Source organism: Apium graveolens, unplaced genomic scaffold (genome assembly GCF_009905375.1).
Source record: "Apium graveolens cultivar Ventura unplaced genomic scaffold, ASM990537v1 ctg4307, whole genome shotgun sequence".
In the NCBI taxonomy this organism is placed as follows: domain Eukaryota; kingdom Viridiplantae; phylum Streptophyta; class Magnoliopsida; order Apiales; family Apiaceae; genus Apium; species Apium graveolens.
The window spans coordinates 1-57,310 of NW_027418484.1; the positions used below are offsets into that span (position 1 = coordinate 1).

General features: G+C 36.8%; 2 protein-coding genes, 2 non-coding genes and 2 pseudogenes across 8 annotated transcripts; 2 read left to right on the plus strand and 4 right to left on the minus strand.

Annotated features, from left to right (window-relative positions):
• Positions 1–278: 278 nt before the first annotated feature.
• On the plus strand, positions 279–992 carry LOC141701716 (DNA repair protein XRCC3 homolog; annotated as a pseudogene).
• Positions 993–3,280: 2,288 nt separating this feature from the next.
• LOC141701719 (uncharacterized) lies at positions 3,281–13,604 on the minus strand (annotated as a pseudogene).
• Positions 13,605–19,311: 5,707 nt separating this feature from the next.
• On the minus strand, positions 19,312–19,418 carry LOC141701720 (small nucleolar RNA R71). Its single transcript, XR_012566878.1, has one exon. It is a non-coding gene; the product is annotated as a small nucleolar RNA R71 (small nucleolar RNA).
• A 14,748-nt stretch (positions 19,419–34,166) lies between these two features.
• LOC141701717 (DNA repair protein XRCC3 homolog) lies at positions 34,167–35,164 on the plus strand (the record flags this gene model as incomplete). Its single annotated transcript, XM_074505347.1, has 1 exon — positions 34,167–35,164. A coding segment is annotated over one exon (939 nt), but the record flags the coding sequence as incomplete, so codon positions are not given.
• Positions 35,165–36,720: 1,556 nt separating this feature from the next.
• Positions 36,721–46,716, minus strand: LOC141701718 (ribulose-1,5 bisphosphate carboxylase/oxygenase large subunit N-methyltransferase, chloroplastic-like). 5 transcript variants are annotated; one of them, XM_074505349.1, is made up of 12 exons: positions 46,565–46,716; positions 46,164–46,256; positions 45,958–46,086; positions 45,519–45,819; positions 45,256–45,374; positions 45,006–45,138; positions 44,602–44,678; positions 43,961–44,158; positions 37,833–38,022; positions 37,470–37,651; positions 37,148–37,248; positions 36,721–37,068 (listed from the first exon to the last, which is right to left on the minus strand). In XM_074505349.1, the coding sequence occupies exons 1-12, from the start codon at positions 46,577–46,579 to the stop codon at positions 36,933–36,935; spliced, it is 1,674 nt and encodes a 557-aa protein (XP_074361450.1). In that variant the 5' UTR covers positions 46,580–46,716; the 3' UTR covers positions 36,721–36,932. The 5 variants fall into 5 exon arrangements, with proteins under 5 accessions (XP_074361450.1, XP_074361452.1, XP_074361449.1 ...); XM_074505351.1 differs by having other exon boundaries at positions 46,164–46,253; positions 46,565–46,710; XM_074505348.1 differs by having other exon boundaries at positions 46,164–46,329; positions 46,565–46,693.
• Positions 46,717–52,415: 5,699 nt separating this feature from the next.
• Positions 52,416–52,522, minus strand: LOC141701721 (small nucleolar RNA R71). The gene has a single exon (XR_012566879.1). It is a non-coding gene; the product is annotated as a small nucleolar RNA R71 (small nucleolar RNA).
• Positions 52,523–57,310: the final 4,788 nt, after the last annotated feature.

Below are 57,310 nucleotides of genomic sequence, written 5' to 3' on the forward strand. Positions count from 1 at the left end.
TCACTCTTACTAAATCAAGTTTGCAAAATGTTATATAATTCATGACGGATATATATTCTGGTGGAGTAATAACATTTTTAGTTAATACTGTTTTTTAATTTTCAAAATCTTTTGCAAATCTCCATTTGACATAATGTATTCCAAATAACTTATATTTTTATGTTTTTCTACGTGTTCTAAAAGCTCTATTGAACATTTTCCAGATTTTTTTCAAATGTGTTTTTAATATTTATCATTTTCGCAAGTTAATATAAATTTTAAATATTATCTAAATTCAGAAAATCTGATATAAAATTTGGGTTGTCAGTTCTTGATCAATATCTCGCCGGCGGCGTGCCATGTGGGTCCATCACCGAACTTTCCGGCGAAAGTGGGTCCGGAAAGACCCAAATAGCCCTCCAACTCCTCCTCTCGCTCAGCTTCCACTTTCACTCGGTGGCCTTGCATCATCCTCTTTGTATCTCCATTCTGAACCCCCTTATCCTTTTCGTCGTTTTGAGCAATTATCGAAAGCCTTTTACTTATCGTACCCTCAACTATTTGATTCTGTTCAATGTGTGCGTAATAATGTTCTTGTTCAGGAATTAGATTCTGCAGATCACCTGTTTGATGTTGTGTTTAAGCTAGATTCTGCATTGGCGAAGGAGTCTCGTAAAACGATGCCGATTAAGGTACTTGTCATTGATTCAATAGCGGCGTTGTTTAGGTCTGAATTTGATAATAACCCATTTGATCTTAAGAGGAGGGCAAATTTGTTTTTCAAGATTTCGTCCACTTTGAAATTTGTGGCGAAGAAATATGGGGTTGCTGTTTTGGTGACGAATCAGGTGGTCGATGTCATGCGATCGGGGGATTTGAATGGATTGAGGATTGGGAATTATGACAGTTTGTATAGTTCGGGACGGAGGGTTTGTCCTGCTTTGGGGATATCGTGGGCTAATTGTGTTAACTCAAGGTTGTTTTGTCTATGAATGAGGAAGTAGTTGGTAATGTCGCGGGTGAGGGTGATGATAATACATTGTGTAGAAGAACGAAGAGGAAATGCATGTTGTTTTTGCACCACATTTGCCCTAGTTCATCTTGTGGAGTATGTTATATATAGGGAAGGTGTTTTTGGTTGTGCTGTGGACAGATAGAAATCTCAGTTTTCGGTACAAGTTAAATTCAAGATGATAGTAAAAATCCCACTTTTTTTGTTGTGTGATAAAGAGTACAGTTGTGGAAATGTGTGAAGCTTATTGCATATTCATTTTCGATACCGGAGTAAATTATGTATATTTTTTGTTACGATTGCTCATGGTTCTGCCAGTGGAACTCTTCTGGTATTATTCCATTTAATACTTGTTGCTTTAGAAATGTAAATCTTCCATTTCCCTTCTTTTTTTTCCTTAACTATCTTTTTGTAGGAGTATTGCTTTTCTTTTTCCAATCAAAAGTCAAACTCGTGGAGTAATGTCAAAGATAATAAAGTTAAGATAGCTCTGGAGATTGTATACGGTGAACTAATACCAATATATTATCAGGATTGCATTGAAATTTTGGAACATATAGCACTTGTTTTAGTGTCAACTCAGGAATCAAAATGATATTACCAATATGTGATACCGATGACATAAATGTAGATCATATTTTAGGGTTTTAGACTTCAGGAATCGACAAGAAGTAGTGGGTGAGAGTATTGATGAGCGGAACCTGAGTCTATAATCCATGTATTGATGGGACTATTAATTGTTTCTTATCGGCTAGAGTTTGAACAGTTTTGTTTTTTAAGTATAAAAGTACAAGGTATTTTTGACTTAATCAGCTGCCTGATATCGTCTATTAGACAATTAATGGCTGCTTTTGAGTCTCCATTCTGATTAGCTTGCTCAAGGTGTAAATGCATGTTTCAGGTGCACCTTTGATGCTTTTATGGTCATTTCTTTTTCCAATTTGCATTCCTATAACATTGGTCTGGGTGGACTATGTAATGTAGCCTAGTGGCCTATGCCATTTAGGATAGTCATGAAGTGCAAGCACTTATTATATCCTAAAATATTGCAATACTCACACTCTTGCAGCTGCAATAAGGATCTGATAATCTTTGGTGATTTTTGTTGGATCACGTTTGTTGCTAGATCATGTTTGTTGCTGAATTATCAGGAATTAGAGATAAATGATCGGCAAAATATCATTAATATACTTCTTGAAGAAAAATTTCAACACATTTAGTAAACATGACTAATATTTGATAATGTATTCATAAGAATTTGATCCCATGAGGGTATGTCCTGGGCTATTTGTGTTAATTCTAGGTTGCTTTTGTCTCTTGTCTCTGACGAGGAAATAGTCTGTATTGTCACGGGTGAGGGTGATGATAATTTGTTGTGTAGACGAACAAAGAGGGAAGCGCATGTTGTTTTTGCACCACATTTTCCTAGTTTATATTGTGTGTATGTTATAATTGGGCAAGGTGTTTTAGGAGTGCAAGGACAGACAGAAACACTGCAGAAAGTGCACTAAACGCAGATCTGCTCGAATGGTCCGTAATTCTGGTAGGAAAGAGCTGTACTTGACAAGAACTATCCTCGATGATCAGACGAACTTGAGAACATGCGGATCATTGGTGTCAAGAACTACAGTTAATCTTATGATTGTTGATGAAAATGTAGAAATAAAACTTTCCAAATTAAAGAACACGCTAAAAATTCCGTATATATTTCACTATCTTATGAATTGAAATCAAGCTCTGATCATATAACAAAATCAGGGAAGAGCAGAACTTTAACCAGTGAAGCTTCTGTAATTTCAGGAGAAGATTTGTTTATCGTAAATGAAATGTAGAAATCTACAGACTACACTCGGTGCCTGTTTTCAGATCTGAAACAAGAGAGTATCTATAATCTTCTAGAAATTATTTATATATTGATTTCAAACAACTACTTCACCAGCATGCATTAACTGCTAGCCAAGGAAGAGAGAAAATTTTCACAGCTTAGAACAGTTCAAAAGAATTAAACAAATATATGTGTGCAGTTAACATCTTATGCTAGGTGAATATCATTTCTACTTTGGTTATATTGTTTCAAATAAATTTTTTGATGAAATTAATCAAAAACTTTATTGATAACTAAAATAGATAGTGCTTCGAACTTAAATGATATCATCGGAGAGATTAAAGTCTATACCATTTGTAAACCTGGCATGAACAGATCAAGTATATAGCATCAATGAAGGATACACATGTATCCGCAAATATTTACATTTTTGTGATCAACCATAAGAACAAAAGAAATCATACAAGGCAGGGAAATGGTTACAAAAAATTATTTGCTCCAATATATCATATAACATTAGTTATCTAATTTCCATGTCAGCTGCCTTAAGTTATACATTTGGACAACTCAGTTTCCACCAACTTGCAACCAGCTTTACAAGAAGTTACAATGGAGGAGAGTATCTTTCTTTGTGACTTTTGAACTTTAAGGCTAATTTTACATCCCAACTAACATTTTCCCTGTAAAATGAGGAATATTTACTATTAGAGAACTGATACTAGACATTTCTGGAAACAATAAATTACAAGCTGTATCAACCTGTCGTCATCATCAGTATCACATATGGCTTGCATCATGTCTTCGAAAGTAGAGCAAGAACTAAGAGTATTTCCAATTCAATTGCCAAGTTTTCTTGCGTCTAAATCATTTTAAAGGATTACTGAATCAGCTACAGATATTTGCACGTAAAAACAAAATTAATAAAATTTTGCATTATTGGGGAATGAATAAAGCAGTAGAAGACATTTAGAAATGATATTTGCACGTAAGCACAAAATTAATAAAATTTTGCATTATGGGGAAAGAATAAAGCAGTAGAAGACATTTAGAAATGGTATAGTATACGGTAGGAAACATACAATGGTATTTGGCTGCATAGTAGAACCCTGAGCTCTACGCAAATGATCCAATAAAGGAGATGGCAATCCATAGTTGAATATTTCATGATTCTTTGAGAGCCAAGTACCCCTCACCATATGCATGGTCCAATCAGACATTTGGCTTCCATTTTCAGAATCATCAGCATCATGAAGATCTAAATCTCCATAATGATTGAAAAAGGTATGAGAAAGAACAAGCAGTGACCAACGTCAAGCAAAACTTAGTTCTAGACTAAACATATACACATGTATCTACAAGCAAATCACTTACAAGATATTGCACACATAATCAGTAAGAGCATGAAAAGTCCTATTCTGAAAGGTAAAAGACAGAAGAGGTACCAATTGGAATGACATCATAGGGGTTGTCTGCTTGAGTTGAAAACCCATAAAACGTAACCACATGAGAACAAGAGAGTTTCCCGTAACTCAGAAAACATTGTTCCCCTGCATTGCATGGTCTAGAAAGAGGGAACTTTAAGGAGTTTGTAGTGGAGTCTACTTTCCCATATTGCATTATGTGCGGATTTATCTGTGAAATAGCAAAAATGAGAATGAGCAGGGTGAAAACGGACACAAGCTAGAAGGGAAAAAGTCCTGAATGTGCAATAAACCAACACCAGACCCCTGTGTTGTGGACTTATGCTATAAAAGGGAAGAAGGGCAAAACTGTCCAACAAGATATGACTAAGGGTAATTTAGGAAAAGAGCTACAGGAGGTGGAGTTATAGTGAGCAAAGGGGAGAAATTAGGTATCCAGACATTAGTATCGAGTATTACCTACTTGGGAGAGCTCCAACCTCTCGAACGTTGGAAGGCGAGGTCTAGTAGAGTCGCTTGTAATTTGCTAGATCGAGTCATATCTGCTACTTATTAACTTAATACAAGCATCTGTTCTCAGTATTACTTGTTCGACTGGATTATTGTGCATTAATCAGATTTAGATTCATCCAGTCTATAGAAAATTTGGTATCAGAGCATACGATCTATGGGGCATCCTCCAACAACTCAACAAACAGAAAAGAGTGAAGAAACATTAGCTTGTCTTCATGCCTCTATCCGTAGCACGGTTACAGAAGAGGTGTCGGCGGCGGTGAAAGGGGCCATGGCGGCTATGGAACAGTTGTCGGATCGATTCATACGCAGTTTTGATGAGACCTTCAAGCGACAAGAACTGCACTTAGATGAAGCCACCAACCGTTTGGAAGGGAGGGTGAATCAAGCCCGTGAACATCAGCAAATGATGATTAATATGATGAAAGATGATCAATTAAAGTTTCAAGCTGAGGTCCGTGCAACTCTTTCAGAATTAAAGTCTCATATCAAAGCTCCAGCGAAACACACAGAGGTACATCCTAACTGTAGTGGTTTATCTATGGTGGGCAGGTCGGAAACAGGAGTTGAGGCAAGTCAGATGTATGGGCGTATGGGAAAGGGTTTACTATTTGGGGAAGGTAGTAATGGAGGTAAAGTTTGGTGGAGGACCAGAGCGTGGAACACAAGGGAAGGAGGGGGAACAAACTGGAGATATAAGAAGTTAGATCTTCCGTTATTTGATGGTAATAACCTAGATGGGTGGATATTAAGGGCAGAAAGATACTTTAACTTTTATAGGCTGACCGAGGAGGAGAAGGTTGAAGCCACAGTGGTGGCGTTAGAGGGGCAGGCATTGTTGTGGTTCCAATGGGAGCATAGGAGGAGGCCTGTAGAACGTTGGGAGCAGGTGAAAGCTCTCCTCAGGCGCCAATTCCGTTAGCTCATGCTCAGGAGGGTTCGGTGGCAGAGTATCGCATGAAATTCATTGAACTCCTGGCACCGTTAGAAAACATTCCGGAAGATTTAGCATTGGGCCACTTTCTGATGGGTTTACGGGAAGATATCCGAGCGGAGGTTCGTCTGCAAGGCCCTATGTCGGTGGATCAGGCCATGGAATTGGCCATTATGATAAAGGATAAAAATCGCCTGAACACTGTGAGAAAGGGGGACATTAAAGGGGTATTGGGGTCAACTAGGAGTTTCAGTTTAGAGGGATCTTCAACGGCCAAGGAAAATTTCAGTTCATATTCCTCACCAAGTAAAGCTCCTTCAAGCTACTCTCAATCCATTTTCTCGACGGCACACAGCTCAGTACCACCAGCCAAACCAATGGGAGAAATAAGGCGTTTAAGTGAGAAGGAATTGCAGTACAAACGAGAGAAGGGGTTATGTTTCAGGTGTGACGATAAATGGGTTGTTGGTCATAAATGTCGTCGGAAGGAATTAAGTGTTCTGCTTTCACAGGGAGAGGATGAAGATGGTGAGTTTAGTCTGGACAGTCCACAATCACAAGAATCTAAAGAGCACAACAGTGACGAAGTGTGTCTTTAAATCTCTTTGAATTCAGTAATGGGAATTACTAGTCCGAAAACAATGAAGCTTAAGGGACGATCAATGGTAAGCCGGTGGTAGTTATGATTGATCCCGGGGCTACACATAATTTTGTGTCCCTCGATGCGGTGGAAGTTCTAGGTCTCACTTTAACTCCAACTAAAATTTTTGGGGTTTCCTTGGGAACTGGGGAGGCAGTGCTAGGAAGGGGAGAGTGTTGTTCAGTAGTTTTACAACTTCAACTTCAGGGAATCACTATAGTGGAAAATTCCTTACCATTATCCTTAGGCAATTCCGATGTGATACTAGGCATACAGTGGTTGGAAAAATTGGGAACCATGTCAACTAATTGGAAAACACAAACGATGAAATTTCCATTAGGCAACGAAACGGTAATATTAAAGGGCGATCCCTCGTTAGGCAGAACGGAGATTCCACTGAAAGCCATGATTCGACAGTAAAAAAAAGAGAAGGGGGGCTTCCTTATGGAATTAAATATGATCTCCAGATTGGACAACAATGAGTGCAATAATGGAACTCTTCCGGTAGCAGGGGAACCTGTGTTACAAAAATACCAACAAGTGTTCGACATACCAAGTAGACTTCCACCTAAACGAACCCAGGAGCACTGCATAGTACTGAAAGAAGGGGTTGACCCGGTAAACGTGCGTCCCTATCATTACCCACAGGTACAAGAGGACGAAATTGAGCATTTAATCAAGAATATGCTACTGGAAGGGATAATTCAGGTCTCAAACAGTCCATTCTCAAGCCCGGTGTTGTTGATTACAAAGAAAAATGGCTCGTGGAGATTTTGTGTTGACTACCGGGCACTTAATAAGGTCACCATCCCGAATAAATTTCCTATTTCCATCATTGACGAGTTGTTAGACGAGCTCCATGGATCACGGGTTTACTCCAAAATTGATCTCAAATCCGGGTATCACCAAATTAGAATGAAGGCAAAGGATACACCAAAAACGGCATTTCCCATGAAGGACTCTACGAATTCTTGGTGATGTCATTCGGGTTAACCAATGCCCCTGCAACTTTTCAAGGAACAATGAATGAGACATTCAAGCCTTTACTTCGCAAGTGCGTGCTAGTATTTTTTGACAACATTTTAATTTATAGCCCGAGTGAGCAAGACCATTTTAATTTGAGCATGTGAAATTGGTGTTAGAAATTCTGCAGCAAAACTCCTTTTACGCGAATGGGAAGAAATGTAAATTTGGGAAGGATAAAATCGCGTATTTGGGGCATGTTATCTCTCATGAAGGCGTGGCGGTAGATAATGAAAAATCCAAGCTATGTTGAGTTGGCATGTACCGGGCAGCCTTAAGGAGTTAAAGGGTTTTTTGGGACTTACCAGATAATATCGGAAGTTCATACAGGGTTACGCCAATATTGCCTTGCCATTGACAGAACAACTAAAGAAAGATAATTTCAGTTGGTGTACTGCTGCCACACAAGCCTTCGAAAATCTGAAAGCCGCAATGGTGTCGACTCCGGTGTTATCAATACCGAACTTTTCGATCCCATTTACTGTTGAGGCTGATGCCTCGAGGTTTGGCATGGGGGCTGTCCTTATGCAAAAAAAACATCCCATAGCCTTCTTTAGTGAAGTCCTTGGTCCGAGAGCTCGAATGAGATCAATTTATGAAAAAAAACTCATGGCAATTGTTTTGGCGGTTAAAAAATGGAGACATTTTTTGTTGAGTCGGAAGTTTGAGATTTGCAACGACCGGCAAAGTTTGAAATTTTTAATGGAACAACGGGAGGTAGGTTCGGAGTATCAACGTTGAGAAAGCAAGCTTATGGGGTATAATTTTGATATTCGATATAAACCCGGGGTTGTAAATAGAGTCGCTGATGCTCTCCCTCGGGAATAGGGCTGAGCAAAACCCAACCGAAACCGAAAAACCGAACCGAACCGTGCTAATTCGGTTCGGTTCGGTCCTATTTTTTTCAGAAATTCGGTCTATTCGGTCCGGACCGAATAGACCGAAATAAAATTCGGTTCGGTTCTTTTAACAAATATTTCGGTCCGGACCGAATAGACCGAATAGAGCAAATGATAAATGCTATATTTTCATATTATAAACATTTTACATATATCTTAAAAATTATAATCATAATTTTTAATTTTTAATTATATTCATGAACTATTAGAACTCTACATAGCACAATACTTTAATTATATTTTAAATTTTATAATTTATGATTTAATTTTTAATGCAATTTTCTTTTTGAAAATTTTTTCGGTCTATTCGGTCCAAAACCGGACCGAACCAAATTATTTCGGTTCGGTCCGGTCCATAATATAACTTCGGTCCGGTTCGGTCCAAGAAAAAATGACTATTCGGTTTTTCGGTCTATTCGGTTCGGTCCGGTTTTGGACCGAACCGACCGAATGCTCAGCCCTACTCGGGAATTTGTAGGCATGACGGAGTTGGGGACTGGTTTTCGGTTTGTGGGTTAGAATGGGAGAAAATATAGCAACTCATTGAAGCTGACAAGCAGCTCAACCAGCTCCGAAAATGTATTGAAGCAGGGCAGACACCTCCACAAGGATATACCCTCGAACATGGGGTGCTACGATATAAGGGACGTATAGTGGTGCCTCAGAAATCAGTGCTGGTAGATTACCTGTTAAAAGAATACCATGACTCTCCCACGGGTGGCCATTCAGGCGAGTTTAAAACGTATCAAAGAATGGCCAGGAGTGGTTCTGGACTGGAATGCACATTACAATAGCGAAGTATGTACAAGCCTGTCAAGTTTGCCCCAAATTTTCCAACATAAAACATCTTCGCTTACACCGGCTGGATTATTGCAACCCCTCCCCATTACGAGTCGTGTGTGGGAAGATACTTCATTAGATTTCGTTGAAGGTTTGCCAAGATCCAAAGGGATCGATAGTATAATACTGATGTGCATACATCTATTTAATACTCTCCGTTTCAAGCCTTGTATGGCAGCAGTGGGAACCTGGGAAGACAGCAGTGGCATCACTAGAGGAACAACTAATAGAGCGTGATGCACTATTAGATGATTTAAAAGGGCACCTCAGTAAAGCCCAGCAACGTATGAAGGTTCAAGAAGATGCTAAACGAAGGGAACTGGAGTTTTAAGCGGGGGAATTGGTGTTCTTAACTATATCCTTATCGACAGCGGTCTTAGCTCACCGAAGCCACAACAAACTTGCTCCACGCTATTATGGGCCATTTCTAGTGATTCAACGAATTGGACAAGTCGCATACAAATTAGAGCTTCCAGCATCGTCTAAAATACACAATGTGTTTCACATCTCACAACTTAAGAAATGTGTTGGTACAGTCCCAGCAACATCAACTATTCTTCCGCACTTGACTGCAGATTTGGTTATGGAAGGTGAACCTGAAATGGTCATAGGTGTGCGCCAGGGCCCAGGAAAAGAACAAGGAAGAGAGGTGTTGCTTAAGTGGAAAGACATGCCGCAATGGGAAGCCACCTGGGAGGATGTTGACTTGGTGCAGCAGAGGTTTCCTGCATTCCGCCTTGAGGACAAGGTTGAAGTTTGGGTCCGGGGTAATGCAATAAACCAACACCAGACCCCTGTGTTGTGGACTTATGCTAGAAAAGGGAGGAAGGGCAAAACTGTCCAACAAGATATGAGTAAGGGTAATTTAGGAAAAGAGCTACAGGAGCTGGAGTTATAGGAGCAAAGGGGGAGAAATTAGGTATCCAGACATTAGTATTGAGTATTACTTACTTGGGAGAGCTCCAACCTCTCGAGCGTTGGAAGGCGAGGTCTAGTAGAGTCGCTTGCAATTTGCTAGATCGAGTCATATTTGCTACTTATTAACTTAATAGAAGCATCTGTTCTCAGTATTCCTTGTTCGATTGAATTATTGTGCATTAATCAGATTTAGATTCATCCAGTCTATGGCAGAATGATTAGTAGTAACAAAGATGATCTATGTTACCCGGACTCGGGTATGGGTGTCAGACACGGGTTCGTATCCAAGTGTCGGACTCGGTAATATTCTGAAAAATTTACATGTTTTCTGCCTAAAATAAGTGTCCAAGTGTCTATATCCATGTCCGAGTGTCGAGTGTCCGACACGGGTAATCGAAGCAAGATGAAGAGTCCGGGTAACTAAGAAGATGATCCAAATTAAAAATTTCAAAAATAAACAGACTATGTAAGTTGGTCACAATTGTAGTAACCATTCAATACAGGCACTAAATTAGGCATTGTATCTATATATATATGTATATATATATATAACCTTTTGTTAAATTTTAATATTCAAGTGATTGCTTTATGGCTTCCCTTCCATCACAAATAGAAATCATCTACTGCAAAATGTTTCATTTGGTCAATCACATGCAAGATGCCAAGACTATGCTCATTCATAAGTCCTGACTCTAATGTCAGTATATAGCCCATAATACCCAATATTTAACTGTTCATACCTCTGAAAACATCTAGGATGTAACTATCTTAACTATTAGGTAGGAAGTTTCAAATTATAAACGGGATTGAAAATTACGACAACTGAAGCAAAATTGAGACAAACCGAATGATTGAGAAAGCCTGCAACAGGAACTAAGCACGTTTGAAATCTTTCATCAGGGAACACAACTTTCATGCTGTTAGAATACCACAGCTCACACGCCCATAAGAAGTGTTCCCATGTGTATAAGTCTGGAGGAAATATATCAGGATGATCATGGTAAAGTGCAGGAAATAACTCGTCATATTGAGAGCGCAAGTGCTGCGAAAATATAAATGCACAAATATATAAGATAGCGAATTGGTAATCCTTTGATTCAAGATAAGATAGTCAAAATTATCTAGGCTAAAGATAGTAATCCGTTCTTTTATCCTCTCCTCAAGATCATGAATGTCACAAGAATACAGTTGTTATAAAGTACTAAGAATAATAACCAAGTACAGTTTATGACCAAGGGAATCCACTTATTTTATATACATAGCGCTTCAAGCCACACAATTTTTTTGAGGCTTTGACCTTAGTTTTATAAAGAGAGGAGAATGATACTTTATCTAGGATTCCAGATCCACTCAGCCCTTGTTAAAATGTAAAATTTGCACACAGTAACCACACATAACACATACCTAGATCTGGAACATTAATTTTCTACCTTAAAGTATTGTTTAAATTTTGACAAGAAAAAGGGGATTGAAAGAGTTGACTACCTCTTTAGCTTGCACTATTTCTTCTAGTAACAAGGTTCCATCTAACTCCAATAATGCATCAACTCCAAAGCTCAAGCCTGCAATTTAGAGTAGAATCACACTTTGCTTAATACAAGAAAGCCCTATTATTTCCTTTATTTTCAGGCTTTCCATCTTTTCACCTGATGCCAACGAAAACATAATAGAATAAGGAAAAAGATAGCACATGTTTCAGATAAGGTGTAGCCGTGTAGGCAGAAGCATCTATACAGAGTATTATAGAGTATGTGTTCAATTCTTTATCTTGTTACAGTTCCCTTGAATGGCTTTGAAGCATTTTGAAGGACGATAAAATAACAATAAAGTACATCATTAAAAATAATAACAAGATGCACGTATAAGGAAATTGACAACAAAATACCGACCTGTATTAAATACAGCAGGAAGTGCGTCAAAGTAGAATTTAAAATTTGAGTCACGGTTGTGCTTCTCCTTCATACTCCATAATAACAACATTGTTTCAGAGGTAATGCCTTCGAATTTTTCCAATATAGGAAACTGCAACCAGGAAAAAGGATTTATAACAAGGAATGGTCATTAAACTGTTGGAATAAAGATACTTGACATATTGATTGGATGCTTTAGGTTACATGATTCTTCTAGGATAAAGTGTACCATGTCTGATTTATGCACGGCCTCCTCCGAGATAATAACAGTAACAGGGATCTCCAAAGCAATGTCTCCTGCTTTTAGATTTTCTCTGGCTATTGCGCCCCTTCCAGCTCCTTCAACATCTATAAAGCAAATAATGTCATGGCAGTAAACATTAAAAATTAAAAAATTAGCAACTTTTCCCAACTTAACACATAATTTATCTGTAAAATTAGTTTGACGAGTTCACTGGTGAGACAACAATGTTATCACAATGAAAAACTTACAAGCAATGTCCAGCTTTGTTTGAACACCTGCACCTTCACCCCATTGTAATAAACAAGTCTCCTTATCACAGCTAACATTTTGTGCAAGTACAGTATCCTGTCTAATTTTATTCCCCAACGCATTGATCTTGTCAAGGATCATCTCGCGTAAATCTTGCAGTACATCTACCCGCAAGTGTTTAGCACTCAAGATAGAATTATCAATAAGCAACAGGACTGAGTGTAGAGCTTCCAGCTCATTCCTGGGGTTGTTAAACTTCACCAATTGAATGACATCAGTTGCATCAAAGTAAAGGTCTACCTGTAGCAACATGCATCAGCTTTTAGTATTCCAAGTAGCCAGCTCCAATAAATTTTGAAGCGATTTACAGCAACAACTATAACGACAAATTAAAAATGTTGAGAGTCTAAAAGGCTGTCAGGTTAGAAACAAACATACCTCATTAAAGGTCATGATTCTTGCCTTTTGAAGCAATTGATCCAATACGGAATTCAACACGACAGCAGTATAAGGGGCTTTGAGATGTATGCATTCATCGGGACTAATACCCAGAAGTTGAAGTAGTTTCTGTAGAATGAATTATAATAAGGAAAGAGCAACTGGATATACACTTAATACGAAGGAATGTAGGGGGACTTGTAAACCTTCTTTTTGTGAAATAGGGGATCATTTTCGGATAACTTAAGAAGTAAAGAATGTCCGTCATCGTGATTAGTAGTCACATACTGCTGCTGCTGCTGCATATAAATCATCAGCATTTTCAGTCTAATGGCTCAAACTTGAATAAGGCTTGAGAGGGGGGGCTAGAGCCTAGGTTGAAATTAATTTTAAATTAATTAAGTGAATTGTATGAGTAAAGAAAAAATGCACAAGAGCCCAGCTAGCATTACTGAAGCAGTAGAGGCTGATGAAACCTTAAACTGAAAGCAGATAGTGAGTAGTATAATACAATCGTAATTAACAAAATTGGTAAAAATTAGTAGGAAACTACTGTAGAAAACAAGAGATAGAAATGAAGTGATTGGATTGGGTTGGGGGGATGTACCTGCTCATTTTCCATCTGGAGGTGGCTAAGAACCAATTAAACCCCTAACTGAAATTGGATTTCGCTGTCAACGCAGTTGAGCCAAAGCTAGGTTTAAAACCAGTCCCCTCCCCTTCTCCGGGACCTCTTTTGAAGGCTTTTTCCTGTAAATATTATAGCCTCATATTTAGACCCGGCAATTCGTTTCGTTTCGTTTCGTCAGTGTCGAATATTTTTGTGTTTCGTGTGCTCGAAGGCTAAATACAAAACCGACATGTTTAGCGTTCGTGTACCTTCGTTCATGTACTTTCGTTTCATGTCTTTTCGTGTCGTAGATGTCGTGTTAATTGAATATTAATATATATTAAATATAATATTAATATAAATTAAAATATAAAATTTTTAGGTAAAAAAATTATAAAATATATGAAAAATATATATTTAGATCTCATATATATACAATATAATGAAATCAAATAATATTTTAAAAATAAATATGCATACATTTATTATAATTCTACATATATTCATAAAAAATATTAAAATTTAATTATAATATTTATTTATATCGTATACTTCGTGTCGTGTATTTGAAAGTTAAATACAAAACCGACACTAAATCTCGACCGTGTACTTTCGTGTTCGTGTACTTTCGTGTCGTGTATTAAAAATTCAAACATAAACACTAAATTTTCGTATCGTTTCGTGTCGTGTAAGTCGTGTCGTGTCCAAAATTGTCGTGTCTACTCATATTCCCTGGTATATACTCCCCGGTTCTCAAATTAGTTTCCCAGCAAATTGAGTCATTTTAATTGGGTGGTGGTGAGTGCAAGTCCAACATGTGCCTTGTATGATGTCCTAAATCAAAATTTAGGATATTTGACAAGGAAGGTAGTTCCAACAGTGTCCATGATATCTTATATCACTAGAATAACCTCTTTTACCTTATTTTTAAGTCACTTCTTTTCTCATAGCCCTAATGAAAGTAAACTTTTAAGAATAAAATATTAAAGTTGAAGTAAGATAAATATGTCCTAAGTTACTAGGACATAATATTTTATACTATATTTAAGGCTTCAACTAAAACATTTTTGGACTTGCTCTAAATACAGTAAAAATTATTAGTAATTACTATTATGTCCCTCACCTCTAACTTTAAATATCAATCTTGTAATCTTGCAAGCATTAAATAGGCCGATAAACATGACACATGTTTTGCTTTTTTTAAGATTTACTACTAATTTTGTAATCTTTTATTAACCAAAACTAATCAAATTGCACTAATTTGTTAACTGAAATTGTCTTATTGACTAGTATTTTTGATAAAATAATAATTTAATGTAATAAAATTATTTGAAAAAATATGGAAATACTATTAGTGAAATAAAAAATATTTATATTTGACTCAAATCATAATAATTATTGTAAAATAAAAAGTGAGCATATAAAACTAAGGTCACAAAATTTAGTAAACTATGTTTGTAATCGGAATAAAATAATAGAAAAAATTGCTTATAGAAAGTAAAAATATATATTTAAAAGAGGAATGAGGTAAAAAAAGATTGAACTACCTTGAGTAGATAAAAACAAAACATTTTATATGAGTTTTGATTTTTGCACGTATTTTAATATTTTTTGATTGAATAATTAAAAATAGTATTGGTATTTTTTTGTAAATAAAATAGGCAATATGTATATAATTTAATTTATAAAATATTATTTAAAAATTAATTTTTTAACTAATCACTCAAAGTATATTAAAATATTAATATATGTACAAAAGTGAAAATGTCTTATAAAAAATAAAATCAAAAAAGTACTTACAAATATAGGGCGACGTGTATGTGAAATTGGGAATTGATAATTTATTCATGACCATGTATGTATTTAATGTAAGATAAGGGATATAATAGTAATTACTTATTACTACACGGATAAATTTTTTACTGCATTTAGCAATCATGTTTTAATTACCGTCAAAACACAATTTTGCTAAAAATGTCATTCTCACATGATTTTTGTTAAAAATATATATTTTATTGTATTTATTAAGAATTGAAACCTCAACAATCTACTCAAACATTTCATATTATTACCACTATGCTACATAACTTCTTGATTTTATTTTAAAATTCTTATTAAATAAGCCGCATCTTCTCTTTTTATCAATTTTTTTGTTATTTTAATTTTTTAGTAAATAAAATGTTGATTTTATTATTTATATGACTTCTTTTTATTTAGTTTTTTTAATTTTATTATAAAATTTTAAAATTCCTTATATATATATATATTAAAAGAGGACAAGGGAAATAGGTGTGCTTTTGTATCTACTAAATATCGAACCTCAAACTTCCTACTCAAACACTACATAACTTCTTTATTTTAGTTTAAAATTCTTATTAAATAACCCTCATCCTCTTTCTAAATTTTTTTATTATTTTAATTTTTGAATAAATAAAATGTTGGTTTATATTATTTATGTGCCTCCTTTTTATTTAGTTTTTGTAGTTTATTATAAAACTTTAAAACTCTTTTCTATATATTAAAAGAGAACTATGGGTAAATTGAGCTATTTTAATGGATGTCAAATTATAATTTTGCCCTTTATGTTGAAAAATTATAAAATTTTCATTCCCGCACTATTTTTGTAAAAAATATGTATGTTGTTAATTTTTGAGTAAATAAAATGTTGGTTTATATTATTACGTGACTCCCTTTTTTTTTGCTAACTTACGTGACTCCTTCTTATTTAGTTTTTGTAGTTTGTTAGGAAATGAATAACATAAAGAGGGGGTAACATAAAGAGGGGGTGAATGTGTTTTACAGTTTTTAAACTTTTCTTGAATCTTTTATGGTTGAACAAAGTAAATTAAATCTTGTAGTGAAAGAGTGTTCATGCAGAAATTAAACTTGCAAAAATAAAGAACACAGATCTTCAAAACTCACTTAATTTTATATTAAAATTAAGAATGTTTTGCTACAAAATTTCTAGGCTCTTTGTTGATAAAGAGCTTAGCTTCTTCTTAAGAGTGTTACAAGATTTTCTATCTGAATTGTTACAACTACAAAAGACCAGTGTTAACTTTATAACTCAGTTAACTACAAGTTTACACAGTGTACAATAAGACATGCTAATAACCTTTACTAAACTATCACTTGTCATTTCCATATTAGGAAAAGTGAATCTTCTATTTCTAGCTTAACATATCTTTAGCATCCTGTGATTATCTTGATCTTCCTTTGCCAGTTAATCTTCACCATTGATCTTGCACATCCTTCAAGCTGCTTTTTGTAGACTTGTCAATCCAGCTGGTTGGATTATTTGTTGATTGTATATCTTGGATATTGAACTGGTCTGCATTTTGTACTTTGAGAATTTACCTTGAGATCTCCATTTGGTCTATAGAGAACTTAACATCTCGATAAGTATATTGGCTTATCGAGATCTCTAATACTCCATAGTGAATTTGACTTATAGAGGTCTCTGAGTTCTCGAATGAGACTTTGGCTTGTCGAGATCTCTCAGCTTCATGTCTTTACTTTGACTTGTCGATAACTTAGAGTTCTCTAGTGAATTTTGACTTATCGATATCTCTGAGTACTCTAGTGGACTTTGACTTATCGATAACTCAGAGTTCTCTAATGAATGTAAACTTGTCGATAACTCTGAGTTCTCTAGTGAAGAAATGACTTGTCGATATCTCCAAAGCTCATGTCTTCAATTGACTTGTCGATATCTCTCTGGGTTCTCTAGTAGCTTTTGATAAGTGGCATTTTATACCACTTATAACGTCTTAAAATAGCTTAAATTGGTGTCTTGAAATCGAGTATTTTGTGTATTTGATGCGTTTTTCTAGTGTTTGTGCATTTCAGGGTATTAGTTGCATTTCGGGGGAGTAATCATCAAGAATAAGTCTTGGCATGTGTTCAGCATTGCGAGAGTAAAGAAAGGGGCAGATTACAGCGAAGAAACGGAGCAAACTTAGGAAAATTCCAGTAGGGTCCTGAGCGCCCGCTCAGCTATGCTGAGCGGCCGCGCAGAAAGCTGAGCGCCCGCTCAGCTATGCTGAGCGGCTGAGTGGCCGCGCAGGGTCGGGAAATTTGATAATTTATTTTAGACTTCTACTTCTGTTTGGCTTCCAACTTCTATATAATCTGAGTTTTATGGGACTATTATATAAGTAGATTTAGAGACGTTTTCACGAGGTTGAATCGTGGTATTAAGCAAGGAGAAAAGGAGACAAGCAAGAAGACCGTGTTAGCACACCGCAACGAAGAGGAAGCATATTTTCTTGTGATTCTTATTTCGTTGTAACGTTGGATGCTAGTTTTCTTTGCTTTGACCCTATTACTCTTGTGACGTACTCTGGTTTAATATAATTAGTTTAGTTATTATTCTCTTGTATTTGTTTATCATGTTTTCATATGAACCCATGATGACGATAAGTGCTATCATGGGCTAATCGTGATCATGGGGTCGTAACGGATTTACTATGGAATTCTTTAGTTAGTTGTTTAATACCTTAGTGTGTGATGATTGTATGATATCTAGTATTGGTTGTGCGTATTCGTCTTATGTGCGTCGCGAACATATAAGATAGGGTGTTAATCTCTTGTGAAGCGACAGTGGATCTCGAGATTTAGAACTTGCCATGCTAGCATAGGTTCATGTATGATGTGCATGATTAGTGGGTAACTCTAACCGTTTTATTCGCCCTGTGTAATCAAAAGGAATAACTTGTGCTTCAATCGTTATGTTGTCAATTTCTGTAGACATATAGGAACTCAACATAATTGATGCCTATTCAATTTCTATCTTAATTGTGGATGCTTGGTAGAATGGTATTAGTACAATGAAAGTTGGCTTTTATCAGTTTCGTGTTATTCGATTAATATCATCGATGTTGCATGCTAAGGGTAATAACAATAACTATTGAAGGAAGTAGTAATGAAGTTGTGATCTCATGAGTGTTTTAATATTGTTAATTCGAAGTGTTAATTAAGTGGTTAATTAAGTACTTAATTGTAGTTAATATTTAGTCAACAATTTTAATTGTTAGTGTCTTAACATTGAGAAGTAATCATACATTGGTGAGTGAGTATAACTGAACAGTAATTAGTCTGAGTCTCTGTGGGAACGAACTAGAAAGTATTCTATATTACTTGCGAACGCGTATACTTGCGTGTATTATTAGCGCGTGTTTTCGCACTAACAAGTTTTTGGCGCCGCTGCCAGGGACTCGGCGTATTTGTTTAGTTTATGTACTTACCATCATTGGTCGTTAGGACTCAGTGATTAAGACGTAATTGTTACTTATTGTTTCTGGTTGTGTTTCAGGTACTTTAGCGAGCTTTTATGCAAACTCGTTCTCGTACTCACAAGAGGACTTTAGATACAGCTGAGGAGACAGATGAAGTTCTTGATATTCCAGAGAAGATAGATTTTGAAGATTCGGATTCAGGAAGTGAGCAGAAAGAACCAGTAATCATGGGTGATTGTATTGTTCAGGCCGATCCCGCCCTTATGGATATTTCTCGGCCTAAAATTGATGACATTCAGTCGAGCATTCTTCATCCGGCTATTCAAGCTAACACCTTGAAATCAAGCCGGGCACTATTCAGATGGTGCAGAATTCTGTTTCTTTTGGAGGTGCTGCGACTGAAGACCCCAACATGCACATAAGGAATTTTGTCGAGATCTGCAGTACTTTCAAGTATAATGGCGTGACTGATGAGGTTATCAAGCTGAGGCTTTTCCCATTCTCACTGAGGGACAAAGCTAAGGACTGGTTACATTCTGAACCAGCTGGGTCCATCACTACTTGGCAAGATCTTGTGCAAAAGTTTCTGGTGAAGTTTTATCCGATGGCAAAGACTGCTGCTATGAGGAGTGCTCTTACTCAGTTTGCGCAGCAACCTACAGAATCTATGTGCGAAGCTTGGGAACGATACAAGGAAATGTTGAGAAAGTGTCCACATCATGGAATGCCCAATTGGATTGTGATCACTGGTTTCTATAATGGTTTGGGGGCCCAATCTCGGCCCATGCTCGATGCAGCAGCTGGAGGCGCCTTGTGGGCCAAAAGCTATACTGAGGCTTATAATCTTATCGAGACTATGGCTGCAAATGAGCACCAAAACCCAACTCAGAGGATGATGCCTGGGAAGGTAGCAGGTATTCTGGAAGTCGATGCAGCCACCGCTATTGCAGCGCAGCTCCAAGCGCTGTCGATGAAGGTTGATTCTCTAGCTACATATGGAGTTAATCAAATAGCTATGGTCTGTGAGCTTTTTGCAGGTTATCATGCTATGGATCAGTGTTCTCTTTTCAACGAATCTGTTCAGTATGTGAACAATTATCAGCGACAACAGCAGCCTGTGCCGGCTACTTATCATCCTAACAACAGAAATCATCCAAATTTCAGCTGGGGTAATAATCAGAATGCTATTCAGCCACCATATCAGCAAGGTGTGAGTAAACAGTTTAATCCACCTGGATTCCAGCAACCACAGCAGTATGCTCAAAGGCAATCATATCCTCAACAGGGAAGTGCAGCTGCACCTACTAGTGCTGATTTTGAGGAACTTAAGTTGTTATGCAAGAGTCAGGCGGTTTCTATCAAGACCTTGGAAAATCAAATCGGTCAAATAGCCAATGCAGTGCTCAATCGTCAACCTGGAACACTTCCAGTGACACGGAAGTACCAGGCAGGAAGGAAGCTAAAGAGCAAGTCAAGGCTATTACCTTAAGGTCTGGGAAAGTTGCTGATGCTGAAAAGGCAAAAGAAGGAGAAGCTGAAGTTAGAGATGAAGAAGCTAAGCAAAAGGAGAAAGCGGCGGAACCAAGGAAGACTACTGTTGAACACACTCTGCCTGAGGGTAATATAGGGGAGAAACAGCTGTATCCTCCACCACCTTTCCCTAAGAGATTGCAGCAACAAAAGCTGGATAAGCAGTTCAGTAAGTTTCTGGAGGTGTTCAAGAAACTTCACATCAATATACCTTTCGCTGAGGCTCTGGAGCAAATGCCTAGTTATGCGAAGTTTATGAAGAGTATTCTTTCAAGGAAGGTGAAACTGGATGACCTTGAGACCGTTGCTCTAACGGAAGAATGCAGCACTGTTCTGCAGCAAAAGTTACCTCCAAAGCTTAAAGATCCAGGTAGCTTCACCATTCCTTGCACCATTGGCAAGTTGTCGTTTGACAAGTGCCTTTGTGATTTGGGAGCAAGCATCAATCTGATGCCGTTGTCGATCTTTAAAAAGTTGGATTTGCCTGATCCAAAACCCACCTACATGTCTCTACAACTGGCTGATCGCTCTATTACTTAACCAAGGGGCATAGTGGAGGATGTGCTAGTCAAGGCTGGACAAGCTCTTTTTTCCTGCAGACTTTGTTATTCTGGATTTCGAGGAAGATAAGAAGATTCCCATAATCTTGGGAAGACCTTTCTTGGCCACTGGCCGTACCTTGATAGATGTGCAAAAAGGTGAACTTACTATGCGGGTGCAGGATCAGGATGTAACCTTCAATGTATTCAAAGCAATGAAATTCCCTACAGAAGATGAGGAGTGCTTAAAAGTGGATGTGATTGATTCTGCGATTACTTCAGAACTCGATCATATGCTAATGTCTGATGCATTAGAAAAGGCCTTAGTGGAGGATTTTAACAGCGATGATGAAGATGGCAACGAGCAATTACAATATCTGAATGCTTCTCCCTGGAGGCGAAAGCTGGACAATGCCGTTTGAATCTCTTGGTACTTCTGACCTCAAGAATGCTAAAGGAAAGCTCAAACCATCAATTGAGGAAGTACCTACCTTGGAGCTCAAGCCATTACCTGAACACTTGAGGTATGCTTTTTTAGGTGATGCATCTACTTTACCTGTCATTATTGCATCTGACCTTTCAGGTAGTGAGGAAGACAAGCTCTTAAGGATTTTGAGAGAATTCAAATCGGCTATTGGATGGACCATAGCAGACATCAAAGGGATCAGCCCTTCATATTGTATGCATAAGATTCTGCTAGAGGAGGGTAGTAAGCCAACTGTTGAGCAGCAGCGCAGATTTAATCCTATCATGAAGGAGGTGGTGAAGAAAGAAATTCTGAAATGGCTGGATGCAGGCATCATTTATCCTATTTCTGACAGTTCTTGGGTGAGCCCCGTACAATGTGTACCTAAGAAAGGAGGTATCACTGTGGTAGCAAATGAGAAGAATGAGCTCATCCCCACGAGAACAGTTACAGGATGGAGAGTCTGCATGGATTACAGAAAGCTGAACAAAGCCACGAGGAAGGATCACTTCCCTCTTCCATTTATTGATCAGATGCTTGACAGGTTGGCTGGTCATGAGTATTATTGTCTTCTGGATGGCTACTCAGGGTATAATCAGATTTGTATTGCACCAGAGGATCAAGAAAAGACTACCTTCACTTGTCCATTTGGCATGTTTGCTTTTCGCAGAGTTTCGTTTGGTTTATGTGGCGCACCGGCCACTTTTCAGAGATGTATGATGGCTATATTCTCTGACATGATTGGAAATAATGTCGAGGTGTTCATGGACGATTTCTCCGTCTTTGGACATTCGTATGATGAATGTTTGAATAATCTTCGTGCCGTGCTCAAAAGATGTGTGGAAACTAATTTGGTGCTCAATTGGGAGAAATGTCATTTTATGGTGCGTGAAGGCATTATTCTTGGGCATAAGGTCTCTAGCAAGGGTCTTGAGGTGGATAAAGCCAAGGTGGGAGTCATTGAAAATCTTCCACCACCTATTTCTGTGAAAGGAATCCGTAGTTTTCTTGGTCATGCGGGTTTCTATCGGCGGTTCATCAAGGACTTTTCAAAGATATCTAAGCCATTGTGCAACTTGCTTGAGAAAGATGTGCCTTTCAAATTTGATGATGAATGTTTGACGGCATTCGAGACTCTCAAGAAGAGTTTAATCACTGCACCAGTTATTACAGCACCGGATTGGACAGAGCCGTTTGAGATGATGTGTGATGCGAGTGATTATGCGGTAGGTGCAGTTCTTGGGCAGCGCAAGAATAATCTCTTTCATGTGGTCTACTATGCTAGTAAGACCTTAAATGGGGCCCAAATGAACTACACCACTACTGAGAAGGAGCTCTTGGCTATAGTCTTTGGTTTCAAGAAATTTCGATCTTATCTGTTTGGGACTAAAAGTGACAGTATTCACTGATCATGCGGCCATTCGCTATTTGGTTGCCAAGAAGGATTCGAAGCCAAGACTCATTCATTGGGTGCTCTTACTTCAGGAATTTGAGTTAGAGATCAAGGATCGAAAAGATACTGAGAATCAAGTAGCTGACCATCTCTCTAGATTGGAGAATCCCGAGTCTAATTCATAAGATAAGACATTGATCAACGAATCTTTTCCGGATGAGCAGTTGTTCGCAGTTCAAATATGTTGTTTCTCTCTGTTTCTTTGCTATATCTAGCTGTTATCTCTCTCATATAACCAGAAAATACCAAAAACAGTTGCAAAACTAGTTCAGGAACCATCAATTCCGGACATATTGCATAACAAATCTCTTTACACCACTTGTACCATTAACCCTGAAGGAAAACTCAGTTTCTTTATTATCAAAATACTTTGGGGAATGTGTTCTGAGGTAGATTATTCCTATCAATCCAACTATGGCAAGTAAAGATCCCCTGAATTCAGCACTGATCTCCTCGGATATGTACATGTCAGGTACCTTTTTTTCACTTCTCATGACCATTACATCTACAAGACAAACACAACCACCATCAAAAATAGTTGTCTTTGTACCTTGATAGGGTGCAACAATTCAAGCCCACCAAGACTTTGAGGTTTTGCGACAATCTTTGGACATACAAACTTTGATGCGTACAAACCGCCCCAAGCTTGATTGTGGCCTGTAAAATCTTTATATAATTATTTAAATTTATTAATGTAACTGTAACAGAGAATTGAAAAGAAGTACGAGATATCCTATATAGTTGCAAAACTTCTTTTCGTCTCTTTACCCATGAGCAAACTAGCAAAGTCTACTAAGTTCAGTTGTGATTTATGGATATAGAAAGAGTACACAAGTTAATACAATGTTCACCAGTTCAAAAATAAGCATTGTTGATATTATAAAACATTGATCACAAATGAAACAGCTTAATTATGCTAATTGGTTTTCATCAGAGTCCGTGGGATATAAACTTTGTAGCACAAATAAATTTGGATAATATAAATCTTCACCCTTAAATGCGCCTCTCCCAACCTAAAATTGAACTGGTAGTTTTCATGTAGTAGTTGTTAATGTTTTCCAGTTGCCTTTGTCCAGAATACAATATATTCAGAGTTGACTTGAGCTTCACTATGCCTTGAAAATCCTCCAAACCTTCGACTTCCTCTTCTCCACACAGGTCCTTCCCATTCACAATCACCATAGGAAACCTCACGTTGTCATTACCCACCAGCTCTTGAAGCTCTGTCAGATACTTTGGCTCTTTTGAACAGTTTCTCTCTTCAAATACAACATTTCCACCCATCAGAATCGTCTTCACCAACCCGTTAGCGCCTAGACCATTGTTATCAGTACTAGTTGTGTAAGAATCACCTTGTCGTTAGTTGGACCATGTCTCAAAATGGATGATGAAGAACTGCCTTGTTAAACTGTACTTGTTGGTGTTGGGAGGCGGCATTCTGGGAACTTGGCAGCCAATTTTTCTTGAAACAATTTTACAGTGTTTTGGATGAATGAGCTTTGTAACCTGAACGTGATAAAATAACCAAAGAGACATATTAATATTGATACTCTGGCACATACTTATACGTTTATTGAATATATCAACATCAGCTGAGAAATAAGAAGCATTCATATGATCAAGAAATAGAAAAGGAAACCTCTGTGCATATATTGCGCATCACAGAATAATGTACGTTAGATACATTGCATATCATAGATAATTTGCATATTATAGAACAACGTACTAGATGTTTCACACTCGTATAGGAAACTAAAAGAAGTAACGGTAAACAAAACACAAAATCATCGAAAAATAAGGTAGGAAAATTTACCCCTCTACGTGGTCACCAAAAATATTACCAGCTTCAACCAGAGCGTCTCTCCATTTTTCCACTTTGTGGTTGTGCTTCACCCTATGCTTTTCAAGCGCCATGCCATAATTTCCGAGCTGGTATCTGATATCTCGAATTTCAACCTCATAAAATATGGGCATTAAAAAATATCTGGAATTCTTCTTGCGTTCAAGAATGAGGACAAGTTCATCAAGCCACCATGTAGAATATGTTATCAATCTTGTACGATAAAGACATTATTATATATATATATTGAATATATAACTAATTCACAAGAACATTGCTAATTCTTAAATCACATAAGCATATAAGAATTAACAATTAAATTAAGAGAAGAGTTTGAGAAAACAAACAGAGATTGGATTTAATCTCGAGTCCAGAAAACTGTCTCCTTAAAGCAGTTTCGCCCCGCACCATCCGTGTTTAGCGACCTGCTTCCCAGGATAAAACGAGATACTAGTATAATCGATAGATCGAATATACTCTCAGCGAACTTGAACTGAGCCCGATAACTATCACCGAAATATTGGAAAAATTTAAGACTAAAGAGACCGAGAATGAAAGAGATGACTCTTATTTCCTCGACTTAATAAAACTGGTGCCCTAAGACTCTATTTATAAAGAGAGGCTTGAAAGGACTTTTTTTTCTTTTCGATGTGGTACATGGTATTTATAAGAAAAACTGAGGAATAGGTTTGTGCTACTCTCGATGTGGTACAAAACCACTTTTTCATATTAAACGGTAAAACTTTGGAACATCAGTTCTCATTCACCTTTTACTCATTTTGAGCGTGTTAATATGCATCGGAATCCCCTCGAAGAGGAGAATACGTTCCAATAAATACACACCACTAACACATAATGTGTCTCACTCATATAGAGTCTCAAAATGATTCACAACTTAGTCTAAAATACTAAGTTTGTCCAACAATCCCCCACAAATGAGATTGATGGTCCAGTAGCACGCACCACATAGACAGAAAGACGCGGAGCTTGACTTGGTGATAGTTCGGCGGTCAGATATAGCATACGATAGGTAGAGAATGCTCCTTGAACCTTCGCTCGAATAAGTATATCGACTTTACTAGTAGACAGTATGACGCGATGTCCTTGAACTGTTCGACCGTTTGTGTAAACGATGACATACTCATCACTGTATCTTTCCTGACTCATTAAGTTCTCATGATTATGTCCATTTTGGTCCTGGAACATCGTCCTGGTTCTGCAAGAGTTTCTAAAGAATTGTGCCTCGCAATTCTCCTTTGAAGCGGCCATACTTCTCTCTTACATAGGTGATCTTTATCTTATAGAGTAACCCGCGTTTACTCAACCGAATATTATGTATTCAAACTTGAAATCCTTGTATTCGTCAAAGATCATTAAAAGCATAAAACTTAACCTCGTACCTTACGGGTCTCACTGTTTCATCATCATAGAAATAGGCCAGGAGTTACCCCCACAGTGATTTGGTCATCATGATTTAGTTGTCCCATTGAACCAAGTTCTTGGGATCTCCAGTCAGCAAGGTTGGGTGTCCACCATGACGCCGTTAAGCAATAGGCAAGGCTCATTCCTCTCGATGATTTGACAACTATCTCTCGGTCTAACTAGATTCCCTTGGCTTAAACAGATTCGCTCAGTTTAACCATCTGGTTAGTGGATCCAAACATTATCATTTGACTTTACATAGTCAATCATGATAATTCTCGTTGAGAATAGTTGTTTAATGGTATTATGTCCTCATCATAGATGTGAGACATACCATTTCATACACAATAATGTGATCTCCCAATTTGCATATTGATTACACGATATATGCATATTGAAGACACATTTTCCTTGTCATTTAGGAATATCCTTACAAAGTGGCTACTCAGCCTTTTAACTGCATTTATTTTATGTACCCGACTCGTATTCCATCATGAATCGAGCTAAGTTTAGGATTTCCATGACACGACTGCTAAGTGTGAAATGTATTCTCGAATGACTTTTAAGTTCTTAAAGTCAAATATCTAATTTACATACTATATTCACATAGTGCAATTAGATATCTTTCGTATTGCAGTCCAAGCTCACGAGCACATATCATACACCTTAAATCTCATTGCAATCACTTCCAAGTGACCAATTTCCATTGTACTCGTGCATCTACCCAGTTTACCAACTGTGTAGCCTATGTCTAATTTTGTACAATTTTAAAAAGTACAACAGACTTGCAATCCTTCTTGAGAGATCCTTGTTCATCAACGCTTGGATAAATATAAATCCATTCCAGCTATGACAACTTTAGCTTCGTTGATCTCTTCAAAATTCACATCACCAACATGTGACATGTATCGTCTAAAACTTTTAAAGTCACGAAGATTGTAATCTTCAAATCAAAACTTTTCAATCTCATCAAGATTTTCAGAAATGACCCTCTTGTCATTACTTCTCGTAAAGATCAGATCACTCACATGCAATCAATTATGACTTGCATATCATGTCTAAATAACACATGCACACTTGTCAATTCTCTGATTTTGAATCAGTTTGACATCTCATATTGACATATTTCACATTTATGAAATAACTTTACTAGTTATTACTTAAGGCTTCACTTGTTATTGATATTACCAGCTTTTAGCGTCCCAAAAACCAGCAATTTCAGTTTGCATCATTATCGAGTTTAAGCGTCCTTAAACTGGCAATCCTTATTCACATAGCAACCAATTTTGAGCGTCCTCAAAATGGGAACCATGTCATTTATTTGAAGTCATTGCTTATCATAGCAATATCAAATTTAATATGCCATTATTTCGTGTCAATGTTGTTTCACTCAACATGATCACCGAAAATACAGATTTTCTACTCTTGCTTTATCTAGAGCAACCCTCGGGTTCACGTAAATAGATATTTCTCCAAATATCTATTTAGAAAGACCATCTCAATGTTCATTGATGCACTTTTAAATTTCACAATACGATAATTTTAGTATCATCTTAATGAACCTTATTCTCAAAACTCGAGAATATTTCATAAATTATATAAGGTCATCACTTTCGACTGTAATATTTTAGTATCAGTCTGACCTTATACTTCCTTCAGACCCAGATATATTTTCCCAACAAGATTCTGTCAAACAGAACCACTCTCTCTATTTCTTAACATCTTTTCCCCCACAAAGGACATAGAGAGAACATGCACAATCCATTTTCTAGTACACGTGCTAGAAAATCTTGATTTATTGACTCTCAGTAATAGTCAAATTTTCTCTTGATATATTCACTTATCAAGAAATTATACGAGAAGCGCATTGCTTCTATTAAATTTATGAGTTCACCTTCAAGCAAATTATCAAGACATTCGGGACTAGCAATTATCCAAGTCTTTTGCTCTCTGCAGGTTCATCCTCACATTCATCCAATAACTCGTAAGTTCATTTAGATGACTTTTAATTACAGATCTACTGGGATCTACTAGCTTATCGCATAAGCATTCCTAAACTCTGTAATAGTATTCTTACGAATCTCAAAAATTAGATTCATATATCGGATATTATTAGACTCAACCATTGTCTATGTATCCATCCAAAATATCTCAATTGATTTTGGATCTCATGCTACCAACAGAGGTATTGGTATCAAGTTTCGAGATACCCCCACATTTCAATTATTTTCAAGAATGTTTCATTACATTCCACTATTCATAGAAAATTCAATAATTTTCTATTTTAGATACCCCCACAATTTTAATATTTTACAGAATGTCAGAAAACATTCTAAAACTAATAGGAAATTTAATTATTTCCTTCTGTGGTATCATGTTTAAGGAACGATTAGCCCTTCGTAACTAATATCCTCAAATTCAGTGATAGTCTGAGCTGATCATAATCATTTTGCATCTCTCTCAGAGCGCAACTCAAGCCTGCATCTACTCCATTTATTTAATGCGAGTAAGGTGCAACGACCTCATGAATATTCACGTTGCAAACTGAATTTGCCTGGTGATTATTCATCATCAAATTTATTCACTACCATCTTAATTATCTGTATTAAGTTGGATTTACCCTTGAGTTTATAGAGCACACATCTCTCTATTTAGCTTCAATATTGACTCGACTATGAGTACGAGTGATAAATGTTTTACTATCAAACCAGACAGTAAACACATATCGTGTCACTACCTCTCATCTGAGCAGGTTTTACGTCATTCATTAAAACCTATAAGATTTTAATATCATGTTTAAATAACTTCCCGTGGTTCTTATCATTAAAAATTCAATTACCGAATTTCTCTAAAATATTTACATGGTTCACACGAACCTACATTTCTGGCTCACCTACCGGTACAACCATAAAAGGCCCAAGGAAGAAAATAAATCTTGAATAACCCCACATTCAGTGATCCTTGATCAACTGATGCGTTAGGGTTAACAACTTTTCGGATTCTCTCCGAAGTTCAGCATAACTACTGATATCAATATCTGTCGTATTAAGTATCATATGGATCACTATAATAGGCTCGTGTGTCACTGCCGCAGCAGACCGACACCAACACGTAAAATTACTATTTAATTGGAGGAAAAATCCAACCAGAAAAATATAATTTATGTGCCGACCCATAACCTGTACTCCAGGCCCATTAGGTTTTTTAATGTGGAGAATCCTGAACCATTGTAAATCTGGTTCACTTCAGCTGCACAACTCGTCACATTATTTAACAACAAACATGTTACTGCATTCTATCCAATATTACAAGTTTGTGATATAACTCCATTATTAAATATTAAACAATAATAATTGATGCCTTATCATCACTCAATAATGATTAAAAAATTAATCACCAAATAATCAAGTTCCATCATGAAGGGTCACATTTATGTAGCCATATCATTTAATTGCATAGCAATATCATGTTATGAACTTGCAAACACGCATGTAAACTATAGCATATACGATTCTTGTATCAGTGTACTAATAATTCCGAAATCAATTCAGAATTAAGAAACTCTAGCTCATATATATTATCAATCACCATGTTAACAAAACATAATAAGCTATCCATTAATAGCGAAACATGGACGAATTATAAATTTGGGTTTAATCTACCAATTTATAATGATCAACCCGAGAGAGATGTCAACCAAATATGTCCACTTGAATATAAGTTGATCATAAATCAATAACCATTAAAGCATCAATAGCCTTATAAGAAACCAATTATCCAACAACTTTGTGCTTACTTTTGCCTCGTACCTGTTATGCTTAAACAAAGCACCACTTAAAATCAAATTTATATTAATTTCAAGCACATGGCAACAAGTGATCAAAGAAATTAACACACTAAATTTAATTTAATTAATGAGGCAAATAATGGCCACTCATTTACCCATAAATAAATCCAATTTAAACAATCAAATTGACTTTTGCGTCTACTCACAAGAAAGTATGAAAATTGAAGAAAATTGCTTTAAGATTGTTATCAATCTTGTACGATAAAGACATTATTATATATATATATTGAATATATAACTAATTCACAAGAACATTGCTAATTCTTAAATCACATAAGCATATAAGAATTAACAATTAAATTAAGAGAAGAGTTTGAGAAAACAAACAGAGATTGGATTTAATCTCGAGTCCAGAAAACTGTCTCCTTAAAGCAGTTTCACCCCGCACCATCCTTGTTTAGCGACCTGCTTCCCAGGATAAAACGAGATACTAGTATAATCGATAGATCGAATATACTCTCAGCGAACTTGAACTGAGCCCGAGAACTATCACCGGAATATTGGAAAAATTTAAGACTAGAGAGACCGAGAATGAAAGAGACGACTCTTATTTTCTCGACTTAATAAAACTGGTGCCCTAAGACTCTATTTATAAAGAGAGGCTTGAAAGGACTTGTTTTTCTTTTCGATGTGGTACATGGTATTTATAAGAAAAACTGAGGAATAGGTTTGTGCTACTCTCGATGTGGTACAAAACCACTTTTTCATATTAAAAGGTAAAACTTTGGAACATCAGTTATCATTCACCTTTTACTCATTTTGAGCGTGTTAATATGCATCGGAATCCCCTCGAAGAGGAGAATACGTTCCAATAAATACACCTCACTAACACATAATGTATCTCACTCATATAGAGTCTCAAAATGATTCACAACTTAGTCTAAAATACTAAGTTTGTCCAACAGAATACGCATAATTCTGGGAGAATACAACTATGGCGCTCATAGAATTTCGGATCCCCTCTCTAATTGTCAAATCTACTTCATCTCCAATATTTATGTCATTTTTGTCCATGAAAGCTACAAATCCTCGGGCTTTCAAAGCCTCGTACAAGAAGCATGTAAAGTTGTTGCGAGTTTCCCCTTTGAAGCTTAAGAAGACATGACAAAATGAGTCTTCTTTAGCCATGGAGAATTAGCTTTTCTGAATCAGATAGTTAGACTGGAGAAAAAAATTAAGTAGTCAAAATGCAGATGGAATACTTCAAGTTCAAAACAAGTGCTTTATTACAAAAGATGTTCTGATATATATACCAATAATTGGTTAAAAATATGTCAACAAACCTAAAGAATGGAGTGAATTGGTCAAAGAAATTATTAATACATGATAAAAATAAATACAAGGCTAGGTTGGAATGTTGGATGTAGCTTCCACGAAGTCAATCAACCATGGCAAGTCAAGTATTCTAGGGCTCTGCACACAAGGTTATACAAATGCACGTTCTCGGCTTATATATCTTAATGGTATGATCAATAATAAAAAAATTTTAAGTAAGGTTGATAAGAATTCTTACAAAATATCATTGATGCTGTTTAAGTCGGTCAAACAGTGACAGGAAAGCCAACTTCCCTCAGAAATAAATCTCATTAAAATTTGGAACAAGCTTAGAGAGGATAATTTTACATAGAACATTTAAAATTGAATTGTCAGCCTTTAAAGAAAACCAAGAATTTTAAATCATAGATAATAAGTTGTTATACAGTATTCGAGCTTGCTCAAGTAGCACTGCATCTGCAGCATCAGAAAACAAGCTGCTAGAAAGGAACTTGGCTGATCTCTTTGGCTCCTTTGCTTTTTATCTTGTTTAGATGTCTCTAGTCCCAAACACTCCATCAATATTCCAACAACTTTACATAATATTAGGGAATAGCATAAGGAGTGAATATTTACAGTGGGGGCATCATGTACTTAAGTGACTATATTACGTGTCGAAATTCAACTTTTTTTATCATTTTCATTGAAATTTCAATTTTTTTAATATTGAAGTGCTAAAATTAGTATTTCATCTATTTAATCTCCAATTTATGATCATATAATTATAAATTAAATTAAATATGACTCAAATTATGAAAGATTTGCTAACATTACGGGGGCACTTAACATTTTTCTGGTGGGGACATTTTATAAAATATACATATTTATACCTTAAAATTTTAATAAAAAATGGCTAATTTTTTATTCTTTTATGTGAGAGCACGTGTTCCCGTTGTCCAGTACAATATGCGACCTCTTGTCCCAACCTAAAATTGAACTAGTAGTTCTCATATAATCATTTATACTCTCTAGTTGCCTTTGTCCAGCATACAATATATTCAGAGTTGACTTGAGCTTCACTATGTCTTGAAAATCCTCTAAACCTTCAACTTCTTCTTCTCCGCACAAGTCCTTCCCATTCACAATCACCATGGGAAGCCTCATCTTGTCATTACCCACCAGCTCTTGCAGCTCTGTCAGATACTTTGGCTCTTTTGAACAGTTTCTCTCTTCATATACAACATTTCCACTCATCAGAATAGTCTTTACCAGCCCATTCAAATACAACATTTCCACTCATCAGAATAGTCTTTACCAACCCATTTGCGCCTAGGCCATTTTTAACACTAGTTGTGTAAAGAATCACCTCGTCATTAAATGACCCCTGTCGAGAGAAGGACGATGAAAAACTGCTTGGTAAACCTGAACTTTTTGACATTGGATGACAGTGTTTTGGATAAAAGTGCTCTGTAACCTGGAAGTGAAATCCTGATATGTTGAGAAGTGTGTATATGATTTGTAAATGAAGAAGAAACAGGGAATTAAAACTTGAAGTAAATATTATGTATAATAGAACATATTAGACATTTAGATCACTTGTATAAGAAAGCTATTAATATAGAACACAGTATTATTTAGCATTAAACATAATAGCATTGCGAAAGAAGTAAGAAAAGTTACCTCTTTACATGGTCTCCCAAAATACTACCAGCTTCTACCAAAGCTTCTCTCCACTTGTCTATCTTGTGGCTATACTTCGCCCTATGCTTTTCGAGGGCCGGACCATAATTCCCGAGCTGGTGTTTTATATCTCGGATTTCAACCTCGTAGAAGATTGGTATGATAAATTGTCTGGAGTTTTTCTTGCGCTCAAGGATGAGAACCAGTTCATCGAGGTACCATGTACAATAAGCATAATTTTGGGAGAAAATAACTATGACACTCATAGAGATTCTGAAAATAATTATCTGGAGGTTTTTTTTGCGCCCTAGTACACATGGCTACGTTAAATTGCTTATGTGGTAGTATAATCTAGATATGTGAAACCAAGAAGCAAGCTTGTTTTCAGTTTTGTGATTGTGAAATGTTTGTAGAATTGGAATATTATAAAAAGGAGTAGAGTATTACAATAATTAGAATGTTTTAGAAACAGAGAGAACAAGTAGTTATACAGCATCCCAAGTAGCGAAATCAAACTACTGCAGTTGACAAGCTGCAACAAGGCAAACTCTATCTCCAGGTGTAGTCCAGCAACTTGAGCTGAACTCCTGGGAGGAAAATACCCCAACTCCACTGCTTTTCATCTTGTTTACCAGTCGTCCAACATTCCATTAACAACTACCAACTGAATCTTTACCTAAAAAATAATTATGGGCTCGCTACTATTTTAGCCTTCCTAATAAAATAATAATCATTCTGTACTAGAAATATACATTTCTAAGTTTTAACACTTTATGAGTTTAATCAACGCAATTTAAAAGCTTTCAGTCCTATTATATTGTTTGCCTCTTTTTTCTTTTTTATTTACTCTCTGATTGATTAGTATACGTCAGCCATTTGCTAGGTTGATGGGCTACTAAAAGGAACTTTACTGATTGGGCCTAAACAAGCAATCATCTTTTTATTAAACACCTCTGGGCTTCTAAGCGGGTTATATTATGACCCAATTCATTGTAGCGCACTGTAAAATATTTTCATTGCGTGATCAGTTCCTCTGATTGAAATTACAAAAGAAGTTATTATTCATCAGTTACTTTCTTTACCAATCAATAACCAAATAATTGCACAAAATTCTCAAAGGATTTAAATGCACAATCAATCCATCATTCACTCTTACTAAATCAAAGTTTGCAAAATGTTATATAATTCATGACGGATATATATTCTGGTGGAGTAATAACATTTTTAGTTAATACTGTCTTTTTTTAATTTTCAAAATCTTTTGCAAATCTCCATTTGACATAATGTATTCCAAATAACTTATATTTTTATGTTTTTCTACGTGTTCTAAAAGCTCTATTGAACATTTTTCCAGATTTTTTTCAAATGTGTTTTTAATATTTATCATTTTCGCAAGTTAATATAAATTTTAAATATTATCTAAATTCAGAAAATCTGATATAAAATTTGGGTTGTCCAGTTCTTGATCAATATCTCGCCGGCGGCGTGCCATGTGGGTCCATCACCGAACTTTCCGGCGAAAGTGGGTCCGGAAAGACCCAAATAGCCCTCCAACTCCTCCTCTCTGCTCAGCTTCCACTTTCACTCGGTGGCCTTGCATCATCCTCTTTGTATCTCCATTCTGAACCCCCTTATCCTTTTCGTCGTTTTGAGCAATTATCGAAAGCCTTTTACTTATCGTACCCTCAACTATTTGATTCTGTTCAATGTGTGCGTAATAATGTTCTTGTTCAGGAATTAGATTCTGCAGATCACCTGTTTGATGTTGTGTTTAAGCTAGATTCTGCATTGGCGAAGGAGTCTCGTAAAACGATGCCGATTAAGGTACTTGTCATTGATTCAATAGCGGCGTTGTTTAGGTCTGAATTTGATAATAACCCATTTGATCTTAAGAGGAGGGCAAATTTGTTTTTCAAGATTTCGTCCACTTTGAAATTTGTGGCGAAGAAATATGGGGTTGCTGTTTTGGTGACGAATCAGGTGGTCGATGTCATGCGATCGGGGGATTTGAATGGATTGAGGATTGGGAATTATGACAGTTTGTATAGTTCGGGACGGAGGGTTTGTCCTGCTTTGGGGATATCGTGGGCTAATTGTGTTAACTCAAGGTTGTTTTTGTCTATGAATGAGGAAGTAGTTGGTAATGTCGCGGGTGAGGGTGATGATAATACATTGTGTAGAAGAACAAAGAGGGAAATGCATGTTGTTTTTGCACCACATTTGCCTAGTTCATCTTGTGAGTATGTTATATATAGGGAAGGTGTTTTTGGTGTGCGTGGACAGATAGAAATCTCAGTTTTCGGTACAAGTTTAAATTCAGATGCTAGTAAAAATCCCACTTTTTTGTTGTGTGATAAAGAGTACAGTTGTGGAAATGTGTGAAGCTTATTGCATATTCATTTTCGATACCGGAGTAAATTATGTATATTTTTGTTACGATTGCTCATGGTTCTGCAGTGGAACTCTTCTGGTATTATTCCAATTTAATACTTGTTGCTTTAGAAATGTAAATTTTCCATTTCCCTTCTTTTTTTCCTTAACTATCTTTTGTAGGAGTATTGCTTTTCTTTTTCCAATCAAAAGTCAAAACTCGTGGAGTAATGTCAAAGATAATAAAGTTAAGATAGCTCGTGGAGATTGTATACGGTGAACTAATACCAATATATTATCTATTAGACAAATTAATGGCTGCTTTTGAGTCTCCATTCTGATTAGCTTGCTCAAGGTGTAAATGCATGTTCAGGTGCAACCTTTGATGTTTATGGTCATTTCTTTTTCCAATTGCATTCCTAGACATTGGTCTGGGTGGACTATGTAATGTAGCCTAGTGGCCTATGCCATTTAGGATAGTCATGAAGTGCAAGCACTTATTATATCCTAAAATATTGCAATACTCACACTCTTGCAGTGCAATAAGGATCTGATAATCTTTGGTGATTTTTGTTGGATCACGTTTGTTGCTAGATCATGTTTGTTGCTGAATTATCAGGAATTAGAGATAAATGATCGGCAAAATATCATTAATATACTTCTTGAAGAAAAATTTCAACACATTTAGTAAACATGACTAATATTTGATAATGTATTCATAAGAATTTGATCCCATGAGGGTATGTCCTGGGCTATTTGTGTTAATTCTAGGTTGCTTTTGTCTCTTGTCTCTGACCGAGGAAATAGTCTGTATTGTCACGGGTGAGGGTGATGATAATTTGTTGTGTAGACGAACAAAGAGGGAAGCGCATGTTGTTTTTGCACCACATTTTCCTAGTTTATATTGTGTGTATGTTATAATTGGGCAAGGTGTTTTAGGAGTGCAAGGACAGACAGAAACACTGCAGAAAGTGCACTAAACGCAGATCTGCTCGAATGGTCGTAATTCTGGTAGGAAAGAGCTGTACTTGACAAGAACTATCCTCGATGATCAGACGAACTTGAGAACATGCGGATCATTGGTGTCAAGAACTACAGTTAATCTTATGATTGTTGATGAAAATGTAGAAATAAAACTTTCCAAATTAAAGAACACGCTAAAAATTCCGTAATATATTTCACTATCTTATGAATTGAAATCAAGCTCTGATCATATAACAAAATCAGGGAAGAGCAGAACTTTAACCAGTGAAGTTCTGTAATTTCAGGAGAAGATTTGTTTATCGTAAATGAAATGTAGAAATCTACAGACTACACTCGGTGCCTGTTTTCAGATCTGAAACAAGAGAGTATCTATAATCTTCTAGAAATTATTTATATATTGATTTCAAACAAACTACTTCACCAGCATGCATTAACTGCTAGCCAAGGAAGAGAGAAATTTTCACAGCTTAGAACAGTTCAAAAGAATTAAACAAATATATGTGTGCAGTTAACATCTTATGCTAGGTGAATATCATTTCTACTTTGGTTATATTGTTTCAAATAAATTTTTGATGAAATTAATCAAAAACTTTTATTGATAACTAAAATAGATAGTGCTTCGAACTTAAATGATATCATCGGAGAGATTAAAGTCTATACCATTTGTAAACCTGGCATGAACAGATCAAGTATATAAGCATCAATGAAGGATACACATGTATCCGCAAATATTTACATTTTTGTGATCAACCATAAGAACAAAAGAAATCATACAAGGCAGGGAAATGGTTACAAAAAATTATTTGCTCCAATATATCATATAACATTAGTTATCTAATTTCCATGTCAGCTGCCTTAAGTTATACATTTGGACAACTCAGTTTCCACCAACTTGCAACCAGCTTTACAAGAAGTTACAATGGAGGAGAGTATCTTTCTTTGTGACTTTTTGAACTTTAAGGCTAATTTTACATCCCAACTAACATTTTCCCTGTAAAATGAGGAATATTTACTATTAGAGAACTGATACTAGACATTTCTGGAAACAATAAATTACAAGCTGTATCAACCTGTCGTCATCATCAGTATCACATATGGCTTGCATCATGTCTTCGAAAGTAGAGCAAAGAACTAAGAGTATTTCCAATTCAATTGCCAAGTTTTCTTGCGTCTAAATCATTTTAAAGGATTACTGAATCAGCTACAGATATTTGCACGTAAAAACAAAATTAATAAAATTTTGCATTATTGGGGAATGAATAAAGCAGTAGAAGACATTTAGAAATGATATTTGCACGTAAGCACAAAATTAATAAAATTTTGCATTATTGGGGAAAGAATAAAGCAGTAGAAGACATTTAGAAATGGTATAGTATACGGTAGGAAACATACAATGGTATTTGGCTGCATAGTAGAACCCTGAGCTCTACGCAAATGATCCAATAAAGGAGATGGCAATCCATAGTTGAATATTTCATGATTCTTTGAGAGCCAAGTACCCCTCACCATATGCATGGTCCAATCAGACATTTGGCTTCCATTTTCAGAATCATCAGCATCATGAAGATCTAAATCTCCATAATGATTGAAAAAGGTATGAGAAAGAACAAGCAGTGACCAACGTCAAGCAAAACTTAGTTCTAGACTAAACATATACACATGTATCTACAAGCAAATCACTTACAAGATATTGCACACATAATCAGTAAGAGCATGAAAAGTCCTATTCTGAAAGGTAAAAGACAGAAGAGGTACCAATTGGAATGACATCATAGGGGTTGTCTGCTTGAGTTGAAAACCCATAAAACGTAACCACATGAGAACAAGAGAGTTTCCCGTAACTCAGAAAACATTGTTCCCCTGCATTGCATGGTCTAGAAAGAGGGAACTTTAAGGAGTTTGTAGTGGAGTCTACTTTCCCATATTGCATTATGTGCGGATTTATCTGTGAAATAGCAAAAATGAGAATGAGCAGGGTGAAAACGGACACAAGCTAGAAGGGAAAAAGTCTGAATGTGCAATAAACCAACACCAGACCCCTGTGTTGTGGACTTATGCTATAAAAGGGAAGAAGGGCAAAACTGTCCAACAAGATATGACTAAGGGTAATTTAGGAAAAGAGCTACAGGAGGTGGAGTTATAGTGAGCAAAGGGGGAGAAATTAGGTATCCAGACATTAGTATCGAGTATTACCTACTTGGGAGAGCTCCAACCTCTCGAACGTTGGAAGGCGAGGTCTAGTAGAGTCGCTTGTAATTTGCTAGATCGAGTCATATCTGCTACTTATTAACTTAATACAAGCATCTGTTCTCAGTATTACTTGTTCGACTGGATTATTGTGCATTAATCAGATTTAGATTCATCCAGTCTATAGAAAATTTGGTATCAGAGCATACGATCTATGGGGCATCCTCCAACAACTCAACAAACAGAAAAGAGTGAAGAAACATTAGCTTGTCTTCATGCCTCTATCCGTAGCACGGTTACAGAAGAGGTGTCGGCGGCGGTGAAAGGGGCCATGGCGGCTATGGAACAGTTGTCGGATCGATTCATACGCAGTTTTGATGAGACCTTCAAGCGACAAGAACTGCACTTAGATGAAGCCACCAACCGTTTGGAAGGGAGGGTGAATCAAGCCCGTGAACATCAGCAAATGATGATTAATATGATGAAAGATGATCAATTAAAGTTTCAAGCTGAGGTCCGTGCAACTCTTTCAGAATTAAAGTCTCATATCAAAGCTCCAGCGAAACACACAGAGGTACATCCTAACTGTAGTGGTTTATCTATGGTGGGCAGGTCGGAAACAGGAGTTGAGGCAAGTCAGATGTATGGGCGTATGGGAAAGGGTTTACTATTTGGGGAAGGTAGTAATGGAGGTAAAAGTTTTGGTGGAGGACCAGAGCGTGGAACACAAGGGAAGGAGGGGGAACAAACTGGAGATATAAGAAGTTAGATCTTCCGTTATTTGATGGTAACAACCTAGATGGGTGGATATTAAGGGCAGAAAGATACTTTAACTTTTATAGGCTGACCGAGGAGGAGAAGGTTGAAGCCACAGTGGTGGCGTTAGAGGGGCAGGCATTGTTGTGGTTCCAATGGGAGCATAGGAGGAGGCCTGTAGAACGTTGGGAGCAGGTGAAAGCTCTCCTCAGGCGCCAATTCCGTTAGCTCATGCTCAGGAGGGTTCGGTGGCAGAGTATCGCATGAAATTCATTGAACTCCTGGCACCGTTAGAAAACATTCCGGAAGATTTAGCATTGGGCCACTTTCTGATGGGTTTACGGGAAGATATCCGAGCGGAGGTTCGTCTGCAAGGCCCTATGTCGGTGGATCAGGCCATGGAATTGGCCATTATGATAAAGGATAAAAATCGCCTGAACACTGTGAGAAAGGGGGACATTAAAGGGGTATTGGGGTCAACTAGGAGTTTCAGTTTAGAGGGATCTTCAACGGCCAAGGAAAATTTCAGTTCATATTCCTCACCAAGTAAAGCTCCTTCAAGCTACTCTCAATCCATTTTCTCGACGGCACACAGCTCAGTACCACCAGCCAAACCAATGGGAGAAATAAGGCGTTTAAGTGAGAAGGAATTGCAGTACAAACGAGAGAAGGGGTTATGTTTCAGGTGTGACGATAAATGGGTTGTTGGTCATAAATGTCGTCGGAAGGAATTAAGTGTTCTGCTTTCACAGGGAGAGGATGAAGATGGTGAGTTTAGTCTGGACAGTCCACAATCACAAGAATCTAAAGAGCACAACAGTGACGAAGTGTGTCTTTAAATCTCTTTGAATTCAGTAATGGGAATTACTAGTCCGAAAACAATGAAGCTTAAGGGACGATCAATGGTAAGCCGGTGGTAGTTATGATTGATCCCGGGGCTACACATAATTTTGTGTCCCTCGATGCGGTGGAAGTTCTAGGTCTCACTTTAACTCCAACTAAAATTTTTGGGGTTTCCTTGGGAACTGGGGAGGCAGTGCTAGGAAGGGGAGAGTGTTGTTCAGTAGTTTTACAACTTCAACTTCAGGGAATCACTATAGTGGAAAATTCCTTACCATTATCCTTAGGCAATTCCGATGTGATACTAGGCATACAGTGGTTGGAAAAATTGGGAACCATGTCAACTAATTGGAAAACACAAACGATGAAATTTCCATTAGGCAACGAAACGGTAATATTAAAGGGCGATCCCTCGTTAGGCAGAACGGAGATTCCACTGAAAGCCATGATTCGACAGTAAAAAAAAAGAGAAGGGGGGCTTCCTTATGGAATTAAATATGATCTCCAGATTGGACAACAATGAGTGCAATAATGGAACTCTTCCGGTAGCAGGGGAACCTGTGTTACAAAAATACCAACAAGTGTTCGACATACCAAGTAGACTTCCACCTAAACGAACCCAGGAGCACTGCATAGTACTGAAAGAAGGGGTTGACCCGGTAAACGTGCGTCCCTATCATTACCCACAGGTACAAGAGGACGAAATTGAGCATTTAATCAAGAATATGCTACTGGAAGGGATAATTCAGGTCTCAAACAGTCCATTCTCAAGCCCGGTGTTGTTGATTACAAAGAAAAATGGCTCGTGGAGATTTTGTGTTGACTACCGGGCACTTAATAAGGTCACCATCCCGAATAAATTTCCTATTTCCATCATTGACAAGTTGTTAGACGAGCTCCATGGATCACGGGTTTACTCCAAAATTGATCTCAAATCCGGGTATCACCAAATTAGAATGAAGGCAAAGGATACACCAAAAACGGCATTTCCCATGAAGGACTCTACGAATTCTTGGTGATGTCATTCGGGTTAACCAATGCCCCTGCAACTTTTCAAGGAACAATGAATGAGACATTCAAGCCTTTACTTCGCAAGTGCGTGCTAGTATTTTTTGACAACATTTTAATTTATAGCCCGAGTGAGCAAGACCATTTTAATTTGAGCATGTGAAATTGGTGTTAGAAATTCTGCAGCAAAACTCCTTTTACGCGAATGGGAAGAAATGTAAATTTGGGAAGGATAAAATCGCGTATTTGGGGCATGTTATCTCTCATGAAGGCGTGGCGGTAGATAATGAAAAAATCCAAGCTATGTTGAGTTGGCATGTACCGGGCAGCCTTAAGGAGTTAAAGGGTTTTTTGGGACTTACCAGATAATATCGGAAGTTCATACAGGGTTACGCCAATATTGCCTTGCCATTGACAGAACAACTAAAGAAAGATAATTTCAGTTGGTGTACTGCTGCCACACAAGCCTTCGAAAATCTGAAAGCCGCAATGGTGTCGACTCCGGTGTTATCAATACCGAACTTTTCGATCCCATTTACTGTTGAGGCTGATGCCTCGAGGTTTGGCATGGGGGCTGTCCTTATGCAAAAAAAACATCCCATAGCCTTCTTTAGTGAAGTCCTTGGTCCGAGAGCTCGAATGAGATCAATTTATGAAAAAAAACTCATGGCAATTGTTTTGGCGGTTAAAAAATGGAGACATTTTTTGTTGAGTCGGAAGTTTGAGATTTGCAACGACCGGCAAAGTTTGAAATTTTTAATGGAACAACGGGAGGTAGGTTCGGAGTATCAACGTTGAGAAAGCAAGCTTATGGGGTATAATTTTGATATTCGATATAAACCCGGGGTTGTAAATAGAGTCGCTGATGCTCTCCCTCGGGAATAGGGCTGAGCAAAACCCAACCGAAACCGAAAAACCGAACCGAACCGTGCTAATTCGGTTCGGTTCGGTCCTATTTTTTTCAGAAATTCGGTCTATTCGGTCCGGACCGAATAGACCGAAATAAAATTCGGTTCGGTTCTTTTAACAAATATTTCGGTCCGGACCGAATAGACCGAATAGACCAAATGATAAATGCTATATTTTCATATTATAAACATTTTACATATATCTTAAAAATTATAATCATAATTTTTAATTTTTAATTATATTCATGAACTATTAGAACTCTACATAGCACAATACTTTAATTATATTTTAAATTTTATAATTTATGATTTAATTTTTAATGCAATTTTCTTTTTGAAAATTTTTTCGGTCTATTCGGTCCAAAACCGGACCGAACCAAATCGGTCCAAAACGAGTTCGGGGCTCGTTGCTTCATTGCAGCACTGCCTATCATCCGCAATCGGACGGGCAACCTGAAGTGGTCAATAAGACATTGGAAAACTACCTTCGATGTTTCATCAATGGGCAACCAAAAAACTGGGCAGACTGGCTCCATTGGGCAGAATACTGGTATAATACTGATGTGCATACATCTATTTAATACTCTCCGTTTCAAGCCTTGTATGGCAGCAGTGGGAACCTGGGAAGACAGCAGTGGCATCACTAGAGGAACAACTAATAGAGCGTGATGCACTATTAGATGATTTAAAAGGGCACCTCAGTAAAGCCCAGCAACGTATGAAGGTTCAAGAAGATGCTAAACGAAGGGAACTGGAGTTTTAAGCGGGGGAATTGGTGTTCTTAACTATATCCTTATCGACAGCGGTCTTAGCTCACCGAAGCCACAACAAACTTGCTCCACGCTATTATGGGCCATTTCTAGTGATTCAACGAATGGGACAAATCGCATACAAATTAGAGCTTCCAGCATCGTCTAAAATACACAATGTGTTTCACATCTCACAACTTAAGAAATGTGTTGGTACACTCCCAGCAACATCAACTATTCTTCCGCACTTGACTGCAGATTTGGTTATGGAAGGTGAACCTGAAATGGTCATAGGTGTGCGCCAGGGCCCAGGAAAAGAACAAGGAAGAGAGGTGTTGCTTAAGTGGAAAGACATGCCGCAATGGGAAGCCACTTGGGAGGATGTTGACTTGGAGGTTTCCTGCATTCCGCCTTGAGGACAAGGTTGAAGTTTGGGTCCGGGGTAATGCAATAAACCAACACCAGACCCCTGTGTTGTGGACTTTTGCTAGAAAAGGGAGGAAGGGCAAAACTGTCCAACAAGATATGAGTAAGGGTAATTTAGGAAAAGAGCTACAGGAGCTGGAGTTATAGGAGCAAAGGGGGAGAAATTAGGTATCCAGACATTAGTATTGAGTATTACTTACTTGGGAGAGCTCCAACCTCTCGAGCGTTGGAAGGCGAGGTCTAGTAGAGTCGCTTGCAATTTGCTAGATCGAGTCATATTTGCTACTTATTAACTTAATAGAAGCATCTGTTCTCAGTATTCCTTGTTCGATTGAATTATTGTGCATTAATCAGATTTAGATTCATCCAGTCTATGGCAGAATGATTAGTAGTAACAAAGATGATCTATGTTACCCGGACTCGGGTATGGGTGTCAGACACGGGTTCGTATCCAAGTGTCGGACTCGGTAATATTCTGAAAAATTTACATGTTTTCTGCCTAAAATAAGTGTCCAAGTGTCTATATCCATGTCCGAGTGTCGAGTGTCCGACACGGGTAATCGAAGCAAGATGAAGAGTCCGGGTAACTAAGAAGATGATCCAAATTAAAAATTTCAAAAATAAACAGACTATGTAAGTTGGTCACAATTGTAGTAACCATTCAATACAGGCACTAAATTAGGCATTGTATCTATATATATATGTATATATATATAACCTTTTGTTAAATTTTAATATTCAAGTGATTGCTTTATGGCTTCCCTTCCATCACAAATAGAAATCATCTACTGCAAAATGTTTCATTTGGTCAATCACATGCAAGATGCCAAGACTATGCTCATTCATAAGTCCTGACTCTAATGTCAGTATATAGCCCATAATACCCAATATTTAACTGTTCATACCTCTGAAAACATCTAGGATGTAACTATCTTAACTATTAGGTAGGAAGTTTCAAATTATAAACGGGATTGAAAATTACGACAACTGAAGCAAAATTGAGACAAACCGAATGATTGAGAAAGCCTGCAACAGGAACTAAGCACGTTTGAAATCTTTCATCAGGGAACACAACTTTCATGCTGTTAGAATACCACAGCTCACACGCCCATAAGAAGTGTTCCCATGTGTATAAGTCTGGAGGAAATATATCAGGATGATCATGGTAAAGTGCAGGAAATAACTCGTCATATTGAGAGCGCAAGTGCTGCGAAAATATAAATGCACAAATATATAAGATAGCGAATTGGTAATCCTTTGATTCAAGATAAGATAGTCAAAATTATCTAGGCTAAAGATAGTAATCCGTTCTTTTATCCTCTCCTCAAGATCATGAATGTCACAAGAATACAGTTGTTATAAAGTACTAAGAATAATAACCAAGTACAGTTTATGACCAAGGGAATCCACTTATTTTATATACATAGCGCTTCAAGCCACACAATTTTTTTGAGGCTTTGACCTTAGTTTTATAAAGAGAGGAGAATGATACTTTATCTAGGATTCCAGATCCACTCAGCCCTTGTTAAAATGTAAAATTTGCACACAGTAACCACACATAACACATACCTAGATCTGGAACATTAATTTTCTACCTTAAAGTATTGTTTATATTTTGACAAGAAAAAGGGGATTGAAAGAGTTGACTACCTCTTTAGCTTGCACTATTTCTTCTAGTAACAAGGTTCCATCTAACTCCAATAATGCATCAACTCCAAAGCTCAAGCCTGCAATTTAGAGTAGAATCACACTTTGCTTAATACAAGAAAGCCCTATTATTTCCTTTATTTTCAGGCTTTCCATCTTTTCACCTGATGCCAACGAAAACATAATAGAATAAGGAAAAAGATAGCACATGTTTCAGATAAGGTGTAGCCGTGTAGGCAGAAGCATCTATACAGAGTATTATAGAGTATGTGTTCAATTCTTTATCTTGTTACAGTTCCCTTGAATGGCTTTGAAGCATTTTGAAGGACGATAAAATAACAATAAAGTACATCATTAAAAATAATAACAAGATGCACGTATAAGGAAATTGACAACAAAATACCGACCTGTATTAAATACAGCAGGAAGTGCGTCAAAGTAGAATTTAAAATTTGAGTCACGGTTGTGCTTCTCCTTCATACTCCATAATAACAACATTGTTTCAGAGGTAATGCCTTCGAATTTTTCCAATATAGGAAACTGCAACCAGGAAAAAGGATTTATAACAAGGAATGGTCATTAAACTGTTGGAATAAAGATACTTGACATATTGATTGGATGCTTTAGGTTACATGATTCTTCTAGGATAAAGTGTACCATGTCTGATTTATGCACGGCCTCCTCCGAGATAATAACAGTAACAGGGATCTCCAAAGCAATGTCTCCTGCTTTTAGATTTTCTCTGGCTATTGCGCCCCTTCCAGCTCCTTCAACATCTATAAAGCAAATAATGTCATGGCAGTAAACATTAAAAATTAAAAAATTAGCAACTTTTCCCAACTTAACACATAATTTATCTGTAAAATTAGTTTGACGAGTTCACTGGTGAGACAACAATGTTATCACAATGAAAAACTTACAAGCAATGTCCAGCTTTGTTTGAACACCTGCACCTTCACCCCATTGTAATAAACAAGTCTCCTTATCACAGCTAACATTTTGTGCAAGTACAGTATCCTGTCTAATTTTATTCCCCAACGCATTGATCTTGTCAAGGATCATCTCGCGTAAATCTTGCAGTACATCTACCCGCAAGTGTTTAGCACTCAAGATAGAATTATCAATAAGCAACAGGACTGAGTGTAGAGCTTCCAGCTCATTCCTGGGGTTGTTAAACTTCACCAATTGAATGACATCAGTTGCATCAAAGTAAAGGTCTACCTGTAGCAACATGCATCAGCTTTTAGTATTCCAAGTAGCCAGCTCCAATAAATTTTGAAGCGATTTACAGCAACAACTATAACGACAAATTAAAAATGTTGAGAGTCTAAAAGGCTGTCAGGTTAGAAACAAACATACCTCATTAAAGGTCATGATTCTTGCCTTTTGAAGCAATTGATCCAATACGGAATTCAACACGACAGCAGTATAAGGGGCTTTGAGATGTATGCATTCATCGGGACTAATACCCAGAAGTTGAAGTAGTTTCTGTAGAATGAATTATAATAAGGAAAGAGCAACTGGATATACACTTAATACGAAGGAATGTAGGGGGACTTGTAAACCTTCTTTTTGTGAAATAGGGGATCATTTTCGGATAACTTAAGAAGTAAAGAATGTCCGTCATCGTGATTAGTAGTCACATACTGCTGCTGCTGCTGCATATAAATCATCAGCATTTTCAGTCTAATGGCTCAAACTTGAATAAGGCTTGAGAGGGGGGGCTAGAGCCTAGGTTGAAATTAATTTTAAATTAATTAAGTGAATTGTATGAGTAAAGAAAAAATGCACAAGAGCCCAGCTAGCATTACTGAAGCAGTAGAGGCTGATGAAACCTTAAACTGAAAGCAGATAGTGAGTAGTATAATACAATCGTAATTAACAAAATTGGTAAAAATTAGTAGGAAACTACTGTAGAAAACAAGAGATAGAAATGAAGTGATTGGATTGGGTTGGGGGGATGTACCTGCTCATTTTCCATCTGGAGGTGGCTAAGAACCAATTAAACCCCTAACTGAAATTGGATTTCGCTGTCAACGCAGTTGAGCCAAAGCTAGGTTTAAAACCAGTCCCCTCCCCTTCTCCGGGACCTCTTTTGAAGGCTTTTTCCTGTAAATATTATAGCCTCATATTTAGACCCGGCAATTCGTTTCGTTTCGTCAGTGTCGAATATTTTTGTGTTTCGTGTACTCGAAGGCTAAATACAAAACCGACATGTTTAGCGTTCGTGTACCTTCGTTCATGTACTTTCGTTTCATGTCTTTTCGTGTCGTAGATGTCGTGTTAATTGAATATTAATATATATTAAATATAATATTAATATAAATTAAAATATAAAATTTTTAGGTAAAAAAATTATAAAATATATGAAAAATATATATTTAGATCTCATATATATACAATATAATGAAATCAAATAATATTTTAAAAATAAATATGCATACATTTATTATAATTCTACATATATTCATAAAAAATATTAAAATTTAATTATAATATTTATTTATATCGTATACTTCGTGTCGTGTATTTGAAAGTTAAATACAAAACCGACACTAAATCTCGACCGTGTACTTTCGTGTTCGTGTACTTTCGTGTCGTGTATTAAAAATTCAAACATAAACACTAAATTTTCGTATCGTTTCGTGTCGTGTAAGTCGTGTCGTGTCGTGTCCAAAATTGTCGTGTCTACTCATATTCCCTGGTATATACTCCCCGGTTCTCAAATTAGTTTCCCAGCAAATTGAGTCATTTTAATTGGGTGGTGGTGAGTGCAAGTCCAACATGTGCCTTGTATGATGTCCTAAATCAAAATTTAGGATATTTGACAAGGAAGGTAGTTCCAACAGTGTCCATGATATCTTATATCACTAGAATAACCTCTTTTACCTTATTTTTAAGTCACTTCTTTTCTCATAGCCCTAATGAAAGTAAACTTTTAAGAATAAAATATTAAAGTTGAAGTAAGATAAATATGTCCTAAGTTACTAGGACATAATATTTTATACTATATTTAAGGCTTCAACTAAAACATTTTTGGACTTGCTCTAAATACAGTAAAAATTATTAGTAATTACTATTATGTCCCTCACCTCTAACTTTAAATATCAATCTTGTAATCTTGCAAGCATTAAATAGGCCGATAAACATGACACATGTTTTGCTTTTTTTAAGATTTACTACTAATTTTGTAATCTTTTATTAACCAAAACTAATCAAATTGCACTAATTTGTTAACTGAAATTGTCTTATTGACTAGTATTTTTGATAAAATAATAATTTAATGTAATAAAATTATTTGAAAAAATATGGAAATACTATTAGTGAAATAAAAAATATTTATATTTGACTCAAATCATAATAATTATTGTAAAATAAAAAGTGAGCATATAAAACTAAGGTCACAAAATTTAGTAAACTATGTTTGTAATCGGAATAAAATAATAGAAAAAATTGCTTATAGAAAGTAAAAATATATATTTAAAAGAGGAATGAGGTAAAAAAAGATTGAACTACCTTGAGTAGATAAAAACAAAACATTTTATATGAGTTTTGATTTTTGCACGTATTTTAATATTTTTTGATTGAATAATTAAAAATAGTATTGGTATTTTTTTGTAAATAAAATAGGCAATATGTATATAATTTAATTTATAAAATATTATTTAAAAATTAATTTTTTAACTAATCACTCAAAGTATATTAAAATATTAATATATGTACAAAAGTGAAAATGTCTTATAAAAAATAAAATCAAAAAAGTACTTACAAATATAGGGCGACGTGTATGTGAAATTGGGAATTGATAATTTATTCATGACCATGTATGTATTTAATGTAAGATAAGGGATATAATAGTAATTACTTATTACTACACGGATAAATTTTTTACTGCATTTAGCAATCATGTTTTAATTACCGTCAAAACACAATTTTGCTAAAAATGTCATTCTCACATGATTTTTGTTAAAAATATATATTTTATTGTATTTATTAAGAATTGAAACCTCAACAATCTACTCAAACATTTCATATTATTACCACTATGCTACATAACTTCTTGATTTTATTTTAAAATTCTTATTAAATAAGCCGCATCTTCTCTTTTTATCAATTTTTTTGTTATTTTAATTTTTTAGTAAATAAAATGTTGATTTTATTATTTATATGACTTCTTTTTATTTAGTTTTTTTAATTTTATTATAAAATTTTAAAATTCCTTATATATATATATATTAAAAGAGGACAAGGGAAATAGGTGTGCTTTTGTATCTACTAAATATCGAACCTCAAACTTCCTACTCAAACACTACATAACTTCTTTATTTTAGTTTAAAATTCTTATTAAATAACCCTCATCCTCTTTCTAAATTTTTTTATTATTTTAATTTTTGAATAAATAAAATGTTGGTTTATATTATTTATGTGCCTCCTTTTTATTTAGTTTTTGTAGTTTATTATAAAACTTTAAAACTCTTTTCTATATATTAAAAGAGAACTATGGGTAAATTGAGCTATTTTAATGGATGTCAAATTATAATTTTGCCCTTTATGTTGAAAAATTATAAAATTTTCATTCCCGCACTATTTTTGTAAAAAATATGTATGTTGTTAATTTTTGAGTAAATAAAATGTTGGTTTATATTATTACGTGACTCCCTTTTTTTTTGCTAACTTACGTGACTCCTTCTTATTTAGTTTTTGTAGTTTGTTAGGAAATGAATAACATAAAGAGGGGGTAACATAAAGAGGGGGTGAATGTGTTTTACAGTTTTTAAACTTTTCTTGAATCTTTTATGGTTGAACAAAGTAAATTAAATCTTGTAGTGAAAGAGTGTTCATGCAGAAATTAAACTTGCAAAAATAAAGAACACAGATCTTCAAAACTCACTTAATTTTATATTAAAATTAAGAATGTTTTGCTACAAAATTTCTAGGCTCTTTGTTGATAAAGAGCTTAGCTTCTTCTTAAGAGTGTTACAAGATTTTCTATCTGAATTGTTACAACTACAAAAGACCAGTGTTAACTTTATAACTCAGTTAACTACAAGTTTACACAGTGTACAATAAGACATGCTAATAACCTTTACTAAACTATCACTTGTCATTTCCATATTAGGAAAAGTGAATCTTCTATTTCTAGCTTAACATATCTTTAGCATCCTGTGATTATCTTGATCTTCCTTTGCCAGTTAATCTTCACCATTGATCTTGCACATCCTTCAAGCTGCTTTTTGTAGACTTGTCAATCCAGCTGGTTGGATTATTTGTTGATTGTATATCTTGGATATTGAACTGGTCTGCATTTTGTACTTTGAGAATTTACCTTGAGATCTCCATTTGGTCTATAGAGAACTTAACATCTCGATAAGTATATTGGCTTATCGAGATCTCTAATACTCCATAGTGAATTTGACTTATAGAGGTCTCTGAGTTCTCGAATGAGACTTTGGCTTGTCGAGATCTCTCAGCTTCATGTCTTTACTTTGACTTGTCGATAACTTAGAGTTCTCTAGTGAATTTTGACTTATCGATATCTCTGAGTACTCTAGTGGACTTTGACTTATCGATAACTCAGAGTTCTCTAATGAATGTAAACTTGTCGATAACTCTGAGTTCTCTAGTGAAGAAATGACTTGTCGATATCTCCAAAGCTCATGTCTTCAATTGACTTGTCGATATCTCTCTGGGTTCTCTAGTAGCTTTTGATAAGTGGCATTTTATACCACTTATAACGTCTTAAAATAGCTTAAATTGGTGTCTTGAAATCGAGTATTTTGTGTATTTGATGCGTTTTTCTAGTGTTTGTGCATTTCAGGGTATTAGTTGCATTTCGGGGGAGTAATCATCAAGAATAAGTCTTGGCATGTGTTCAGCATTGCGAGAGTAAAGAAAGGGGCAGATTACAGCGAAGAAACGGAGCAAACTTAGGAAAATTCCAGTAGGGTCCTGAGCGGCCGCTCAGCATAGCTGAGCGGCCGCGCAGAAAGCTGAGCGCCCGCTCAGCTATGCTGAGCGGCCGCGCAGGGTCGGGAAATTTGATAATTTATTTTAGACTTCTACTTCTGTTTGGCTTCCAACTTCTATATAATCTGAGTTTTATGGGACTATTATATAAGTAGATTTAGAGACGTTTTCACGAGGTTGAATCGTGGTATTAAGCAAGGAGAAAAGGAGACAAGCAAGAAGACCGTGTTAGCACACCGCAACGAAGAGGAAGCATATTTTCTTGTGATTCTTATTTCGTTGTAACGTTGGATGCTAGTTTTCTTTGCTTTGACCCTATTACTCTTGTGACGTACTCTGGTTTAATATAATTAGTTTAGTTATTATTCTCTTGTATTTGTTTATCATGTTTTCATATGAACCCATGATGACGATAAGTGCTATCATGGGCTAATCGTGATCATGGGGTCGTAACGGATTTACTATGGAATTCTTTAGTTAGTTGTTTAATACCTTAGTGTGTGATGATTGTATGATATCTAGTATTGGTTGTGCGTATTCGTCTTATGTGCGTCGCGAACATATAAGATAGGGTGTTAATCTCTTGTGAAGCGACAGTGGATCTCGAGATTTAGAACTTGCCATGCTAGCATAGGTTCATGTATGATGTGCATGATTAGTGGGTAACTCTAACCGTTTTATTCGCCCTGTGTAATCAAAAGGAATAACTTGTGCTTCAATCGTTATGTTGTCAATTTCTGTAGACATATAGGAACTCAACATAATTGATGCCTATTCAATTTCTATCTTAATTGTGGATGCTTGGTAGAATGGTATTAGTACAATGAAAGTTGGCTTTTATCAGTTTCGTGTTATTCGATTAATATCATCGATGTTGCATGCTAAGGGTAATAACAATAACTATTGAAGGAAGTAGTAATGAAGTTGTGATCTCATGAGTGTTTTAATATTATTAATTCGAAGTGTTAATTAAGTGGTTAATTAAGTACTTAATTGTAGTTAATATTTAGTCAACAATTTTAATTGTTAGTGTCTTAACATTGAGAAGTAATCATACATTGGTGAGTGAGTATAATTGAACAGTAATTAGTCTGAGTCTCTGTGGGAACGAACTAGAAAGTATTCTATATTACTTGCGAACGCGTATACTTGCGTGTATTATTAGCGCGTATTTTCGCACTAACAAGTTTTTGGCGCCGCTGCCAGGGACTCGGCGTATTTGTTTAGTTTATGTACTTACCATCATTGGTCGTTAGGACTCAGTGATTAAGACGTAATTGTTACTTATTGTTTCTGGTTGTGTTTCAGGTACTTTAGCGAGCTTTTATGCAAACTCGTTCTCGTACTCACAAGAGGACTTTAGATACAGCTGAGGAGACAGATGAAGTTCTTGATATTCCAGAGAAGATAGATTTTGAAGATTCGGATTCAGGAAGTGAGCAGAAAGAACCAGTAATCATGGGTGATTGTATTGTTCAGGCCGATCCCGCCCTTATGGATATTTCTCGGCCTAAAATTGATGACATTCAGTCGAGCATTCTTCATCCGGCTATTCAAGCTAACACCTTGAAATCAAGCCGGGCACTATTCAGATGGTGCAGAATTCTGTTTCTTTTGGAGGTGATGCGACTGAAGACCCCAACATGCACATAAGGAATTTTGTCGAGATCTGCAGTACTTTCAAGTATAATGGCGTGACTGATGAGGTTATCAAGCTGAGGTTTTTCCCATTCTCACTGAGGGACAAAGCTAAGGACTGGTTACATTCTGAACCAGCTGGGTCCATCACTACTTGGCAAGATCTTGTGCAAAAGTTTCTGGTGAAGTTTTATCCGATGGCAAAGACTGCTGCTATGAGGAGTGCTCTTACTCAGTTTGCGCAGCAACCTACAGAATCTATGTGCGAAGCTTGGGAACGATACAAGGAAATGTTGAGAAAGTGTCCACATCATGGAATGCCCAATTGGATTGTGATCACTGGTTTCTATAATGGTTTGGGGGCCCAATCTCGGCCCATGCTCGATGCAGCAGCTGGAGGCGCCTTGTGGGCCAAAAGCTATACTGAGGCTTATAATCTTATCGAGACTATGGCTGCAAATGAGCACCAAAACCCAACTCAGAGGATGATGCCTGGGAAGGTAGCAGGTATTCTGGAAGTCGATGCAGCCACCGCTATTGCAGCGCAGCTCCAAGCGCTGTCGATGAAGGTTGATTCTCTAGCTACATATGGAGTTAATCAAATAGCTATGATCTGTGAGCGTTTTGCAGGTTATCATGCTATGGATCAGTGTTCTCTTTTCAACGAATCTGTTCAGTATGTGAACAATTATCAGCGACAACAGCAGCCTGTGCCGGCTACTTATCATCCTAACAATAGAAATCATTCAAATTTCAGCTGGGGTAATAATCAGAATGCTATTCAGCCACCATATCAGCAAGGTGTGAGTAAACAGTTTAATCCACCTGGATTCTAGCAACCACAGCAGTATGCTCAAAGGCAATCATATCCTCAACAGGGAAGTGCAGCTGCACCTACTAGTGCTGATTTTGAGGAACTTAAGTTGTTATGCAAGAGTCATGCGGTTTCTATCAAGACCTTGGAAAATCAAATCGGTCAAATAGCCAATGCAGTGCTCAATCGTCAACCTGGAACACTTCCCAGTGACACGGAAGTACCAGGCAGGAAGGAAGCTAAAGAGCAAGTCAAGGCTATTACCTTAAGGTCTGGGAAAGTTGCTGATGCTGAAAAGGCAAAAGAAGGAGAATCTGAAGTTAGAGATGAAGAAGCTAAGCAAAAGGAGAAAGCGGCGGAACCAAGGAAGACTACTGTTGAACACACTCTGCCTGAGGGTAATATAGGGGAGAAATAGCTCTATCCTCCACCACCTTTCCCTAAGAGATTGCAGCAACAAAAGCTGGATAAGCAGTTCAGTAAGTTTCTGGAGGTGTTCAAGAAACTTCACATCAATATACCTTTCGCTGAGGCTCTGGAGCAAATGCCTAGTTATGCGAAGTTTATGAAGAGTATTCTTTCAAGGAAGGTGAAACTGGATGACCTTGAGACCGTTGCTCTAACGGAAGAATGCAGCACTGTTCTGCAGCAAAAGTTACCTCCAAAGCTTAAAGATCCAGGTAGCTTCACCATTCCTTGCACCATTGGCAAGTTGTCGTTTGACAAGTGCCTTTGTGATTTGGGAGCAAGCATCAATCTGATGCCGTTGTTGATCTTTAAAAAGTTGGATTTGCCTGATCCAAAACCCACCTACATGTCTCTACAACTGACTGATCGCTCTATTACTTAACCAAGGGGCATAGTGGAGGATGTGCTAGTCAAGGTGGACAAGCTCTTTTTTCCTGCAGACTTTGTTATTCTGGATTTCGAGGAAGATAAGAAGATTCCCATAATCTTGGGAAGACCTTTCTTGGCCACTGGCCGTACCTTGATAGATGTGCAAAAAGGTGAACTTACTATGCGGGTGCAAGATCAGGATGTGACCTTCAATGTATTCAAAGCAATGAAATTCCCTACAGAAGATGAGGAGTGCTTAAAAGTGGATGTGATTGATTCTGCGATTACTTCAGAACTCGATCATATGCTAATGTCTGATGCATTAGAAAAGGCCTTAGTGGGGGATTTTAACAGCGATGATGAAGATGGCAACGAGCAATTACAATATCTGAATGCTTCTCCCTGGAGGCGAAAGCTGGACATGCCGTTTGAATCTCTTGGTACTTCTGACCTCAAGAATGCTAAAGGAAAGCTCAAACCATCAATTGAGGAAGTACCTACCTTGGAGCTCAAGCCATTACCTGAACACTTGAGGTATGCTTTTTTAGGTGATGCATCTACTTTACCTGTCATTATTGCATCTGACCTTTCAGGTAGTGAGGAAGACAAGCTCTTAAGGATTTTGAGAGAATTCAAATCGGCTATTGGATGGACCATAGCAGACATCAAAGGGATCAGCCCTTCATATTGTATGCATAAGATTCTGCTAGAGGAGGGTAGTAAGCCAACTGTTGAGCAGCAGCGCAGATTTAATCCTATCATGAAGGAGGTGGTGAAGAAAGAAATTCTGAAATGGCTGGATGCAGGCATCATTTATCCTATTTCTGACAGTTCTTGGGTGAGCCCCGTACAATGTGTACCTAAGAAAGGAGGTATCACTGTGGTAGCAAATGAGAAGAATGAGCTCATCCCCACGAGAACAGTTACAGGATGGAGAGTCTGCATGGATTATAGAAAGCTGAACAAAGCCACGAGGAAGGATCACTTCCCTCTTCCATTTATTGATCAGATGCTTGACAGGTTGGCTGGTCATGAGTATTATTATCTTCTGGATGGCTACTCAGGGTATAATCAGATTTGTATTGCACCAGAGGATCAAGAAAAGACTACCTTCACTTGTCCATTTGGCATGTTTGCTTTTCGCAGAGTTTTCGTTTGGTTTATGTGGCGCACCGGCCACTTTTCAGAGATGTATGATGGCTATATTCTCTGACATGATTGGAAATAATGTCGAGGTGTTCATGGACGATTTCTCCGTCTTTGGACATTCGTATGATGAATGTTTGAATAATCTTCGTGCCGTGCTCAAAAGATGTGTGGAAACTAATTTGGTGCTCAATTGGGAGAAATGTCATTTTATGGTGCGTGAAGGCATTATTCTTGGGCATAAGGTCTCTAGCAAGGGTCTTGAGGTGGATAAAGCCAAGGTGGGAGTCATTGAAAATCTTCCACCACCTATTTCTGTGAAAGGAATCCGTAGTTTTCTTGGTCATGGCGGGTTTCTATCGGCGGTTCATCAAGGACTTTTCAAAGATATCTAAGCCATTGTGCAACTTGCTTGAGAAAGATGTGCCTTTCAAATTTGATGATGAATGTTTGACGCATTCGAGACTCTCAAGAAGAGTTTAATCACTGCACCAGTATTACAGCACCGGATTGGACAGAGCCGTTTGAGATGATGTGTGATGCGAGTGATTATGCGGTAGGTGCAGTTCTTGGGCAGCGCAAGAATAATCTCTTTCATGTGGTCTACTATGCTAGTAAGACCTTAAATGGGGCCCAAATGAACTACACCACTACTGAGAAGGAGCTCTTGGCTATAGTCTTTGGTTTCAAGAAATTTCGATCTTATCTGTTTGGGACAAAAGTGACAGTATTCACTGATCATGCGGCCATTCGCTATTTGGTTGCCAAGAAGGATTCGAAGCCAAGACTCATTCATTGGGTGCTCTTACTTCAGGAATTTGAGTTAGAGATCAAGGATCGAAAAGATACTGAGAATCAAGTAGCTGACCATCTCTCTAGATTGGAGAATCCCGAGTCTAATTCATAAGATAAGACATTGATCAACGAATCTTTTCCGGATGAGCAGTTGTTCGCAGTTCAAATATGTTGTTTCTCTCTAGTTTCTTTGCTATCTTAGCTGTTATCTCTCTCATATAACCAGAAAATACCAAAAACAGTTGCAAACTAGTTCAGGAACCATCAATTCCGGACATATTGCATAACAAATCTCTTTACACCACTTGTACCATTAACCCTGAAGGAAAACTCAGTTTCTTTATTATCAAAATACTTTGGGGAATGTGTTCTGAGGTAGATTATTCCTATCAATCCAACTATGGCAAGTAAAGATCCCCTGAATTCAGCACTGATCTCCTCGGATATGTACATGTCAGGTACCTTTTTTTCACTTCTCATGACCATTACATCTACAAGACAAACACAACCACCATCAAAAATAGTTGTCTTTGTACCTTGATAGGGTGCAACAATTCAAGCCCACCAAGACTTTGAGGTTTTGCGACAATCTTTGGACATACAAACTTTGATGCGTACAAACCGCCCCAAGCTTGATTGTGGCCTGTAAAATCTTTATATAATTATTTAAATTTATTAATGTAACTGTAACAGAGAATTGAAAAGAAGTACGAGATATCCTATATAGTTGCAAAACTTCTTTTCGTCTCTTTACCCATGAGCAAACTAGCAAAGTCTACTAAGTTCAGTTGTGATTTATGGATATAGAAAGAGTACACAAGTTAATACAATGTTCACCAGTTCAAAAATAAGCATTGTTGATATTATAAAACATTGATCACAAATGAAACAGCTTAATTATGCTAATTGGTTTTCATCAGAGTCCGTGGGATATAAACTTTGTAGCACAAATAAATTTGGATAATATAAATCTTCACCCTTAAATGCGCCTCTCCCAACCTAAAATTGAACTGGTAGTTTTCATGTAGTAGTTGTTAATGTTTTCCAGTTGCCTTTGTCCAGAATACAATATATTCAGAGTTGACTTGAGCTTCACTATGCCTTGAAAATCCTCCAAACCTTCGACTTCCTCTTCTCCACACAGGTCCTTCCCATTCACAATCACCATAGGAAACCTCACGTTGTCATTACCCACCAGCTCTTGAAGCTCTGTCAGATACTTTGGCTCTTTTGAACAGTTTCTCTCTTCAAATACAACATTTCCACCCATCAGAATCGTCTTCACCAACCCGTTAGCGCCTAGACCATTGTTATCAGTACTAGTTGTGTAAAGAATCACCTTGTCGTTAGTTGGACCATGTCTCAAAATGGATGATGAAGAACTGCCTTGTTAAACTGTACTTGTTGGTGTTGGGAGGCGGCATTCTGGGAACTTGGCAGCCAATTTTTCTTGAAACAATTTTACAGTGTTTTGGATGAATGAGCTTTGTAACCTGAACGTGATAAAATAACCAA

Coding starts and splice junctions, on each gene's coding strand:
- LOC141701718 (XM_074505348.1), bottom strand. CDS start 46,277: ATGCTGATGATTTATATGCAGCAGCAGCAGCAGTATGTGACTACTAAT. Junction 46,087..46,163: donor CCCTATTTCACAAAAAGAAG/GTTTACAAGTCC, acceptor TTCATTCTACAG/AAACTACTTCAACTTCTGGG. Junction 45,139..45,255: donor CCGTGCATAAATCAGACATG/GTACACTTTATC, acceptor TCCTGGTTGCAG/TTTCCTATATTGGAAAAATT.